The following is a 72,089-nucleotide window of genomic DNA, read 5'->3' as shown; positions in this document are numbered from 1 at the left end:
CCCCCCTCCAGCTCTCCTCACACTGCCTCGGCTCTGACGTCTCGTTTACAGCCGTCTCCCTGCTTGGGGGAGTGGCCAGGCTGTGTAAACGAGACGTCAGAGCTCTGGTGCCCTCCCCCTCCAGCTCTCCTCACTGCCTCGGCTCTGCTCTGCTGATGACGTCTCGTTTACAGCTCTCCCTGCTTGGGGGAGTGGCCAGGCTGTGTAAACGAGACGTCAGAGCTCTGGTGCCCTCCCCCCTCCAGCTCTCCTCACACTGCCTTGGCTCTGCTCTGCTGATGACGTCTCGTTTACAGCTCTCCCTGCTTGGGGGAGTGGCCAGGCTGTGTAAACGAGACGTCAGAGCCTCTGGTGCCCTCCCCCCTCCAGCTCTCCTCACTGCCTCGGCTCTGCTCTGCTGATGACGTCTCGTTTACAGCCGTCTCCCTGCTTGGGGGAGTGGCCAGGCTGTGTAAACGAGACGTCAGAGCTCTGGTGCCCTCCCCCCTCCAGCTCTCCTCACTGCCTCGGCTCTGACGTCTCGTTTACAGCCGTCTCCCTGCTTGGGGGAGTGGCCAGGCTGTGTAAACGAGACGTCAGAGCTCTGGTGCCCTCCCCCTCCAGCTCTCCTCACTGCCTCGGCTCTGCTCTGCTGATGACGTCTCGTTTACAGCTCTCCCTGCTTGGGGGAGTGGCCAGGCTGTGTAAACGAGACGTCAGAGCTCTGGTGCCCTCCCCCCTCCAGCTCTCCTCACACTGCCTTGGCTCTGCTCTGCTGATGACGTCTCGTTTACAGCTCTCCCTGCTTGGGGGAGTGGCCAGGCTGTGTAAACGAGACGTCAGAGCTCTGGTGCCCTCCCCCCTCCAGCTCTCCTCACTGCCTCGGCTCTGCTCTGCTGATGACGTCTCGTTTACAGCTCTCCCTGCTTGGGGGAGTGGCCAGGCTGTGTAAACGAGACGTCAGAGCTCTGGTGCCCTCCCCCCTCTAGCTCTCCTCACTGCCTCGGCTCTGCTCTGCTGATGACGTCTCGTTTACAGCTGTCCCTGCTTGGGGGAGTGGCCAGGCTGTGTAAACGAGACGTCAGAGCTCTGGTGCCCTCCCCCCTCCAGCTCTCCTCACTGCCTCGGCTCTGCTCTGCTGATGACGTCTCGTTTACAGCTCTCCCTGCTTGGGGGAGTGGCCAGGCTGTGTAAACGAGACGTCAGAGCTCTGGTGCCCTCCCCCCTCCAGCTCTCCTCACTGCCTCGGCTCTGCTCTGCTGATGACGTCTCGTTTACAGCTCTCCCTGCTTGGGGGAGTGTCCAGGCTGTGTAAACGAGACGTCAGAGCTCTGGTGCCCTCCCCCCTCCAGCTCTCCTCACACTGCCTCGGCTCTGCTCTGGCTCTGACGTCTCGTTTACAGCCGTCTCCCTGCTTGGGGGAGTGTCCAGGCTGTGTAAACGAGACGTCAGAGCTCTGGTGCCCTCCCCCCTCCAGCTCTCCTCACACTGCCTCGGCTCTGCTCTGGCTCTGACGTCTCGTTTACAGCCGTCTCCCTGCTTGAGGGAGTGGCCAGGCTGTGTAAACGAGACGTCAGAGCTCTGGTGCCCTCCCCCCTCCAGCTCTCCTCACACTGCCTCGGCTCTGACGTCTCGTTTACAGCCGTCTCCCTGCTTGGGGGAGTGGCCAGGCTGTGTAAACGAGACGTCAGAGCTCTGGTGCCCTCCCCCTCCAGCTCTCCTCACTGCCTCGGCTCTGCTCTGCTGATGACGTCTCGTTTACAGCTCTCCCTGCTTGGGGGAGTGGCCAGGCTGTGTAAACGAGACGTCAGAGCTCTGGTGCCCTCCCCCTCCAGCTCTCCTCACTGCCTCGGCTCTGCTCTGCTGATGACGTCTCGTTTACAGCTCTCCCTGCTTGAGGGAGTGGCCAGGCTGTGTAAACGAGACGTCAGAGCTCTGGTGCCCTTCCCCCTCCAGCTCTCCTCACTGCCTCGGCTCTGCTCTGCTGATGACGTCTCGTTTACAGCTCTCCCTGCTTGGGGGAGTGGCCAGGCTGTGTAAACGAGACGTCAGAGCTCTGGTGCCCTCCCCCCTCCAGCTCTCCTCACACTGCCTTGGCTCTGCTCTGCTGATGACGTCTCGTTTACAGCTGTCCCTGCTTGGGGGAGTGGCCAGGCTGTGTAAACGAGACGTCAGAGCCTCTGGTGCCCTCCCCCCTCCAGCTCTCCTCACTGCCTCGGCTCTGCTCTGCTGATGACGTCTCGTTTACAGCTCTCCCTGCTTGGGGGAGTGGCCAGGCTGTGTAAACGAGACGTCAGAGCTCTGGTGCCCTCCCCCCTCCAGCTCTCCTCACTGCCTCGGCTCTGATGTCTCGTTTACAGCTCTCCCTGCTTGGGGGAGTGGCCAGGCTGTGTAAACGAGACGTCAGAGCCTCTGGTGCCCTCCCCCCTCCAGCTCTCCTCACTGCCTCGGCTCTGCTCTGCTGATGACGTCTCGTTTACAGCCGTCTCCCTGCTTGGGGGAGTGGCCAGGCTGTGTAAACGAGACGTCAGAGCTCTGGTGCCCTCCCCCCTCCAGCTCTCCTCACTGCCTCGGCTCTGACGTCTCGTTTACAGCCGTCTCCCTGCTTGGGGGAGTGGCCAGGCTGTGTAAACGAGACGTCAGAGCTCTGGTGCCCTCCCCCTCCAGCTCTCCTCACTGCCTCGGCTCTGCTCTGCTGATGACGTCTCGTTTACAGCTCTCCCTGCTTGTTGGGGGAGTGTCCAGGCTGTGTAAACGAGACGTCAGAGCTCTGGTGCCCTCCCCCCTCCAGCTCTCCTCACACTGCCTCGGCTCTGCTCTGGCTCTGACGTCTCGTTTACAGCCGTCTCCCTGCTTGGGGGAGTGTCCAGGCTGTGTAAACGAGACGTCAGAGCTCTGGTGCCCTCCCCCCTCCAGCTCTCCTCACACTGCCTCGGCTCTGCTCTGGCTCTGACGTCTCGTTTACAGCCGTCTCCCTGCTTGAGGGAGTGGCCAGGCTGTGTAAACGAGACGTCAGAGCTCTGGTGCCCTCCCCCCTCCAGCTCTCCTCACACTGCCTCGGCTCTGACGTCTCGTTTACAGCCGTCTCCCTGCTTGGGGGAGTGGCCAGGCTGTGTAAACGAGACGTCAGAGCTCTGGTGCCCTCCCCCTCCAGCTCTCCTCACTGCCTCGGCTCTGCTCTGCTGATGACGTCTCGTTTACAGCTCTCCCTGCTTGGGGGAGTGGCCAGGCTGTGTAAACGAGACGTCAGAGCTCTGGTGCCCTCCCCCTCCAGCTCTCCTCACTGCCTCGGCTCTGCTCTGCTGATGACGTCTCGTTTACAGCTCTCCCTGCTTGGGGGAGTGGCCAGGCTGTGTAAACGAGACGTCAGAGCTCTGGTGCCCTTCCCCCTCCAGCTCTCCTCACTGCCTCGGCTCTGCTCTGCTGATGACGTCTCGTTTACAGCTCTCCCTGCTTGGGGGAGTGGCCAGGCTGTGTAAACGAGACGTCAGAGCTCTGGTGCCCTCCCCCCTCCAGCTCTCCTCACACTGCCTTGGCTCTGCTCTGCTGATGACGTCTCGTTTACAGCTGTCCCTGCTTGGGGGAGTGGCCAGGCTGTGTAAACGAGACGTCAGAGCCTCTGGTGCCCTCCCCCCTCCAGCTCTCCTCACTGCCTCGGCTCTGCTCTGCTGATGACGTCTCGTTTACAGCTCTCCCTGCTTGGGGGAGTGGCCAGGCTGTGTAAACGAGACGTCAGAGCTCTGGTGCCCTCCCCCCTCCAGCTCTCCTCACTGCCTCGGCTCTGATGTCTCGTTTACAGCTCTCCCTGCTTGGGGGAGTGGCCAGGCTGTGTAAACGAGACGTCAGAGCCTCTGGTGCCCTCCCCCCTCCAGCTCTCCTCACTGCCTCGGCTCTGCTCTGCTGATGACGTCTCGTTTACAGCCGTCTCCCTGCTTGGGGGAGTGGCCAGGCTGTGTAAACGAGACGTCAGAGCTCTGGTGCCCTCCCCCCTCCAGCTCTCCTCACTGCCTCGGCTCTGACGTCTCGTTTACAGCCGTCTCCCTGCTTGGGGGAGTGGCCAGGCTGTGTAAACGAGACGTCAGAGCCTCTGGTGCCCTCCCCCCTCCAGCTCTCCTCACTGCCTCGGCTCTGCTCTGCTGATGAAGTCTCGTTTACAGCTCTCCCTGCTTGGGGGAGTGGCCAGGCTGTGTAAACGAGACGTCAGAGCTCTGGTGCCCTCCCCCCTCCAGCTCTCCTCACTGCCTCGGCTCTGATGTCTCGTTTACAGCTCTCCCTGCTTGGGGGAGTGGCCAGGCTGTGTAAACGAGACGTCAGAGCCTCTGGTGCCCTCCCCCCTCCAGCTCTCCTCACTGCCTCGGCTCTGCTCTGCTGATGACGTCTGGTTTACAGCCGTCTCCCTGCTTGGGGGAGTGGCCAGGCTGTGTAAACGAGACGTCAGAGCTCTGGTGCCCTCCCCCCTCCAGCTCTCCTCACTGCCTCGGCTCTGACGTCTCGTTTACAGCCGTCTCCCTGCTTGGGGGAGTGGCCAGGCTGTGTAAACGAGACGTCAGAGCTCTGGTGCCCTCCCCCCTCCAGCTCTCCTCACTGCCTCGGCTCTGGTATGCGATCGCTCATGTGCAGTACATACCAGAGCCGAGGTGATCTCTTCTCAGGCAGAAGGGTATGTTTGACTGTTTGTCCCTCCAGCATTCCCTGGGGCTAGAGGTGGCATTTTGTAAACGTTCCCCTCTGCATCTGGGGATCCTTATTACAGCCCTGCCCCCACCCTCCCCCACTAGTACACATTGAACACCCCCTGTGAAATATAAATAAATAATTGGCCATCATCATCATTATTCATCTATATAAAATCCTTATCTGCCACCAATATATATATTTATCTAAGCAATATCCATATTGAATATATATTTGAATAATATAGATATTGCTTAGATACAGATAATGCTAATGATATTTTCACACTAGCGGCAGGACGTATCCGACAGGCTGTTCACCCTGTCGGATCCGCCCTGCCGCTATTTGCCCGTGCCGCTGGACGGATCCGTTATTGCAAATCATTTCTAGACGGATCCGCACCTGGATCCGTCTACAAATGCTGTCCGTTGTCACACTGATCGGCGGATCCAGCAGGCACGCAGCTCTGACGACGGAGCTGCCTTGCGGATCCGGCGTTGCAAAACAACTGAAGGACGGATCCGTCCTTCCGGTCTGCGCATGAGCAGACCATGAAAACTGTGAAAAAGACTGCCAGAGGGATCCGTCCATCCGCATGGCAAGCAGATAGACGGATCCGTCCTTCCGGTCTGCGCATGCACAAACCGGGAATACTGTGAAAAAGACTGACAGAGGGATCCGTCCATCCACATGGCAAGCAGATAGACGGATCCGTTATTGCAATGCATTTCTAGACGGATCCGCACCTGGATCCGTCTACAAATGCTGTCAGTTGTCACACTGAGGCTACATTCACACTTGCGTTCGGAGCGGATCCGTCTGATGTCTGCACAGACGGATCCGCTCCTATAATGCAAACATTGGTATTTGTTCAGAACGGATCCGTTTGCATTATAGTTCAGAAAGAAAGTGTAAAAGTTAGTCAGACGGATCCGTACAGACTTTACATTGAAAGTCAATGGGGGACGGATCCGTTTGAAATTGCACCATTGTGTCAACTTCAAACGGATCCGTCCCCATTGACTTACATTGTAAGTCTGGACGGATCCGTTTGGCTCCGCACGGCCAGGCGGACACCCGAACGCTGCAAGCTGCGTTTGGATGTCCGCCTGCTGAGCGGAACGGAGGCCAGCCATCCTGATGCATTCTGAGCGGATCCGCATCCACTCAGAATGCATTGGGGCTCTACGGATCCGTTCGGGGCCGCTTGTGATATATTTCAAACGGAACCCACAAGCGGAACCCCGAACGCAAGTGTGGAAGTAGCCTGATCGGCGGATCCAGCAGGCACGCAGCTCCGACAACGGAGCTGCCTTGCGGATCCGGCATTGCAAAACAACTGAAGGACGGATCCGTCCTTCCGGTCTGCGCATGCACAAACCGGGAATACTGTGAAAAAGACTGACAGAGGGATCCATCCATCCGCATGACAAGCGGATAGACGGATCCGTTATTGTAATGCATTTCTAGACGGATCCGCACCTGGATCCGTCTACAAATGCTGTCAGTTGTCACACTGATCGGCGGATCCAGCAGGCACGCAGCTCTGACGATGGAGCTGCCTTGCGGATCCGTCCTTCCGGTCTGCACATGCACAAACCGGGAATACTGTGAAAAAGAGGGATCCGTCCATCCGCAAGTGCAGAGCAGGGTGAAGGAAAGGTCAGGTTGTTCACGCCCAGAAATATTCATGAGGCAGAGCTCAGGCTTTGTTGGTACACGCCCCCTCCACGCCCCCTCCACGCCCCCTCAGCATGTACTTCAGCATGTAAACACAGCAATAACACAACCATGAAAAGCTGTAAGTATGGGTTTTAACTTGATGAAATCTAGCCTAACCAAATTATATGTATATCCTGATGGATTTTAAGTGTTTTTTTTTTTTTTATTAACTCGGATAACCCCTTTAATGCTACTGATCCCTAGTGCAAAAACCTATAAAGGGGCCTCCTAGATACAAGATGCAGTCTATATGACTGGTGTCTTCTTATGTGTTAGAGGGGTCATTGGTTCCCCTTAGGATACGACTCCTGTTGAGCAAATCAAAGTTGATAAAGTGGAATTTAATACGGATTTCAGGAAAAATTTGATTTGTCATGAATCCAAATTTTCTTGTGCTTTGTGGTAATGAATCAGATTTTTCCCAAAATGGCTGCTGCATGTGTTACAAAGTGAAAGTAAGAAGTCCGGGAACTAGGGATAACCCATAATGCCGTGCAGCCAGCAATCTCCTCCTGCTCGGTCTCCGCCTTTTTCCAGTGATCTTAGTGCAGGGAGAGACATTACAGGCACTAGGGACAGTGATTAGCAAAGACTTTATTTCAAAAATATCAGTTTTGAAATGTTCAGGGACAGATTATTCATAATGTAGGGAGATAATAGGGAGACACTGTAAAGAAGAGAGCAGGGACCAATTGCACAGTGTAAAGCCTGGGTAATAGGAGCTATTCTATTACACCTTGCTGCACTAATTGGGGTTAAAAAAAAAATATATAATACTGCTGATTTTGAGGTGTTCACATTTTTCTTTTTTTTTTTGCATAAGTAATTCCATTAATTCTTGATTCCATAATACGGTTAAAATTGTGGTCTGATACTACTGATTTTGGGGTGTTCACATTGTTTTTTTTTTTACATTCTGTAATTGGGTTGAAAAAATGCAATATATTTAAACTTATTTGGTTTCATAAGTTATATAATAGGGACGTCTTATCTATAAGATCTATAAGATAAGATCGCCTCATATGTGACGTTTCCACACGTTCGAACTCCACTCTCCACATGTTGGACCAACTATATGAGTAGAGGAAGGCCATGAACAATTTCTTGATGATACAGGCGGACAGGAATACTCAGCGTGACACCTTCTGTTTGCTCAGGCCCTTTGAGGAGGCCACTTTATTTGTCAGTTACCAAGACTACGGGATGAATGATGTTATTCCACTTCACGTTCTGGAGCAGATAGTGATACATCTGGCTGGCCAGGGGTCAGGAGACCTGAGCCCTGTGGGGGTTGCACTGGCGGAGGAGGAGGACATTCACACACAAGCAATGTATACTAAAATGGGTGGTTTATCTGCACAAGTGACAGGAGAGGAGCAGGAGGAGCTGGAGTGCAATGAGGAAGACCAGGAAGATGACCCCGACACACCATGGCAGATTTGTGCAAATGGCCAGAAGTATTCTGAGTTGCTTGCGTATTGACAGCCATATTATCACCATTCGGCAGAGGGATGATTACTGGCTCTCCGTCATGTTATACCACGAGTGTGGTATACTGTAGTATGGCAGGACCTTCTGTGGCAGCAAGACAAAGGAGCAAAATTATGACTGGGGCGCCTCCTTAACATTTTGCCCATTATCTGTCATCTTATACACCAGGGATAGCCAACCTGTGGCTCTCCAGGTGTTCTAAAACTACAACTCCCACCATGCCCTGCTGTAGGCTGATAGCTGTGGGCAGTGTGGGCATACTGGAAATTGTAGTTTTGCAACAGCTGGAGAGTCTCAGGTTGAACACCCCTGTATACACAGTAGATTAAGCACCAAAAAGTTGGAATAGTGAAGTCACTGCAAAGTACCCCGTGCGCCGGGCATGACTTCAAGTAGTAAATGATGCAGCAGGTTCATCCCTCCAGCTTTGATGAACTCATGACTCCTGTGTGGACCTGCTGTGCTTGTGGCCTTCTAGAGAGAATGGAAGGGAAAAAAAGGCCATGACCGGGCCTTAGGACACCAATGTAGTTGACAGCAGTGACCCACCTCGAGCCCAGGTGTAGGTGCACTCTTTGCTCAATGGTTAAAGCTGTCTTGCTCATCCATGAGGCCAGAGGTGTACACGAGGGAAAATGGGGCTAGAACCTTCCCTTCGGAAATGTTCCCTGGCTGTTCCAACCGTTTCCCTCCTCCTGTGGTCCTTCTCCTCCAGCTCTTATAAATTTAGACTGACTGTATGTTTTCTTATTATTTCTTATTTCATCTACTGATAAAAGGCAAATAGAAAGTAGGAACGTTATTCAATGACATGAGTTTGGAAAGAGTACCATGGGAGGGGCAGGGGCGGACTGGGCCGGGGGGCAGGGAGGCAATTGCCCCCCAGGCCTCCCTAAATAAACGGCCGCTGGGCCGCCCGTCTAAAAAAAAAATAAATTTTTTTTTATTCTTCAGGGCCGCACCGCCGATCACCACAGGCGGCGCGGCCCTGGATGTAATTGCGGCCGCTGTGTGCTGTGGGGCAGGGGAGGGAGAGGCGTGTCCCTCCCCTGTTCTTCTGATAGGCCGCAGGCACTAATGCCTGCAGCCTATCAGAGGCCGGCTCAGAAAGCGCGATGACGTCATTATCATCGCGACGCCTGAGCCGGCAGCACACGCTGCTGATGGAGGTAAGTATTTTTTTATTATTTTTTCTTCTTTGCGGAGATCTGTCACTATGGGGGGGGGGGGGGCGGAGATCTGTCACTATGGGGGGGAGATCTGGCAGTATGGGGTGCACTATAAGGGGAGCTGGCACTATGGGGCGCACTATAGGGGGAGCTGGCACTATGGGGGGCACTATAAGGGGAGCTGGCACTATGGGGCGCACTATAGGGGGAGCTGGCACTATGGGGGGCACTGTAGGGGGAGCTGGCACTATGGGGGGGCCTATAGGGGGAGCTGGCACTATGGGGGGCCTATAGGGGGAGCTGGCACTATGGGGGGCCTATAGGAGGAGCTGGCACTATGGGGGGGTACTATAGGGGGAGCTGGCACTATGGGGGGTACTATAGGGGGAGCTGGCACTATAGGGGGGGACTATAGGGGGAGCTGGCACTATGGGGTGCACTATAGGGGGAGCTGGCACTATGGGGGGCACTGTAGGGGGAGCTGGCACTATGGGGGGGCCTATAGGGGGAGCTGGCACTATGGGGGGAGGGCTTATAGGGGGAGCTGGCACTATGGGGGGGCCTATAGGAGGAGCTGGCACTATGGGGGGGTACTATAGGGGGATCTGGCACTATGGGGGGGTACTATAGGGGGAGCTGGCACTATGGGGGGACTATAGGGGGAGCTGGCACTATGGGGCGCACTATAGGGGGAGCTGGCACTATGGGGGGCACTGTAGGGGGAGCTGGCACTATGGGGGGCACTGTAGGGGGAGCTGGCACTATGGGGGGCCTATAGGGGGAGCTAGCACTATGGGGGGAGGGCTGGCACTATTGGGGGAGCTGGCACTATGGGGGCATTTCTTACTGGCACATTATGGGGGGGCACCATGGGGGAGAGGAGCACTATGGGGGTAACTGGGGGCTCTAAAGGGGCTTTTTTTTATTATTGGCACATTCTGGGGGGCACTATAGGGGAGAGCAGCACTATGGGGCATCTGGTGCTACTATAGGGGCATTATTTGTGGGTACTATGGGGAAGTGGGGGCTCTAAAGGGGCCTTTTGTATTGGAACATTATGGGGGGCACTATGGCATTTGGTGGCACTAAGGGGGCATTTTTTACTGGCACATTATGGAAGGCACTATAGGGGAGAGCGGCACTATGGGGGAGTGGAGCACTATTGGGGCATATGGTGGCACTAAGAAGGGGCATTTTTTTACTGGTACATTGTGGGGGAGAGGAGCACTATAGGGGCATCTGCTGGGGGCACTAAGGGGCATTTTTTTACTGGCATATTATGGGGACACTATGGGGAAGGGGGAGAGGAGCAGTATGAGGGCATTTACTGGGGCACTATATAGAGGTATTTTATACTGGCATACATTATGGGGACATTAGCTCAACTGCGGGCACTAAGCGAGGGTATTTCATGTACTGTCATATTATAGGGAAAATTAGTACTACTAGGGGGTATTATGGGGAGCTTTACTACTACTAGGGGCTATGAAGAACATGATTACTAGGGCACTATAGGGGCATTATTACTACTAAGTGTGCTCTGGCAGAGAATTATTTCTATTGGTGGGATTTTGGGGAGCATTGTTACTTTGGGGGCACCCTGGCATAGTATCAGCTTAGCACAATTATTTTTGGGGGACATTATCTTTATACTATTAGTGTCTGGGCGCAGTTATTTTTTAGAGCGCTGTGTGCCAATAATTGTTTAAGGGGGCACTATCTGTGTGGTAGTAGTATTTCCAGGCGGACTGTTTCTGCAGTATAGTATTGGGGGCATAGCGGGTACAGTATTGGGGGCACTATCTGTGTGGTAGTTTGTATTTCCAGGGGGACTGTTTCTGCAGTATAGTATTGGGGGTGGCAGGAAACTAATGTCTGTTTCTCAATCTCTGCAGAGAAGGGAGATGGCAGAAAAATCATCATGGCGGTCTGGTCTGAATGGAGAAGATGAGGAAAGAGAACGTCTACAACAAAGGTGACATCACTGGATGTAAGAGGTATGTGGTGCTATGTAGGAGAGGAGATGCTCCGGCTCCTCCTCCTGCCATTTGCAGAAGGAGGATTCAGAACTGGGTGAGGATGACGAAAGGGGGCAGCAGGCCACGGGCGGGTGGCAGATGGTGGGGGGAACCACAGGCCTTGAGCAGGATCAGGGTAGGGAGGAGAGCGGAGGAGCTTCCTGGCTGTAGCTTTTTATATAAGCAGGCAGTGCAGCCAGGACGGCCTCCCCTCTCCGTATGATGTGTAGAGACAGGCCGCAACTATAAAATGTCAGCTGTACAGTGTGTGTTGGGAGTGGCCTATTATATGTAGGAGGGGCTTTTAATGATGGGCGGGGCTAAAAATGGGCCACTTGACTAGATTTGCCCCCCAGGACTAAGGCTGCCAGTCCTCCCCTGGGAGGGGGCAGGGAGTAATGGATGCTGCTACCTTAGGAGGAGGTCTTCCAGAAAGAAATGTTGCAGGGAAATACAGAATGTGTGTCTGCGTTTGTGACACTGTAGGTGTGCCTGTAAATATGTTTTGTGTGTGTGGCACGGTGTATAGATGTTAGTGTAAATGTATGTAGATATGCATGTGTCACAGTTTATAGATGTGGGTGTCATTGTAGTTGTGTGTTTTGATGTACATATGTGTGCATGTACCTTACTCTAATAGTAAAAACTGTGAAGTTTTCTAGGCGTTATCTGAGCATTGTGTATCTGTGCCACTTGAAACCGTGACAAATAAAATATCAGAATCCTTCAATACCTATCCTATCTTAGCAGGTCTTTCCACCCTCTTGTTTTTGGGGGAGAACATGGCACCATAATATTTGTACGTCTATACTACGCACCTCTACCGTACTTCACTCGCAGATCAGTTTTATCCACAGTCTGGTACCATTACTTATGACGAGGTGACCGATTCTTCGTAACAGTTCTGGAAATGTCCATGTGTGTTCACATGTTCAAAGCATGAGCTCCCAACCCTCCCCCCACGCTTTACAAAACCCTGCATACATCCATGCAAGAGGACATCCATTCAATTCATAAAAAAGTAACAAAATATCAGTTTCACAAAAAAAAGGAAAAAATCACTTTATGTCATCAGTGGTCACAATGAGGGTGACAGTCATCCAGGATTAATAATACGATAAATAACCTCCATTACTTTATGTATGAATTAATAGTAGAATAAAATTATGATCAGCTGAAATTCCCGGGGTCACAATCTCCATGCCTGACGACATCAATGACCGCCGACAGCACTTATTTTATCTCTCCCTTTGTGCACTGACAGGTACCAGTGCAGTCCTTCGCCATGGATGGTTTACTTGAACAAGTAGTTTTGAAATCCACACAGTTGTTATATTTATCTTCAACCCGACAAGGATTTGCTTAAAAAAGGGGGAAAAAAAACAGATTCCTTTTTAATTCATCTTTCATCATCACCAAAGAAATGACGGTCCCCTAATAAGTCATATAAGCATCATAGCCAGAGCGGAGAGCCACTGCGAGGAACGGCTCCCAGTTTGGAGATTTCAGTGTGACCATTTGTTACATTCTCCTGAGACGAGAGGAGACTGCAGGACAAATGCAGGCATGGGTGGAATGGCCATAGACTCTACAGGGAAACTTCCTGGTGGGCCAACGTTCAGGAAGTTCTGCCTGACTTCTCCTTGTGACCCCCAGCCAGATAAATAACAACCTGATTCTCCTAGTCTTAATGAAGCTGTGAATGTCAGGTACTTCTAGGGAGGAATTTTCTGCTGCTGGGACAGTATTTTGGAGCTAATATTATGGAGACAATAGTGTCCTGTACATATGTGGAAGCTAATATTATGGGGCAAATTGCTTTAATGCACTCTTGAGGTATTTTACTTAACAATGTAATGTTGGGATGTTAGAAACTAATGTTATGGGGTCAATATGGCTTCCCGTTCACATGGGTGCATATTATCTGACAAATGGCCACTATAATATGGGCAATGTAAAAGCAAATGTAATAATGCAAATGTCTTGTTCTGCACTTACAGTATGAGGGTACTTTATCTGACAATGGGGAAGCTAAAGTTATGTGGGCTTCCTGAGCATATGAAGTAATTTAATGTGGGTGTGGTGTCCTGTATGGGGTACTTGACCTACAAATGTGGAAACTAATGTTATGGTGACAACTTGGCTTCTCGTACTTATGGAGGTACTGTCTCTGGCAATGTAATGGGGCACTGTGGAAGCTAACATAGCAGGGATTTTGTATGGTGGATACAGTAGCTTGTTGGCTGAAGTACTTGGGACATGGGCTGTGAAGTTTGTAAACCTCTGGAGAACAGATCATGGACTTACTGCACAGGTTGTTTTCACACGAGTTGGGGCAATCTGCACATGGTTTCCCTTCTTTCCAGGGGTTCTTTTTGGAGCCCTTATTTCCTCTGTAAATGGAAAGATAAATGGTTAAATAAACATACCTGGAAGAGCGTTCATAGGGGAGGGATGTTATAGGAGCATTTACCCTGGTGCTGGGTGCCAGGAGGGGGCGCCAACAAGCTGCTGGTCTTTGCCCAGGCTATTGCAATAGGGGGCTTGGGAAGTGAACCGTGTTGAATACAGGAACATGTAATGCATAAATTATTGCCGTTGTTATACTTACGCTGGACAGCTGTGGCAACAGTAGACATATCTGTTTACGGAGTTTGGGCATTCCACGATGGCACATCCCAGTGCAAAGGAAGTGGCCCACATCAACTGAAATATACATAATTTAATTAGCAATAGATTAAAACCATCAGCAGAAGATAAAGGAGGTAATATCCTATTAGACTCTGTAGGCCAGGTAGGGAGCAGGGGCACAATCTCTGGATAAGTCATAATATATACATGAAAAAAAAATCACTGTACAATTGTAGGGGCACCTCATTAAAGAGGTTGTTTGAGATCAGATAATCTGATAAAATAAAATAAAAATCTATACTTACCTGTTAGATCCTTGGATCCTCCCAGGTCTTTGTTTACTTGGCTGCCATGATGACATACTCATCTATGACCAGTGCAGCCAATGACTGGACCCAATAGTGTATGGCAAAATACTGCTGAGGCCAGTAATTGACTGCAGTGATCACGTGTTTAGAAGAGTATTTCATCATGGCAGCCAAGTAAGCAAAGACTGGTGGGGAGCACAAGAAGGGTGATGCTATATCGGCGATCTATTGTTGTTTTATATCATTGGTTGCCTTTTCCCAAAAAATTTCTGACAACCTCTTTTCTAGGTGGAAATTATTCCTGTACTTCCAAGGCAAATTATATGGTGAAAACTTAAAGAGGTCTTTGCTTTATTGGGACAAACTCTCTGGGTGCACCAGAGCTACAACCATTCATCCAGTAACTGAAGAATTACCAGACACCATATTTGGTTGGCTGTATATAAAGAAATTTAAAGTCAGAGCCCCTCCTTCATTGGGATGTTGTCCTCTACTCTGCCTACCTTTCATACTGGCCCTTCTTGTGCTTATATAGTGATTTGGTTGATGACATCATCAGTCTAGGACCCATACTGATTCCTTGAACAAGGAGCCTGAGAGTTAAGTAGAGCAATGTGATACTTGAACTGTGAAGGGGCCAAAAAGGCCCCTCTGCACCCTTTGAGGAGACTAGATCTGTACGTTTTACATCATAAATGGTGATGCTGTCACAGATTGTGCATTGGGGCCCAGGAGCTTAACATCATCCATAAGCCCACTCACCACGCCAAGGTAGCCTCTTTGAGTGGGACCTACTCTGACAAAAAGGCGCAGCACAATGTGGTGACAAAGCGGTACTGCCCTAGAGGGCGGCAGGACCCAGGAGTCAAACAGCAACTCTGCTGTCTGATAATGCCACCCATGGCACTGGGTCCCACCAACCCACCAGCACAGTGGCACAAAAACAAAGGCCACCACGCAATACTGCACCATGTGAACAGTTGCCTAACACAACATGTCCATTGCTATCAGGAACTGCAAGTCAATTAGACAACTGCTGTGTTACAACTGTTCACATGGTGCAGTACTGCGTGGTGGCCTTTGTTTCTGTGACGCTGTACTGGTGGGTCGGTGGGACCCAGTGCCATGGTGGCATTGCCAGATCGCAGGGCTGCCGTTTGACTCCTGGGTCCTGCCGCCTACTAGGGCAGTACCGTTTTGTCACTGCACTGTGCTGCGCCTATTTGTCAGAGTAGGTCCCACTCAAAGAGGCAACCTTGGCGTGGTGAGTGGGCTTATGCCTTTTGATCAAAATGTACACTAATGCCTCTTGTACACTTTAATATTACGGTGAGAAGCGAGTTTAATTAGATCAAAGCATAGCATTGTGGATGTGCGATCCAGCTCTGTTTCTCCCCTTGATATACCTCTGATTAAAGGATCAAATTTTTTTCCCCAAAAAAACAAGGCCACATTTGTCCATGGGATATGTCTGGTATTGCAGCTCTGCCTGTTTAATTTGAATGAACTGTAATTAGAGATGAGCGAATCTCTTCGTAACGAATCACATTTTTCCCTAAAATGGCTGCTGCACATGTGAGGACATGGAGCAAGGAACTCTGGGAAGGCCGGATCACCCATAATGCCATACATGCAGCCAATCAGCAGCCTGCCAGCCCTGTGATGTCACAGCCCTATAAATAGCCTCAGCCATCTTGGATTCTGCCATTTTCCAGTGTACTTAGTACAGTAGTGGCCAAAAGTTTTGAGAATTACATAAATATTGGAAATTGGAAAAGTTGCTGCTTAAGTTTTTATAATAGCAATTTGCATATCCTCCAGAATGTTATGAAGAGTGATCATATGACTTGCATAGTCCTTCTTTGCCATGAAAATTAACTTAATCCCCAAAAAACTTTCCACTGCATTTCATTGCTGTCATTAAAGGACCTGCTGAGATCATTTCAGTAATCGTCTTGTTAACTCAGGTGAGAATGTTGACGAGCACAAGGCTGGAGATCATTATGTCAGTCTGATTGAGTTAAAATGGCAGACTTGACCTGTTAAAAGGAGGGTGATGCTTGAAACCATTGTTCTTCCATTGTTAACCATGATGATCTGCAAAGAAACATGTGCAGCCATCATTGCGTTGCATAAAAATGGCTTCACAGACAAGGATATTGTGGCTACTAAGATTGCACCTCAATCAACAATTTATAGGATCATCAAGAACTTCAAGCAAAGAGGTTAAATATTTGTTAAGAAGGCTTCAGGGCGTCCAAGAAAGTCCAGCAAGCACCAGGATCGTCACCTAAAGAGGATTCAGCTGCGGGATCGGAGTGTCACCAGTGGAGAGCTTGCTCAGGAATGGCAGCAGGCAGGTGTGAGCGCATCTGCACGCACAGTGAGGCGAAGACTTTTGGAAGATGGCCTGGTGTCAAGAAGGGCAGCAAAGAAGCCACTTCTCTCCAAAAAAAACATCAGGGACAGATTGATCTTCTGCAGAAGATATGGGGAATGGACTGCTGAGGACTGGGGCAAAGTCATATTCTCCGATGAAGCCTCTTTCCGATTGTTTGGGGCATCAGGAAAAGGCATGTCCGGAGAAGAAAAGGTGAGCGCTACCATCAGTCCTGTGTCATGCCAACAGTAAAGTATCCTGAGACCATTCATGTGTGGGGTTGCTTCTCATCCAAGGGAGTGGGCTCACAGCACAGCCATGAATAAAGAATGGTACCAAAACACCCTCCAACAGCAACTTCTTCCAACAATCCAACAACAGTTTGGTGAAGAACAATGCATTTTCCAGCACGATGGAGCACCGTGCCATAAGGCAAAAGTGATAACTAAGTGGCTCGGGGACCAAAACGTTGACATTTTGGGTCCATGGCCTGGAAACTCCCCAGATCTTAATCCCATTGATAACTTGTGGTCAATCCTCAAGAGGCGGGTGGACAAACAAAAACCCACTAATTCTGACAAACTCCAAGAAGTGATTATGAAAGAATGGGTTGCTATCAGTCAGGAATTGGCCCAGAAGTTGATTGAGAGCATCCCCAGTCGAATTGCAGAGGACCTGAAAAAGAAGGGCCAACACTGCAAATACTGACTCTTTGCATAAATGTCATGTAATTGTCGATAAAAGCCTTTGAAACGTATGAAGTGCGTGTAATTAGATTTCACTACATCACAGAAACAACTGAAACAAAGATCTAAAAGCAGTTTAGAAGCAAACTTTGTGAAAACTAATATTTGTGTCATTCTCAAAACTTTTGGCCACGACTGTACATTAGGCGTTCACTGAAAAACAATTTTACTGTAGGCCAGTGGAGTGCAGGCCCCAAAAATTATGAATTCACCTGACAGAAAATAACAAGTGATTATGTGGCTGGAGGTATATTAGGGTGTCAGTGGATAACAATTTTACTGCAGGCCAGTTGAGTACATTCCTCAAACATTAGGCATTCATCTGACAGAAAAGGCCTTTTATGCCGCTGTATATACATAAGACAAGAACCATTCTTTGTTCTGAGTGAAAGCGGATATGGGTGGGCTGGCATGAGAAAATTCAATTACATGTGGTCGTTACAGGTGTTGACGCCTACGAGATCCATGCCTCATTAATTTTTGGGAAATGTGAGGTAGTCCACACTGTCGTGAGCTAGGCAAGTGCGCTTATAAGTCACGATCCTCCCTGCTGCGCTGAATGTGCTTTCGAACAGGAGACTCGATGAGGGGCAAGCCAAGAGTTCCATGGCAAATTGTGCCAGCTCTGGCCACAGGTCAAGCATGCACACTAAGTAGTCCAGGGATTCCTCGCTTCTCAGAGCGTCCACATTGGCCTTTAATCCGATGTAGTCAGACACCTGTCGGTCTAGACGTTCCCTGAGGCTGGATCTAGAGGACGGCTGTCGATGGGTTGGCTGCAAGAATGATATCATATCTGAAGTGACCAACACATCTTCAAACTACCCTCTTCTTGCAAGCGAGGTAGAATTGGTACCTGCACCTGTTTCGCTGTGGGTGGAAATTCATCTGCCAGGGCCCGTAACAGCAGAAAGCAGCATCTCTCACAGCAAGGCCTGGAAATGCTTCATTTGGACAGCCCCCTGTGATGCTGGTAATATGTCTGCCATTTTGTGTTTGTACAGTGGGGTCTAAGTACGTTGCCACCCAGTACTGGTCCTTGCCCATTATTCTTTTTTTACAGGGGTTCATCTTCAAACACTGGAGCATGAAGGCCCACATTTGCACTAAATTGTAAGCGGTGGAGCGCACTGGCTACTGCTCATCGCCCAGGAGAATGTTGTCCTCGGTCTCCTTCCCCCAGCCACAGACAACACCAGGGATCCCCGAAAAGTTTAAAGTCCCCCTCAAAGCCTGCTCTTTTTGCTCCTCTTCTTCCTCCTCCCCCCAGCCACCATCCTCCTCTGACTCTTCTTCAGACTCCTGTTGACTTGTCTCAGATGCAGTAGCACTAGGTTCTTGGGAGCTTGGGGGGTGCAGCGGAAGAGACGGTAGCAGTGGAAAAGGAGGAGTCAGCCGAGGAGGAGACGGAGGATGGAGTAAGAGGAGGAGAAGAAGAGGCAGGCCTGCATGCAATCCGTGGCGGTAACACCAAATCCACACGGGAGCCACGGGTTACATGCTTGACGGCTGTCAGAAGATTCACCCAGTGGGAAGTAAAGTTATGTACCTTCCCTGCCCGTGTTTGGTAGACCATGTGTCTGTGGTCAGATGGTAAAGATGGCCTTGCGGTTCGCCCAGCGGTCATTTCGTGGTTCACCGAACAGGCAAACATATGGTGATGTCCGCCGACGTCTTATTCTTTTACATTGTGAAGAACTTTGACCCATGACACCTCCATCAGGTGTTACAGGACAGCCAATTGAGATGTTTCAGCACATGGACATACCCCCTACCTTATAAATGGACCTGATCTGGCTGCTATTTTACATTCAGTTTTTTTTGCCAGTTTAGCGAGAGGCTGCTGTGTGGTGCAGGGACAGACTGTTAGGGACACAAAACTCTAGCTAATAAGGCCACAAAAGTCCTTTTACAGGTATCGGTGTGCTATTGATAGGTGTGACTTACTGAGGGGTGTAATATAATTATAATATACTTTCTAACATAGAAAGTATATTATAGTGCATTTGTATTGTGCAGCAGGTGTGTGCGGTTCTGCTGAGATACTGCAGCTACACAGAGTGCCAAACACTATTGGAAAAAATAATTTCTACTGGTGTGATATACCAGTTGCCCCCCAATAAAACTGATTGAAGCAGGGGTGTTATATACCAATAATATACGTATTATATAGTGCAGTTGGCTAGTGCAGCATTTGTTTGCGGTTTTGCTGCGTTACCTCAGCTACAGATAGTGACAAACGCCATGGGAACAAATCATTTCTACTAGTGTGATATACCAGTTGCCCCCCCAAAAAAGTGAAAAAAAAGTGGGCTACAGTAAAATTGTTATTCAGTGGCCGCATAATGCACCTCGAGCCACATAATCACAATTTATTTAATGTCAGGTGAATGCCTAATTTTTAAGCCCGTACTCCTGTGGCCATTAAAGTGAATGGGGCCCGCCGCGAACCGTCCTGGCCGATGTTCGTCCATCACGAGTCATATGTATCTTGACAACGACACTGTGTGCCAGAGATTATATTTACTTGCTGCTGAACATGGCCATATAGCTCTGGGATGCCCTTCTGTGAGAAATATTTCCTTCTGGGGACCTTCTGGTGTGCCAATGGCCACAAATTTTCTAAAGGCCTCCGAGTCCACCAGTTTATATGGCAGTAGTTGGCGGGCTAGCAGGTCTGACAAGCCAGCAGGGTTATCAGGCGTCATCGACTTTTTTGGGCCACAGAAGCCTGCCTTCTGCCAGATGAACGCGATGAATGCACGGTGGAAGGGGGAGTAGAGGACAAATGGGAGGAGATAGGAGAAGGAGAAGAGGCAGGACGTGGAGCGCCGAGAGTGTGGCTTTGTGGGTTCTGACAGTGTTGCTCCCACTGGGCTCGGTGATGGGAGGCCAGGTGCCTTCTTAATTCGGTCTTCCCTAGGTGAGTGTTGGGCTTACCGCGACTTATGCGTTGGCAGCACAGGCAGCTGACTAGTGTTGATCGAGCATGCTTGGCCGAACACAAGTTCAGGTCCAACGTCTCTATGCTCGGCACATGGCGGTATTCGGCCGAATATCGCATGTGCTCGAGCGCAATGCTCGAGTCTCCTCAACGCACGTTTGTTGTTTGCTACGCAGCCAATAAACATGCAGGCAAGTACTGCTCTTCACTGTAGAGCCGTAGCCACGTTGGTTACTGGCAATACAGTGATTGGCTGGCCGAAAAGCGCCATCGGGTGCTATATAGCACGCAATGACGTGTTCGGCTCAGTGTTAGTCAGGAAGAGCTGTGCTGAAGAAAGGAAAGATAGTGTAGGGAGTGATGTTTTATATTTAGTTTTTAAGTTGAAAAACTTTTCAGAGACCCAAAAGTCCTTTTAAGGACTATTGTTGTGTGTGGCAGCAGCAATATATATTTTTAGTGCAACCTGAGCTAAATTGCTAAAACTTTACAGACCCAAAAGTCTTTTTATGGACTATTATGTGTCAGCAATATTTATTTTTAGTGCATCCTGCTCTAAATAGCGTGCAATAGTTAGGCCACTGCAGACAGCGACATTATCTGCGCTACATCTCCTGTGTAATGTGTGCGCATCCCAAAAATATCAGTTACATCCAGTGTACCTTTTCCGTAGACGGTGTCCGCTGCAGACAGTGACATCAGCTGCGCTACATTTCCTGTGGTACGTGTGCGCATCTCAAAAATATCAGTGACATCCAGTGTATTTTTCCGTGGACGATGTAGGCTGCGGACAGTGACATTACATGGGGTACAGCTCCTGTGTAACGTGTGCACATCCCAAAAATATCAGTGATATCCACTGTACTTTTTCCGCAGACGGTGTCCGCTGCGGACAGTGCCATTAGCTGCACTACATCTCCTGTGTAACGTGTGCACATCCAAAAAATATCAGTGACATCCAGTTTACTTTTTCCGTAGATGATGTCCGCTGTGGACAATGACATTACCTGGGGTACATCTCCTGTGTAACGTTTCCACATCTCAAATACCTGTGACATTCTCTGTAAATTTATATTAGCCGCTGCTGACATCGGCGACATTATCTGCGGTATTTCTCCTGTGTAACGTTTCCACATCCCAAATACCTGTGACATTGCCTGTAATTTTTTATTAGCCGCTGCTGATATCAGCGACATTATCTGCGGTATATTTCCGGTATATTTCCTGACGTTTCCACATTCCAAATACCTTATTTTATTTTTTTGCGCATACACTTACAAATCCTACGCTATTGTACGTGTGATATACTTTCAAGCACATATAACATTTAATATGAAGAAGGCGAGCAATAAGGGACAGGGAAGTGGCTGTGATGATAGTGGTGCACGTAGAGGCCGTGGCCCTGGGCGCATTGAAACTGTGCCTGCTGCCAGAGCAGAGCACAAGTAAAAGAATCATCCACGATACCTAGCTTCATGTCCAAGTTTGCAGGGTGGCGCAGGACAACGCTCGCAAAGTCAGACCAGTGCGACCAGGTGGTCGGTTGGATTGCAGTAGATAATGCTTCCAGTCAGTTAAGCACCACCCTGTATTCCACCAGGTCCAGTCTCAGTAGCCAAGAGTCGGGTCAACACAATCCTCACCCTGATCGTCCTTTGTCCCACAATGGAGAGTCTTTCCAAAAAAGTGATCCCACACTCGGATATTCTGAGGAGCTCTTTTTAGCGCCATTCCTTCATTTCGGCCTCTCGACAAACCTGTTTGAAGAGGGACATGAGATCTTGTGTCCTGATTCCCAAATTCTTGAGCATCCACAGTCGCAAGAAGATGACGGTGGGGAACGGCAATTAATGTTTGACAAGGTGGATGATGATGAGACACAGTTGCCAATAAGTCAAAGGCAATTGGTGTCTCAAGAGGTTGATGATGAAGATGAGACACAGTTGTCAATAACTGAGGTTGTTGTTAGGTCAACAAGTCAGGAGGAAGAGCAGAGTGAGGAAGTGGAAGAGGAGGTGGTGGACGATGAAGTCACTGACCCAACCTTGGAAGGTGGCAAGCCGAGCGAGGAAAGCATTACAGAGGGGGAGGGATCCACAGCACTGCAACAGGCTGGAATAGGCAGTGGGGTGGCAAAAGGGAGAAGGCGGGCCACACCAAACAGGCCCGCATCTATTCCCCAAAGCACATCCTTGCGGAAATTTACCTTGCCAAGGGGTAGGTGTTCCGCAGTCTGCCGCTTTTTTGAGGAAAGTGCGGACGACAAAAGAATTGTAATTTGCAACCTGTGCTATACAATAATTAGCAGGGGCGTGAACACTAGCAACCTCACACCACCAGCATGATCCGCCACATGGCATCACAGCACCCAAATAGGTGGGCCGAACGCCTGGGTCCACAATCTGTGTCTGTGGGTCAAACCACTGCCTCCTCTTCTCCTGTGTTACGTGTGGCCAATCTCCTGTTGAAGGCTCAGGCCCGGATGCCTCCCGCCCTGCAACTGGACCTTTGCAAGCACCATCAGCAACCACTTCCGTGTCCCAGCGTACAAATGTCCTTACCCCAGGCATGTGAATGCAAGCGCAAATACCCAGCCTCCCACCCACAGGCCATAGCACTAAATGGGCAACTTTTCAAATTACTGGTCCTGGAAATGTTGCCATTTAGGCTTGTGGACACTGAGGCCTTCTTCAGCCTGATGTCGGCGGCCGTCCCTCGTTATCTAATCCTCAGCCGCCACTACAGCCGCCACTATTTTTTACTGTGTGCTGTGCCCGCCTTACACCAGCATGTTTCCCGTAACATCACCCGTGCCCTGAGCAACGCAGTTACTGAGAAGGTCCACTTAACCACTGACACATGGACAAGTGCTTTCGGCCAGGGACGCTACATTTCCCTGATGACACACTGGGTAAACTTTGTGGAGGCCGGGAGCGAGTCGTACCCTGGGATGGCACAGGTGCTACCGACACCAAGGATTGCGGACCCTAATTCCATCAGGGTTTCCGCCACCAACTACGTTAGTGGCTCCAACCCCCACTTCTCCTCCTCCACTTCCACCTAAGAATTATCCTCTTGCAGCACCAGTCAGCCATCAGTCGGTAGGTATCTGGAAACAGTATAGCACTGCAGTGGGGAAGCGTCAACGTCAAGTGCGTGCTTAGGCTGATCTGCTTAGGTGACAAACAGCACACCGGCTCAGAGCTCGACCATAATGTTTTACAGGGTCAGCTCACCAGCAGGCTCTCAACCATTATTTTTTCAATGGTTAGCTAAGCAGCAGGCACTCACCCATAATTTTTTCAATGGTCAGCTTAGCAGCAGGCACTCGGCCATAATTTTTTCGATGCTCAGATCAGCAGCAGGCACTCGTCCCTAATGTTTTAGAGAGTCAGCTCTGCAGAAGACCCTCACCCCTAATATTTTGGATGGTCAGATCAGCAGCAGGCCCTTGCTCCTAATGTTTTGGATGGTCACCAGCAGGCCATCCATCATAATTTTTCAAGGGTGTATGATGCCCTCCTTTATGTGTAATAAAGGGTGTATTGGAGTGACGGTTCCTTGTAATTTTTGGAAGCCCTTTCACTTAGTGCATAGACTTTTTGAGTGTAGGAGTCCCACTACCTGAACAATTGTACCAAAATGTGAATGAGGCCCTCCATTTTGTGATATACAAGTTGTACCGGAGTGCCTCTTCCTTGTAATTTTTGGCAGCACTTGCCCTTTATATACAAGTAAATATACAGAAAAGATTGTTTCCTAACAATTTTTCATATAAAATCGATTTTATCTTCAGTTTTGTGCGTATTATTGTCAGTCTGTAAAAGTGGCGTACTACTCAGACATCATTCCCAGCAGCTACCTAGGAGCCCAAGATGCATCCAGACATCCTCCCCATGCTGTTCCCGAACCATTTCGGTGGAGTTTTCATCAATTTCTGACCTTTTCCTATGAACCAGACACCCTCCCCTCTTCAGAGTAGGGGGTGCCTGTTTTAATGCTCAGGTTCTCTCATTGACTTCCATTGTGCTCAGTAGAGGGGTTCAACCCGAGCACCCGAACACCCAAGCACTTTGGTACTCGCCCAACACTACAGCTGACACGTTAAAAAAAGCCCACACTGCAGAGCCATGTGCCGGGGTCCTGGGAGTGCAAGATGTGAGCAAGCATAGTGGATGGCTCACTCCAGATACATTTACAGTCTGCTTTTTGCCTCCTGTGAACTGCAAGTTTTGCCTGCTTTTCCTCCTTCTCCTCCCTCTCTGCTGCTCCATCTCTCCCTCTGAACTCCCCTACTCTTCCTCTCTTGTGGGCACCCACGTGACATCCATCGACACGTCACCTTCACCACCACTGACATTAGAGATCTCGGAGTAGGCAGCAACAGCGGGGACCACCTTCCTTGGACTGATCTGGGTACTGTCATCAGGCCGCTGGGTGGCGGCCGATGCTACCTTCTCTTCCTCATCCAATGCAAAGAATGGCTGCACATCGGTAAGTTCTAGGAATGGATGGGAAAATAATTCCTTCTCCAATTCCCCACTTAGGCTCTGGCCTGGTGCACCTGCCTGACCCCTACCACCCATGTGGAACGGCATGCCTCTATCTCTGCCTTTCATTTTCAAAACGACCCTGTGCCAAAGTCCCTAGAGAAGAGCAGTATTTGTGGAAGCAGGTATATCGCAGGCCTCAATCAGTATTTGGTGGAAGCAGGTATATAGAACCCCTTAATCAGTATTTTGTAGATACACGTATATCGCACCCTTCAATCAGTATTTTGTGGAAACGGGTATATAGAACCCCTGAATGAATATTTGGTGGAAGCTGATATATCGCACCCCTCAATCTGTATTTTCTGGAATTTGGCATATCAAACCCCTCAATCAGTATTTTGTGGAATCAGGTAAATCGCACTCCTCAATCAGTATTTTGTGGAAGCCGGTGTATCGCAGGCCTCAATCAATATTTGGTGGAATCAGGTATATCGGACTCCTCAACCAGTATTTTGTAGAAGCAGGTATATTGAAACCTTTAATGGGTATTTTGTAGAAGTAGGTATATCGCACCCCTCAATCAGTATTTTGTGGAAGCAGGTATATCAAACCCTTCAATCAGTATTTTGTGGAAGCAGGTATATTGCACCCATCAATCAGTGTTTTATGGAAGCAGTTATATAGAAACCCTTAATCAGTATTTTGTAGAAGTAGGTATATCCCACCCCTCAATCAGTATTTTGTGAAAGCAGTTATATAGATAGAACACCTGATTCAATATTTGGTGGAAGCAGGTATATCACACCCCTCAATCAGTATTTTGTGGAAGCAGGTATATCAAACCCCTCAATCAGTTATTTGTGGAAGCAGGTATATCAAACCCCTTAATCAGTATTTTGTGAATGCAGGTATATAGAACACCTGAATCAATATTTGGTGGAAACAGATATATTGCAACCCTCATTAATATTTTGTGGAAACAGGTACATCAAACCCCTTAATCCGTATTTTGTAAAAGCAGGTATATTGCACCCCTCAATCAGTTTTTTGGGGGGCAACAGGTATATCACATCCGTTGCAAATTTTTGTTCCAATAACGCTTGTCCCTCTATATACCTGTGGTATTGCAGCAGAACCGCACACAACTGCTGCACAATACAAATGCACTATAATATACTTTCTATGTTAGAAAGTACATTATAAGTATATCACACCCCTCAGTATATCACACCAATCGATAGCACACCTATACCAGTCCTTAAAAGGACTTTTGTGGCCCTATTAGCTAGCGTTTGGTGTTCCTGCTCCACAAAGTAACCTCTCCCTACACTGGCAAAACACAGAATGTAAAATGGCTGCAAGATCAGGTTCTGTTATAGGGTGGGGATGTGTCCATGTGCTGAAACGTCTCAATTGGCTGTTCTATTCCACCTGATGGATGTGTCATGGGTCAAAGTTTGGCGCAATGCTAAAGAATATGCAAGCAATATTCGCCGCAAAACGTCCGCCGGACGAACAGCAAGGCCATCTCTAGTTATATGTTCTAAAGCCTTTTGTGGCGTGTATTAGTGGCAGAAGTAAAATACATTTGCCATTCAGAAGTGTAGTTATATGTTATAAAGCTTTTTTTGTAGTGTAATAGTGGCAAAATAAAAATATATTTGCTGTTCAGTGGTGCAGTTATATGTTCTCAAGCCCTTTTTTGTGTGTATTAGTGTGAAAAAAAGGGCTTATTGTCCGTTGTGTGTTGAAGTGAGAAAATGACTGACTTTTTTAGGGTGTTTTAATTTCCTTTTTATTTATTTATTTATTTGATCTAACAGTATGTCAGACAGAGAAGTGCCAGGCCCTGAACAGGGGAGTGGCAGAAGCCTAAATATTTCTGGCCCAGGCAGAGGTCGCATCAGAGTAAGAGGCCGTGGCAGCAGGGGTCACTTCGAGAGGCTTGAACTCGATCTTCGACCTTGTCGCAAGTGACATCAGCCAAGAGTCAGTGGGTTCGTCAGACACAACCCTTCATTTGCATGGCTTGGGAGCAGGCCCTGTGCCCTCACCTGTCCTGAACCTGCCTCTGTCATTTTCTGTTCCCTCAGCCAGAGAAGTATTGTATGCTGTGGGCTCAGCTCTTCTATACAGTGAGGACTAGCTATTAGAAGACAGTCAGTAGCTACTGGCAAGCGAAGATGTGGAGGACACATCTACCGCTTCCTCCACTAGGCGGGCAAGTAGTGATGAGGAGAGTGGAGTGGGAGCTGGTGTTGTGAGCGGTCAGGCTCCTGACCCAGAGACGGTTGAGGAGGACATCAGTGACATGCAGACATTACTCGATGATGATGATGTAGCTGATTGCATTTGGGAGCCGGGTGATGAAGGGGGTTCCTCATCATTGGGAGAAGAGGGTGGCAGCTTGCCTGTGAGGCAGCAGTGGAGCCAGCAATTTGCTAGCGTGGATAGAAGTCAGCAGGGTGACAGCAGTGGGAGGTCGGGACCAAATGTGCCCGGGGTAGACCACTCGCATCGCAGGAGCCTACCTGCCCGGGAAGTAGCGGCGCACCGGTTTACGATGGCAGCAGCGTTAGCAGTCAGTCAGTGCGTAGTGTTGGGGTTAAAATCACCTACTCGGCGGTGTGGCAGTTTTTTGTTAAGCAGCCGGAGGAGATAAGCACATCCATATGTAGAATCTGTGGGTAGAAGGTGAAGCGTGGCCAGGGTGTCAATGTTGGCACCACGGCCCTGCGTCAATATATGTAGCGTCACCATAAAGTTGCCTGGGAGAACTGTGTCACCGATGTGGTTGCTCAGTCTGCCACACAACCGCTGCATCACCCAGTGGCACACAGCCGATTTCAGGCAGTCAAGCCTCCACCACCTCAGCCGAAGGGAGTTGTCTGTCCTTCCCATCATCTGCTGGTCCTGATGCTCCTGCTCCTCGCCCTCCTACTCCTCGTCAGTCATTCCCTCAGCAATCGATGACCGAAGCGATTGCCAAGAGACAATAGTATACATGAACTTGTCCAACGGTGCAGAAGCTGAATGTGCTCCTGCTATTATGTCTCTGAAAGGTGCAGAATCCACCACTTGGAAAGGGAGGGACTGCAGCACCAGCAACTTGGCCAGGTGATGCAGTTTCCGTCTCCACGTTCTTACGCCGTTGGTCCTGTGACAATGTCCGCCTCTGCCTCCTCATCCTCCTGCTGTTTTGCACCTCGTTTGCCTGGGTTAATGGAGTAACACAGGGGAGAAACTGCTCTGTGTCCTTCAGCAAGAAATCGAATCCTGGCTTTCTCTGTGACAACTCAAAATCAGAACCATGGTGACCATCAAGGGGAAGAACATTGTGTCGGCACTCTGTCAAGGAGGGCTGAGCCATGCACCCTGCATGGCACATGTGTTCAATCTGGTTGTGAAGCGGTTCCTGAAGTCTTCCACCCATCTGTGAGACATCCTAAAAATGGCCAGAAAACTTTGCATGCACTTCAGCCACTCGTACACCACAAAGCGCACCCTCCTTGAGCTGCAGCAGAATGGCATTCCCCAACACAGGCTGATATGCAACGTTTCCACCCGTTGGAAATCCACCCTCCATATGTTGGAACAACTATTCGAACAGAGAGAGGCCATAAACGATTTATTGATGATCCAAGCAGATAGGAGTACTCCCCTGTGTAACTTCGATGACAGCCAGTGGCAACTCATGCATGACACCTGCCATTTGATCAGGCTCTTTGAGGAGGCCATGTTATTGGTCAGTCGCTAGGACTACGGGATGAACAATGTCATTCCACTGCTTCATGTCCTGGAACAGATGCTGGTAAATCTGACTGGTCAAGATCTCACGGCCACATGAGCCCTGTGGGGGCTGAACTGAAGGAGGCGGAGGAGAAGGACATTGGAGCACAAGCAATGTGTAGAAAAATGGGCAATTTTTATACACAGGTGACAGGAGAGGAGGAGCAGGAGCAGCCAGGGGAGAAGGACATTGGAGCACAAGCAATGTGTAGAAAAATGGGCAATTTTTATACACAGGTGACAGGAGAGGAGGAGCAGGAGCAGCCAGAGGAGCTAGAGGGTGATGAGGAGGCAGAGGACCCAGACACACCGTGGCAGTATGCATGCAGTGGAGATGGAGGCAGGGGGTCCCTCTGAGTCACTTGCACAAATGGCCCAATGCATGCTCACTTGCTTGTGACAGTCAAATTCTCACCATTCGGCTGAGGGATGACTTCTGGCTCTCCACCTTGCTGAACCGTCGCTACCGGTCCAAAATGGAGGCCTTTTTCACACCCGCTGAGAGGGAGGACAAACTGAACTACTATAGAGACATCCTATGTATTCAGTTGGCCGCTGCCTATTTGTGCCATAGTCCATCATCTTGCAGGTCTGACCGGGGGGGCCCTCTGCGCCCACATTCCTCTGCCATGGCTGCTGTGGCAGGGTAGGGGGGGTAGGAGCAGTTCCAGCTCCATCAGCAGCAACTTGAGTCTAGAGTTGCTGATGAGAAGCTTTCTTCACCTGCCTAGTGAAGAAACTACTCACCAGCATCAGCAGCAGCTAGACCTGGAGCAGGACCTGAACCAGCAGGTGATGGTATACTTGGACAGCACCCTGCCACCACACATTGAAGATCTGCACTGGATTTGTGCCCGCAACTGGCAGAGTTTGCCCTGGAAAAGCTGTCCTGGTCGACCAGTAGTGTGGCATCAGTGCGCGTGTTTAGTGCGGCGGGGACCATAGTTACCCCAAGAAGAACTTGCGTGTCCACCCTAAATGTGGAGAGACTGACCTTTTTCAAGATGAATCAGGCGTGGATCAGCCAGGATTTCCACCCACCAATGCCTGATGCATCAGACTACATAATCCATGGTGCCACACCAACACTTTAACAAAAGAGACCGGTTTCTTCTGGCTACCTGTCTCAGCTACTATTCTGAGGCTGCCACACACTACTGTCTCAGCTACTATTCTGATGCCACACATCTGATGCCAATTGCTCCTTCTTACACCCACCATCGTCAGCGGGTACTGTTATTGCCACCCACCTCCATACTCTGTCACTGGGTCACTATGTGGTCTCCTCATGCTGCTGCCACCTCCACACTATGTCATCTTCCCACTCTGTGGTCATCTGATGCTGCTGCCACCTCCATACTATGTCACCTTGCCACTCTATGGCCTCCTGAGGCTGCCGCCACCTCCACACTGTAATTGTGCCACTCTGTGGCCTCCTCCTGATGCTGCTGCCACCTCTAGACTCTGACATTGGGCCACTCTGTGTTCTCCTCATGCTGCTTCTACCTCAGCACTATGTCATAGGTCCACTGTCACGGCCACGGTTATGGCCGTGACTCCTTGGGAGCCGCATACAGTTGCCCGCGGTTTGGGTTGTTGTTTCAACCGCAGCTTGAGGCATGATGTTGTTTGCCTCAAGTGCGGTTGCCGCGGACAACAGGTATGTGTGCGGTTCCCTTGGAGTTGTGTGCGTGTTTGTAAGCACTTTTGGTATGTCTGTGTGCACTTTGTTTATGTGTGGTGTGCACTGACATCGTTCCTTCACTGTGGTTGCCCGTGGCAACGTTTGGTTGTATAGTGTACATGTGGTGGCAGTGTCCCGGTCTTCGGACTGGCTGAGTGTGTGCTGGGAGAGGATGCCAACACAACTGTGGCTGTTGCCGCAGGCAACGACATGGATGGCAACCGTGTCCAGGGAGTCAGCCCGAAGACCGGGACACTGCCACCACATGTACACTATACAACCAAACTTTGCCACGGGCAACCACAGTGAAGGAACGATGTCAGTGCACACCACACATAAACAAAGTGCACACAGACATACCAAAAGTGCTTACAAACACGCACACAACTCCAAGGGAACTGCACACATACCTGTTGTCCGCAGCAACCGCACTTGAGGCAAACAACATCATGCCTCAAGCTGCGGTTGAAACAACAACCCAAACCGCGGGCAACTGTATGCGGCTCCCAAGGAGTCACGGCCATAACCGTGGCCGTGACATCCACTCTGTGGACTTCTAATGCTATTCCCACCCTCCCCACTTCATGACTGGGCCACTATTTTGCCTTTTGGCCTGGCTGACATCATTATTTATTTGACCCTTCTGATCTGTCAGAAGGAAGGAACAATTAGACGCACAACGGATCCTGTCCGTGTAGCAGCTGTAAGGCCTGTATGATCCCATTAGTATTGGTTTGTGATTTGGTAGCCAAAAACATGAGTGGGTACAAGACACAGAAGAAATGCAAATATTCCATTCACGTGTCATCTCTGTTTTGGATCCACTCTGTTTTTTTTGGCATTAGCAATACTGATGGATTACTGACCAAATGCTGACTGAGTAAAGGCGGATGCTCCACAGACAGGATCCGTTTTATGGGGGTTATTGTTCTGATGGATCACAAACTTACTGCTGACACCCTCTCCACTCTGTCGGGGGAACTCTACTTGTATAAGCGTTTAATTGAAGAGGTTCTGTAGACATCTACTGTAGGTGGAATCAGCTGACGATGGAGTAAAAGGAGTGTGCTTCTTCTTGATGCTAACATCGAGCTGTAAGGCTGAGTTCTTACTTGAGTTATTAGGTCAGTTTTTGCCCTGTGATTGCCCAAATAAGGCTGAATGTGGAACCACGGGCTGGATTCCTGCTGAGAGCAGGAGCGCACGGCGTCATTGGTTGCTATGATGCCGTGCGCTCCTTGCTGCCGCCGCAATACAGTAATACACTGGTATGATCTATACCAGTGTATTACTGTATTGCGGCGGCAGCAGGGAGCGCACGGCATCATAGCAACCAATGACGCCATGCGCTCCTGCTCTCAGCAGGAATCCAGCCCGTGGTTCCACGGACCGCTCACGGCCGTGAAACACAGCCGTGTGCATGAGCCCTAGGTGAAGTGTGCAGTGATTCTAAGAGTGACGCCTGTCATCTGCATGTCATACTGACGCACAGTATTATTTCACTACCACAGCAGACTCCCTATGCGTGTTACTGCAAGGCACAGTGGTCTAAACCACTATAAAGGCTCTCTGCAGCCAGGAAATAGTCATTTTTTTACCCAGTTAACTGCAAGTAAATTTGGATCAAACCAATTTTTTTCAGAAAAATTCTGCGAACTGGCCGAATCGAATTTTTTAAAAATTCGCTCATCTCTAACTGTAATACCAGACGCAGGCCAAGAAAAAAATATTTCCAATATGATATGGCCCACATTTTTTTAGCTTCCGCTCCAGCTCTTTTAAGCCCAACATAGTTGAGACACCACTCAAAATAGACACGGATACTATAGAGCAAATTCATTGTCACTCCTAATGTCTTATTGTCAGCCTCAAGAAAAGTACTTTTAGGGGGTTACTTACCTGTGTAAAGTGACCGACCTCTGGTTCTGATGGGGGCTCTGTTCCATACTTAAAGTCCACATATTCACTGTACCAAGAATCAATCACTATATACCAGGGGACTAGGAAGCCAGAGTAGAATATATTTTCGCCACATGATAAATCTGAAAAGATGAATGTAATAGTTAAACAAACAATATGCTACATTGAGAAAATACACAAAAATAAATAAACTAACAAATTTTCCTATTGATCTGATCCTGTGTCTGATTGCAATCAAAACTGTGATAACTGTGTAAGAAGATCAACTAAGATCAGCTCTGTCTCAGGCTGTAAGGCAACTGAAGGCACTACAAGCCCTCCAACACTATTCTGTCTGCTCTAGGGAAAAAACTAACATAATAGGCCTCACCCTTAAGTGAATACTGGCCATTTTGCTGTTTTCCAGTCAAAATTAGGAGGGATCTGGAGGAAATTATGGCTATAGGTCTCTGGTGTACTACCACCCCATCCCTTCTCATGATAGGTGAGGATATCAGTGATCAGACCTGCAGTGATCATACAAGTAGATAGGTGATAAATATTGTTTATGAACCAACCACTTTAAATCTTATACACCAGGAAGAGTGTGTCAGAGGGATGGAAAAAAAAACAACTCAACAGGACTATTTATAGCTGCATTACTTGTAATACACATTTACAGTTACAGGTTGATTGGCACCATATTGTCACTACTATGTGCTTCTCTTCCTTGTCTGTCAACCACTCTCTCTTGTTACAAACTCTCTCTTCCCTTGGCATCAAAGATCTGGCCGTCTCTTGAATCTCCTCATACTTTACCAGACTTCAGCATTTCCTATTCATATACCACCTCCTCATCATTCTCCCTCTTTGTTAGTGTCCCTCTAGGGTGTGCCCTGGGTCCACTACTTTTTTCCATTTACACATTTGGCCTGGGACAGCTTATAGAGTTCCATGGCTTTCAATACCACCTCTATGCTGATGACACTCAAATCTACCTCTCTGGCCCAGATGTCACTTCCCTGACAACTAAAATCCCAGCATTTCTGTCAACTACTGTATATTTTTATGCTTCTCCTCCCACTTCCTAAAACTCAACATGGAGAAAATGGAATTCATTGTCTTTCCCCCATATCACTCGGTCCCCCCTACCTGACCAATCTACTACAGTTAATAGCATGGCACTTTCTCCAGTCTTGCAGGTTCACTGCCTGGGGATAACATTTGAGTCTGCTCTGTCCTTTAGGCCACACATCCAAACCCTCACCGATATCTGCCACTTTCAACTCAAGAACATTTCTCGTATTCGCTCAATCCTCTCTCCTGTGTCAACTAAAATGTTAGTGCATCTCCCAACTGGACTACTTCAACATTCTCCTATGTGGCCCCCCCAATCTAGCACTACCAACCCCTCTTACCTATTATTAACTCTGCTGCCCGGTTAATCTACCTCTACCCTGTTTTCTTCTCTGCTGCTCCCCTCTGCCAATGCCTTCATTGATTCTCCATTGCTCTGCGAATTCAGTTCAAAATACTTACAACTACATATAAGCTAGTCCACAACCAGTCCCCTCCTTACATCTCTGACCTGCTTTCCTGATACATCCTCACACATAATCTCCAATCCTCACAAGACATTCTGCTTTGTTCTAAGCTCATCTGTTCATAACGCAATCGACTAGAAGATTTCTCAGGTGCCTCTCCCTTACTCTGGAACTCACTACTCCAGCACATCAGACTCTCCCCCAACATCCAAACTTTCAAAAGCAACCTGAAAACCCACCTCTTCAGAAAAGCCTACCACCTGCAATAGGCACGCTTCCCCCCACAGCCAGATAAATAGCCTTTACCCTCACCTACTGTGTTCCTTCTCTTTCCCTTGTAGAGTGTAAGCTCTTGCAGGCAGGGTCCTCTCCCTTTTTGTACCAGTGTTCTAATAGTTTCTTGTTTACTGAAGTTTATATTTATGTTTTTTGGGGGTACTATCTCTCCTTGGGAAGAGAGTGCCCTAATCGGCATGTAGGCCTACTTATAGGCCATACATGCCCCTCTGGAATTCTGGGGATCCCTTTCTTCCCATATTATTTATGTGTAACCCTATCTTGATGTACAGCGCCATGGATGTAATGGTGCTTTCAAATAAAAAAATATATATATAATAATATAGCAGCATGTGAAGTATAATTCAGAGCCATAGGGACTCTCTTTGCTGCAGTGTGCACACACCCTTAATTTGGAACTGAGAAAAGGGGAAAATCAGACAGAATGGAAAAAGTATGTGATGTAGTGGAGCTGAGGGGTTCAACTTCTCTTCAAAGAGCTATAGTAGCAAGAAAACATAAGTGAACTTTTTAGAATTACCTGGATTCTTTAATTGATTACTAATTTGGTGTTATCTGAATTTTTATATTTATTACTTATAAAACGTGGTCTGGTTCTTATCTCAGCCACCATTAAAAACAACAACAATCTAAACGAATAACACAAACATGACTTTTATTGAGTAAAGATCCACAGAGCTGAAGGAAAAAGTAAGTGAACCTCTGTGTTAATAACTTCTTCAGGAGCTAATTGTTAAAATGTATTTCAGTTCGGAAAACAAGTTTGGAAGTGTGGGTTTCACTAGTGTTTTTCTCCATAAATAAAGGGACACAAAGGCTGGTTACTGACCAATCTGTTTTTCTCCAGAAAGATTGATCAGTGTGAATGATCCCTTGATGTCAACAATTTTCAGAAGACCTGTGATAGAGAGGAAGTTGGAAAAGACTACAAGAGCATTGCTAAAGATCTTTGGGAGCACAACAATCCATGATTAGTCAAGTTATCCACAAATAGAGAAAATTAAGGACTGTTGCTACTTTTCCTATGAGTTGGACAATCTGTTAAGATCACTCCAAGAGCACAAGGGGCAATCCTGAAAGAGGTGAGAAAGAACCAAAGCGTAACAACAAAAGACCTACAGAAGACACTACAACCTGCAAAAAAGCGACTTTGTCAACAGCAAGCATCATAGTTTGGGGCTGCTTTGTTGCCATAGCATCTAGATACCTTGTGATCATTGAGGGAACAATGAATTCAAAGGTGTGTGAGAACAATTTACAGAGGAATATAATGGCAGACGTCCATGACGTCAAGAGATATTAGGAAATACAAGAAGACAATCACCAAAAGCATATTAGTAAATCAACTAAAGAATGGTTGAAAAGAAGATTTGTGTTTTGGAATGCTGAAGCCCGAGTCTTTGCTTTAAAGGGGTTCTACACATTTTTATTACTGATGATCTATCCTTTGAATAGCTCATTAGCATCTTATTAGTGGTATTCAGACACCCGCCGATCAGCTGTTTGAAGAAGCAGTGACGCGCACAGTAGTTCCATGGCCTTCTCGCTGATTCCTGCAGACCCAGTGAAGTCACGACTGTTATCACAGGCCTGGGCCAATGAAGTGAACGGGGCTCAGGCACGCCCAGGCCAGTCATAATAGTCATGACATCACTGGGCCTACGGGAGACAGCGAGAAAGCTACATCCGCTGCCTTCTCAAACAGCTGATCAGCGGTGGTCCCCAGTGTTGGACCCCTGCCGTTCCAATGCCGAATCATATCGAGATGTGGTGGCATGAGCTGCAAAGGGCTGTGCATGAAGCACATTAGCAGTGAGGAATAGTCCAAAATTCAACCTTATGCAAATTTTATTTGCAACTACAGAAGACTTTTGATGGAGGTGATTGCTGCTAAAGGAGGATCTGCAGGTGTTTAGATTCAAGGGTTCACTTACTTTTTCTCACTGATATAAATTCAATAAGCTCAATAAAAGGCATAACCCGAACAACTGTTTGTGCAGTATTAGTTATGTTAGATTGTGTATGCCTATAATTGTGACTCACCACATTTTATTTGTAATCAATGCCAAAATCCACTATTATCACCATACTATATCAAAGTTAGGCAAACAAATATATTCTATTAATGCTTACCGGTTATTACTCTTTCATTTTTAGGACTGTGTCCATGTATGCATTTTTTGGCCCAAGCTTCAGCTGTATTTGCAGCCTCTGCATTCCAAATCTGTGAAAAGAAAATGCTACATATTTATTATAATTTTTTATAGAATAGAAAAGCTATTGGCAAGGGGGGGGGGGGGGGGGGGGAGAGTTATTAATACCAGTATTTTGTATGCCATTCTTAAGCTATGTGGCTCATATCGGCCCGCCTTGCATCAGAACCAAAATCTAAACCAATAAAGAACTTGTGTAAATTTTAAGTAAAGTATACCTTTTTTTAGCATATAAATTATAATAATCAGGCTGGGCCCACTAGGTCCTGTATGTCCTGCTGTAAAATTGGCAGGTGGGGAGCAAAATTCTCAAAATGTTATATATTTTTTGGCAAGAGGGCATAAATGTGGATCTTGGTATCTCTGATATATCTATATGGGCAAGGTATTTAAAAAGCAAGTTGAATTCTTGAATTTTTGTCCCAATGCCTGCAGTAGCCTACAACTATGTTGTACCCATTGACTGACCTATAGCCATCATGCAAATGTCTCAGTTTTCGCTATGAGTCCCCTTTTCTATCTATTTATCTATCTATCTATCTATCTGTGCTGACTGAGGATCTATAGGTCTCTGGGGTTAGTTATTTCCAGATATGGGGCCATGTAGGCAACAGTGTGGTAGACTACCCCATAACAGATATGGACAATGCAAACATTGGTGCTTCATAGTCACTCTGCAAATTCACCTCTCAGACCACAAAAACTGCCCCAATACATTAAATACACAAGAGAACCACCCACACAAACACACCAGAAGACTGGTTTCTCCAGCCTTACTCCATCTTTTAAATGGTCCAAGATGTTGCCTCCAAAATATACAGAGGCATTCAACAGGCCGGAGATCAAAGAGATGCTCCACAAGTCCATAACTTCTATAATAATGTGTATGAGCTGAACCCAGAAGAAGCAAATCTAGCAGTAAAAGAACTCAACAATTTACTTTATACCATGGAAGAAATGTCCAACTTGAAAAGATGCAATAACTAAGTAAACAACATCCCAGCAGTTGGTTTGACATGGAGTGTAAAGCCATAAGGAAGGCCCTAAGAATGGCTTTAAATATAAAACACACAGACCCAAACAACTCTGGGCTGATGGAAGTCTACTACACTACACAACTGTACAACATAGCCATCTTCAAAAAGAAAAAGCAAAGTCACATCTCTACCAAACTTCTCCAAATTCAAGATGGCCTCCAAGACAACTCCTTCAGAGAACTTTGGAACCACATGGCCACAAACTGTAAGAACAACAACCTCTATATTCACAATGACAAAATCTGGCTCCAGTACTTAATGGACCTGTAAAAATACATCCTGAATGAGGATCAAAGCCCGGAACAAAAAGAGATCATGAAAAAACTGAATGATATGGAGGGAAAAAAATCTAAGATTTTCGAAAACCCTCTAGATAAATCAATCACACTGCAGGAGATAACAGAGGATCTCGTTGATAAAGGGTAAAACAATCCAGTGGCCCAGATTGGATAATATAAAAAAAGATCAAATACAGCTCAATACGGTATCTAGGTGTCACGTCTGTGTCTTGGTCTTGTTGTTGTGTGCCGTGACACGTTAGCCATGCATGCTGGTTGCCAGGGGCAATGTGTTGTTTTGCAGCATGTGTGTGCTTTCCTCCTTTCTCCTGGTTTCTTCTCTGTCTGGTGCTGGAGGGGTTAACTACCTGGCTGGGTGTTGTCACTAGGTGTTTATATTGCCTGTGGCTTGTAGGCTAGAGTCAGTTGTCCTCCAGCCTCTGTTGGTGCTGGAGCTATGCTCCTGTCCTGGGTGTTCCATCTGCCCAGTCCTTGAGGGCCACCTAGTGGGACATACTGTCACGGTGGGGAGTGGGGAAAAATCCCCACCGAACACCAAGAGGGAAATGGAGAAGCAACTAGGCCTGGACACAGGGAAAAGGGAGCAGTTGAAAGGAGGAAAGCACACACATGCTGCAAAACAACACGTTGCCCCTGGCAAACAGCATGCACGACTAACTTGTCACAGCGCACAACAACAAGACCGAGATACAGCCGTGACACCAGGCCACAATAGCAAAACTATTCAGTATTGTTTTGAGAGCTACCTCCTTCGCCCATTGCTGGAACCAAGCCCTCATAACCTCCATATACTAAAGTGGAGACATATATGACAGCTATCTATTTATCTATCTAGCTATCTACATAATTCCTAACTACATAAAGTTATTAAGGAACTAAGCATATAGTACTTCCAGGAACGTGGAAAGGTTCACTGGACTTACAACTAGACGGTGCCAAGGAGCATTTTTTTTTATGCCACTAGAATCTGATAGAAGCAAATAGGTAAGTAAATCTATTATGAAGCCGTAATTACTGTACCACTACTATATATCTTATTTTACATAATTTTTACTTACCATCTTCAGCATATTTCTTGCGTTTGGACTAGCATTTCTTCTATAGTTATTGTGAGAATCAAGAATGATTTTCTGGTTAGCTGGGATCTTGGTTGACAAAGCTGAAACTGGGGTATTAGCCTGTAATATCGAAATATGTTAGCCTGATTAAAGCGTGGGTACAGTTTGCAAAAAAATTTTGTATTACTCCCGGGTACCTAAGATTTAAAAAAATTAAGCGATTTTGTCAACAGTTTTAAAATTCTCCACTGTTTGTGTCTTCAGCTACTATGCAGAATTCTGATTCCATGGCTCCAGACTACAAGAAGCAAATCCTGCATAGTCTGATGCATGTGTAAATCCACTACCCTCTAGTGGCAATCTAACCTTTTGTGGTAAATGTTCACATGTATCAGATCTGCCAAAGACACAATGGCAGGTTTTTATCTGCATTTTATCTGTTTTTCCTACAGACAAAAGTTCTAGTTTATCTTCTCCTACCTTTAGTGGTAGACAAACATACTCAGTAGCTTCCCTTCTCGTTTTCTCCTCTCAGAAACAGCATAGTGATCTTTTAGAGAAGCAGCTGGAGCGGCCCAGACACCTTTTATTCATTCATGCCTACTTCTTAATTCATACAAATGTATGACTCTCTCTTTCTAGAAAGTGGAGAAGGGAATTGTGGGGGCATTACATACCATAGGTATCTCTGGGACTATACGTGAGGAATTATTTTTTATGCGGGGGAAGAAGTTAACAAGAGCTAATTGCAATCCATCCTGGGAGATGCAGGTGCTTGATGAGGTAAGCAAGTTCTCTAGGTATGGGACTGAAAAAGTTTTAAAGGGAATCTGTCTCCAGTTTCCTGGTGTCCTAACTAAGGGCAACATAAACTAGTGACATATCCCCTTAATAAAATGCCAGGTCATTTGTACTGAAGAGCTCCAAAAAGTCCTGAATATCCATGAGATCCTGCTTTTCTCCACCCGCTGCTGCTAACTCAGTTGGAAAAAAAAATCAGTCAATCAGTGGCCAGTGGGAGTAAAAAGCCGGACGGGAATTTCCTGGGGTGGCGGGACTGATTGGTCCCAATGTAATGGGTGAGCAGTCAAGTGGGTAGGGTTTAAATGTCAAAAAAGAAAAATCACTGAAAATAATGCACTTGCACAAAATGCTAAAATTGTATATAGACTAAGCCCTCACTCTGATATAATAAAATCTGAAAAACTCTTAGCCAATATATTTTGATCAAAACACATCTGTGCCTGCCTACCAGTGCCAAGGTGGTCTCAGTCAGGCAGGAACTTACTCTAATACCTACCTCTATGCCATTGGGCATATACATGCAGGAGAGCAGACCCTGTACATAAAATGTGCTGCTATTTGTTACCTCTGTGTGTGGTAAAGCATCCAATAAGAGGAAGCATACACAGCCATATGTACCACCTAATCAAAGTCGCCTGATAGATAGGAGGGGCAAAAGTGCACAAAAAACTGCTACTTCCAAGGTGGAATAGGTGCACATTCAAATTTGAAGGTGCCACTCCTTCAAGTATGTACTGCAAACAAAAGAAATCACTGAAAAGATAAAACATCCTGCATGATGTGATAAATAAATATGCGGATGTACATGGCTACATTTAAAAAATAAAAATCAATGAAAATAATTGCACTCACACAATAGTCGCAAACATTATATACAGACTAAACCTTCTGATTAAAGACTAACATTCTGATATGATAAAATCTGAGATTATGTTTTTAGTATACTCTTGAAGGAGTTGCATCTTCAAGTCAGAATGCACTCCTATTATCCCACCTTGGGAGTAGCAGTTTTTTGTGCACATTTGCCCCGCCTATTTCACAAGTGACTTTGATTAAGAGGTACATATAACTATGTGTGCTCTTCTTCTCATTGGTTCCTTGATTGCAAATAGAGGTAACAAGTAACACAATATAGGGGTCATTTACTAAGCTGAAATTCCCCTAAATTAGGCGTATTTTATGCGCAGATGGCTACTTCTCCCCACTCAGGCCAGATCTAAAAAAAAGTGTGGCGTCCGTCTCTTGTGGCCTGTCTCTTTCACCATTTTCTACCCCTGTTTTAGGCATAGAAAAAGGTTTAAATGTTACACAGCTTGGAAGCTGTCTTACATTTAGAACTGGTGCTGGATATGCCGGTCTTAATAAATGTGACCCTATATCTGCAGGGTCTGCTCTCCTGAATGTAGATGCCCAACGGCATAGAGGTAGGCATTAGAGTAGGACCTGCCTGACTGAGACCACCTTGGCGCGGGTAGGCGGGCACAGATGTGTTTTGAGCAAAATTTATTGTCTATGAATCTCAGATTTTATCATATTAGAATGAGGGTTTAGTCTATATATAGTTTTTGTGTTCATGCATTATTTTCAGTGATTTTTCATTTTCTAATGTAGCCATGTACATCCACATATGTATTTATCACATTGTGCAGGATTTTTTTATTTATTTTTTCAATCTTTTTCAGTGATTTTTTTTTTTTGTGCCTTAAATGTCACAGGATATGTTGGCAAATGTGAAACAGGTATGTAAAAAGAAATGTTTTATGTGATCTTGGGGCATTACTAAGTAAGATGGGATAGGCTGGAGTTTAAAATATCTAGAGATTTAGCATGGAAATGTTGGGAGTTATTTGTAAACCGGGAAGCTGTTCCTGAAGAGTTTGAACAGCAGAAGTCTCCCTCTAGGATCCATAGTAATGTATACCAGTATTCCATAGTATTTACCAGTTATCGCTTATAGGCATTACACTTACCATGCTCTCAATAACCGAAGCAGGGATATTCACTTGTCTTCCAATCGCTCGTTTTTGCACAGTCTTTCTGTTCTTCACATTGACATACTCGTTGACATGAGGAGGTAAATAAGCTTTCTTCTGTAAAATAAGAGCATATGTGAGACATAAAACCAGTGCTGAAAAGACAAGTGTGTATGGGGAAAACAAAGCATGTAATGCACCAATGTTGTGGCCCAATTCTTAGAGATAGGACCTCCGTGTCAGATTGCCCAGTAGAGGGGAGCAGAGAGTGGTAGTAGTACTCACAGTGGCAATTTCTTCTTTTTGTCTCTCCCTGAGGCCATACAGTGACAGGAGGGCACACCTTTTTTCCACTTGCGCACACCTTGGTATTGGGGCTTCTGCCTGGTTATGATTGTGGTGCCCTTGATGTCACTTATTCAGCCCGTATGAGTGGAGCATTGGAGCATTTCAGCAGATCACAATTCCTTCCCAATAGCAATGCATGAATAGCAACGTGGCTTAGGTTCCAACTAGTACCTTGGAACCAAGGCCGAGTTTAGTTTCAAGTTTTAAAGTGGTTTTCACTTCAAAAATCAACTACCAAAGTTGTTCAATAGTGATGGATGAACATCGGCCAGGACGGTTCGCGAATGCACGTTCGCAATCAAATGTTCGCGAACCGCACGTTCACATCGGGCCCCATTAACTGTAATGGCAGGCTAACCTGAAAAACCTTCAGGTCATATTTGCAGCCACCAAATACTTACTAGAAGTGCACAAATAGTCCCACAACATGGACAGTGATATACCAGAGAGGGATCATTGGCAAAAATTCCCACAAAAATATTTTAATCAGGGGCCATTTTTATGCGTCTTAATGGTGTAACGGGGCGCCGAAGGCGCACTTGGTCTCCCATCAGCCGCAGACCTGCTGCTTAGCTTTGGGAGCGAGGATCTGTGTTTGACCTCGTTCCCAGGGAGGCTTTGCTAGCTGGGAGGCTCCCTGCTCCTAGGTCTGCCTTAAGCGCCGAGCTGATCACTCGGCGCTTGACTGGTCGGTCTGTCGGTCATGTGACGCTGGCCACGTCACATGACCCTCACTCCCCACTATAAATAGAGGCAGCCTGCTGGCCACAGGTTGCCTGTTAATTCTAGGTTCCTGGCATTTTGTTGGACTACTGAATACTACCTGACCCTGTTCCCTGACGATCCTTTGCCTGCTTCTCCTGTACTGCGCCTCTCTCCTGGTATCCTGACCCCGGCTTCCACCTGACGATTCTTTGCGGACTCCTGTTGTACTTCGTTTCTATCCTGGTATTTGACCTCGGCTTTTCCTGACTATTCTCTGCTCATTCCATAGTACTGCGTAGCTCTCTAGGTATTGACCCGGTCTGTTCACGTTCCGTTATTTGTCTTGTCTGTCTTCCCAGCACGTATCCTAAGTTAGGGACTGCCGTCTAGTTGTCCTCTGTCATTAGGACTTGCGAGGCAAGTAGGCAGGGCCAGGGGTGACGGTGGAGCGCAGTGGTCACTATCCTCCCCCCTGTGTGTAGTGTATGTGACCGTCACAAATGGTAAACTCTCAAAAATGTTCCTTGCTGGAGCATAGAACATTTTTATTTTCGGCCACAGGAGTACAGGCTTCAAAAATGAGGCATTCACCTGACAGAAAATAACTTGTGACGATGTGATTGGAGGTACATTAGGCGGTCATTGGATAAAAATTTTACTGTAGGCCACAGGAGTACAGGCCTAAAAAATTAAGAATTCACCTGACATAAAAGAACAAGTGATTATGTGGCTGGAGGTAGATTAGGTAGTCAGGTCACTGGATAAAAATTTTACTTAAGGCCACTGGCGTAAAGGTTCCAAAAATTAAGCATTGACCTGACAGAAAAAGGCCTTCTATGCCTCTGTATATACATACTGTAAGACAAGGACTATTCTTTGTTCTGGGTGGTGGAGGATATGTGTGGGCTGGCATGAGGAAATTCAATTACACATGGTCGTCACAGGTGTTGCATTCCACCGAGATCCATGCCTCATTTATTTTTGTATAATGTGAGGTAGTCCACACTGTCGTGAGCTAGGCAAATGTGCTTATCGGTCACGATCCCCCCTGCTGCGCTGAACATCCTTTCGGACAGAACACTCAACTAGGGGCAAGCCAAGAGTTCCATGGCAAATTGTGCCAGCTCTGGCCATAGGTCAAGCCTGCACACCCAGTAGTCCAGGGATTCCTCACTTCTCAGAGCGTCCACATCGGTCGTTAACCCGATGTAGTCGGACACCTGTCGGTCTAGGCGTTCCCTGAGGCTGGATCCGGAGGGCAGCTGTCGATGGGTTGGCTGCAAGAATGATCAAATTTCTGAAGTGACAAACACATCTTCAAACTACCCTCTTCTTGCAGGCGCGGTAGGATTGGTTTTTGCACCTGTTTTGCTGTGGGTGGAAATTCCTCTGCCAGCACCCTCAACAGCAGAATGCATCTCTCGCAGCAAGGCCTGCAAATGCTGCATTCTGCCATTCCTCTGTGATGCTGGTAACATGTTCGCCATTTTGTGTTTGTACCGGGGATCTAAGTACGTTGCCACCCAGTATTGGTCCTTGCCCTTTATGCTTTTTATATGGGGTTCCTCTTCAAACACTGGAGCATGAAGGCCCCAATTTGCACTAAATTGGAAGCGGCGACAGAAGTCTGCATGAGTCGCGCATGAGCAGCCACTGGTGCGGGGGAAAGAAACCAAGATCTCCAGAACCTGTCCTGCTACGGAGTTCGTACAGGTAGTTGTTAACGGCACGTTGCTGCTGGAGCAGCCTATCAAGCATATACAATGTGGAGTTCCAGCGCGTCGGGCTGTCACAAATCAGACGTCTGACGGGCAAGTCGTTTCTCTGCTGAACGTCAGCGAGGCGAGCCATGGCCGTGTAAGATTTTCCTGGGCTGCCAAAAGACATCCTGGACCCCGGGGTATTTGACAACGAATCGCTGCACGACTAAGTTCAGGACGTGTGCCATGCATGGCACGTGTGTCATTTTGCCCTCCTTCAGCACGCTCAGCACTTTACTAACTGTCAAATTGAGCGGGGTTAGCCACTGAGTGGCTTGTGACCGCAGAGCTGAAAGCAGTGCAGGACAGGTGTGGCTCTTGGCTTCCAGGCACAACAGCCGCAGCACAGCATGTCAACGTCTCACCTCGGATGTCGAATAGGTTCTGGGGAGCTTGGGGGCGCAGCGGAAGAGGCGGTAGCAGTGGAAAAGGAGGAGTCAGCCGAGGATGGAGTAGGAGGAGGAGAAGCAGAGGCAGGCCTGCATGAAATCCTTGGTGGTAACATCAAATTCACACGGGAGCCACGGGTTACATGCTTGACAGCCGTCAGGAGGTTCACCCAGTAGGCAGTAAAAGTTAAGTACCTTCCCTGCCCGTGTTTGCTAGACCACGTGTCTGTGGTCAGATGTTTCTTGGCACCGACACTGTGTGCCAGAGATATATTCACTTGAACATGGCCATATAGTTCTGGGATGCCCTTCTGGGAGAAATATTTACTTACGGGGACCTTCCATTGCGGTGTGCCAATGGCCACAAATTTTGTAAAGGCCTCTGAGTTCACCAGTTTATATGTAAGTAGTTGGCGGGCTAGCAATTCCGACAAGCCAGTGGTCAGCCATTGGGCAAGAGGGTTATCCGGTGTCTTCAACTATTTACGCTCGAACATTTGGGTCATGGAAGCCTGCCTTCTGCCAGATGAACGCGACAACTGCATGGTGGAAGGTGGAGTGGAGGACAAATAGGAGGAGAGATGAGAAGAGGCAGGACCAGGACGTGGAGCGCCAAGAGTGTGGCTTTGTGGGTTCTGACAGCGTTGCTCCCACTGCGTTGCTCCCAATGCATTGACAGCACAGGCTGCAGATGGCAACACTATTGTCAGCAGCTGACACGTAAAAAAAAGCCCACATTGCGGAGCCATGTGCCGGCGTCCTGGAAGCACCAGAAGTGACCATGCATGGTGGATGGCTCGCTCCAGATTCATTTGCAGTCTGCTTTTTGCCTACTGTGCCCTGCGAGCTCTGCCTGCTTCTACTCCTTCTCCTCCCTCTCTGCTGCTCTGTCTCTCCCTCTGAACTCCCCTCCTATTCCTTTCTTGTGGGCACCCACATGACATCCATCAACACGTCATCATCGTCACCCTCACCAACACTGACATTTGAGATGTCGGAGTAGGCAGCAACATCGGGGACCTTCCTCCTTGGGATGATCTGGGTACTGTCGTCAGACTGCTGGGTACCTCCTCTTCCTCATGCGATGTCAAGAATGGCTGCGCATTGGTAAGGTCTGGGAATGGATGGGAAAATAATTCCTGACTCGAGTAGAGGGGCTATGGTGGTGGTGGTGTATTTGGGGGTGCACACAGCGGAGTGTGAGGAGGGTGCAGAAGCGGAAGGCTGAGTGAACCACTCAACCAACTCAGGTGCATCCTTTGAAGTAATCTCACGTGTTTTCTCCAACTCCCTGCTTAGGCTCCGGCCTGGTGCACCTTCCCGACCCCTACCTCCCCTGTGGAATGGCCTGTCTCTTCCTCTGCCTGTTATTTTCAAAATTACTCTCTGCCTAAGTCCCTAGGTAAGAGCAGTATTTGTGGAAATAGGTATATCAAACCCCTTTATCAGTATTTTGTGGAAGCAGGTATATCGCAGCCGTCAATGAATATTTGGTGGAAGCAGGTATATCAAACCCCTTAATCAGTGTTTTGTGGAAGCAGGTATATCGCACCCCTCAATCAATATTTGGTGGAAGCAGGTATAGTGAACTCCTTAATCAGTATTTTGTGGAAGTAGGTATATCACGCCCCTCAATTGTTTTTTTTTTGCCACTACAGTTATATCACACCACCCTGTTTATTTGTGGAAACAGGTATATTGCAGCTCTTAATCAGTATTTTGTGAAAGCAGGTATAGCAAACCCCTTAATCATTATTTTGTGAAAGCAGGTATATTGCAGGCCTGAATCAATATTTGGTAGAAACAGGTATATCGAACCCCTTAATCAGTTATTTTGTGGAAGCAGGTATATCGCAAGCCTCAATCAATATTTGGTGGAAACAGGTATATCGAAACCCTTAATCAGTATATTGCAGGCCTCAATCAATATTTGGTGAAAACAGGTATATCAAACACCTTAATCAGTATTTTGTGGAAGCAGGTATATGGCAGCCCTCAATCAGTATCTTGTGGAAGCAGGTATATCAATCCCCTTAAACAATATTTTGTGGAAGCAGGTATTTTGCAAGCCTCAATATATATTTTGGTAGAAACAGGTATATCAAACCCCTTAATCAGTATTTTGTGGAAGCAGGTATATCACAGCCATCAATCAGTATTTTGTCTAAGCAGGTATATCAAACCCCTTAATCAGTATTTTGTGGAAGCAGGTATATCTTAGCCCTCAATTAGTATTTTGTGGAAGCAGTTATATCAAACCCCTTAATCAGTATTTTGTGGAAGCAGGTATATCGCAGCCGTCAATCAATATTTGGTGGAAACACGTATATCGAACACCATAATCAGTATTTTGAGAAAGCAGGTATATCGCACCCTGCAATCAATATTTGGTGGAAACAGGCATATCAAACCCTTTAATCAGTATTTTGCGAAAAGCTGGTATATCGCAGCCCTCAATCAATATTTGGTGGAAGCAGGTATATTGAACCCCTTAATCAATATTTTGTGGAAGCAGGTATATCACACCCATTAATTATTTTTTTTGCCACAACAGTTATATCACACCACTGCAAATTATTTAAAGGGGTTGTCCGGGTTCAGAGCTGATCCCAGGCATACCCATAATTTCACCCAGGCAGCCCCCCTGACAAGAGCATCGGAGCATTTTATGCTCCGATGTGCTCCCTTGCCCTGCGCTGGATATAGCAGGGCTAGGGCTCTTTTATTTACAATAGCACACTGCCGGGCGGGCCCTAACCTTTTTACAGGCTAAGCCAGCGCTAAAGCATGCCCATCAGTCCCGGTGACTTCACCGAGCTCACTGGCAGCCCTATGGAGAGCCCAGTTCATCACCAGAACTCCAGAAAATGCCTTTGCCCTGCGCGATTTAGATAAAATGCTCCGATGCTCTTGTCAAGGGGGCTGCCTGGGTGAAATTATGAGTATGCCTGGGATCAGCTCTGAACCCGGACAACCCCTTTAAATAATTTGCAGAACGTAAAGCACCAATAGGGTGGCAGGTAGAAGGAGAGCATCGGAGCATAAACTGCTCTGATGTCAGAGAGGCTGCCTGGGAAAAAATGGGGATATGTCTGGGTTTAGCTTTGAACCCGAACAAACCCCTTTAAGACTAACATCCACCGTAATCCAAATCCAAACTTCTCACTCCCATTTTCAAGACTTCTAATAAGCTTCAATAGTTCTCTGGAGGGTGCGACACATAGGGAGTGGGAGGAGCATGCGTGCGGACGCACGCAGGTGACGTACGCACCCCCCTCCGGCGCTCGAGCTACCAGCCCGACGTGAGCCCGCTCTGACCCGACACTAGGACGCCGCTCCGACCATCGCTCTGAGGTTGTTCCAGCTATTGCCTCTAGGCCGCTCTGGCTGATTCAATTGCCGCACTGAGACAGTTCTGATTGGGGCCGTCCTGATTACAGCCCTGAAGTTGCTACTGTTATCACTTCGGCCACAAGTTCCCTCGAGCCTCGGCTGTCTACCGCCCTGCCGCCTGTGCCATTGCCTGTTGCCGCCTGCTGTTGTCTTCTTCCTCCGTATGTGGAACAAGCATACGGAGTGCCCCCTGCCTGAGGAGATCGAGAGCATAGTGGAGCAGCATGTGGGATCCAGGAGCGACAGTAGGTGACTCGGACTGACCGGCGTAGGTGTCTTTTTTACTGCCTCCATCCTCCGGCAGTGTGGTGAGAAGACAGATGTCCCTTTATTTTATCTTTGGAATTATGTTATTCAAAATTGGTTATAACAGCAAGTGAGGGTGCGGACTGGAGGGCTAGAGGGGTTCATGATAGCAGGTCCTAAAACATACAGGAGGGATTTGAGTGGTTTCCCCACCCCCCTTTACATACAGTAGGCACCCTGAATTTAGATCATGGCAGAGGAGGAGGAACGCCATTGATTGTGGGCTCCGGGCTATAAGAACTTAAGCGGCGGGCTACAGGTGGCAGGGGGAGTCCACGACTGGTGGGACAAAGTTGAATCGATTTAGATGACTCTGATTAGCCTGTACATGGAGCAATAGGAAAAACTGGTGACACACTAAGGGGAACCTGCTCAAATTTACTCTTATGAGCTAATCCTCAATGCACTTGGGGAAGACTGAGAAGCCACTACATATGGGAGCTGCTACTGAAGAGTAATGTTACACAAGATATGGTAGAACATTGGCAAACAACGAACTAATACGAACTAATATGAATTAACCTAAATGACCTATGGTCTACTAACCTTATGAAATAGATGGTCAGATAATTTGCTATAAAGGGGATATCGTTAATTTGTCCCAAGGCCTAATTGTCCATGGTCAGGACGGTAAGGAACTTGGAACCAGTACAGCATGCTAGTACTACTTAACCACATGAGAAAGTACGGGGACTAGTCACTGTGAGCTAACTGGAATCAATCTAAATAATATAAATAACCAAGAGACTGCTTCTAATCCCTGCAAACTAATAACTTTGAACTGCTGTTGTTACTAACTGCAGAGCTCCTGGGCTCTTAACTGCACTACACTACTAACATGCAAAGGTGGACTGTTAATGTATAACTGCCTGTTGATATATCAAAAGTTGCCTACTTAAGTATATGCTATAGAGTTATTGCTATACTATTGTGGGAATGTGAATGGTTTCCCCATGTGTGTCTTATAAGGATAGAATATCTGGGTTAGTCTGGATAGGGGCAAAGTAGGAGAATGTCGAGACAGGGCACAGGGAAAAGGGTAAAGGGGCAAGCAGAGTTGAATACGTCGGTCTCCCCAATGCCTTAAAGAAATGAAAAATCCAAACAGCTACTCCTGACTAGCATGCGCGGGCTTAGCCCTGCAAAAAAAAAAAAGAGGACGGGTTACTAGATCAGGAGGGGGAACCGCTCATGGAGGGAAACTCGGAGTCGCTGTTAGTGGGGGAATGCTCCCAGTCTGGGGAGAGAGGTGGTGGGCAGCCTGATGAGGCTGGGAAAAAAAAAGAGATGTCTTCGAGCAGGCTCCCAGCCTGGAAGATATATTTCAGGAAATAAAAAAATGCAACACGGCGATACGTGACCTTTCTCTCCAGATTGGTAGTATTAGGGAATCGGTCGGACTCCTTAGGGCGGACCTACAAAACTACAAAGATAGACTGACAGAAGTGGAGAAAAGAACATCGGAAGTGGAGGATGTAGTGCAGACAGTGGTTAAGGAGAAAAACAGGTTAGTGGCAGAAAACAAGGGAATAAAATATAAACTAATACAGTTAAAAAATAGGGTCAGGAGGTTAACTTTGAGATGCCTGGGGATCCCAGAGGGAGCAGAGGGGCAAGAACCCCGCACTTTTATACAAGAGTGGTTGAGGGAACAATTGGGCCAGGATATTTCCGAATATAAAAACTTTGTGGAGAGCGATTATAGAGTGCCGGCAAAGATACCCCCCCCCCCATGAACGAGACCGAGGGTAATGATTCAGAATCTGCTCTCGGTCAGGGATAAGGAGGAGATATTGCGCAGCGCAAGAAGGAAAGGGAGGCTGGACTATGCGGGCATAACAGTCATGGTATTTCCCGATTATGCAAAAGAAACAGTAAATGAAAGAAGCCAGTTCATGGAGGTGAAAACAATATTGCAGTCAATGTGAAATATTCAATGATGTTTCCGGCCAAGCTGAGGATAGAATGGGAAAATAAACCGCGGTTTTTTGACACAGCAGAGGCAGCGGGAGAATGGGTCAAGGAAAAGATAAAGGGCCGAGCGGGGGCTGGGATGGATGGGGCGCTGTAGGGGGGAATGCTAGTTTAGAGAACCAGGGCTTAGGTTTCCTGGATCATTTGTGAGGGATGGGAGAGGTCTGCCGGCTGCTTTTTAATTTTTAATTTTTTTTAATTTCTTTACTTTTCTTCTTCTTTCCTCATTGTCTCCTTCCCCTATCCTCGTTGTACCATCCTTCTTCTTCTCCTGTATTAGGGTTTTTGACCCTTCTATAATATTGGGGGCCTGCTATTTTTTTGTAATGGATAGGAATATGATTTAAAAAAAACACGAGAATCATCTCATGGAACATTAGGGGGTTGAGTAGGGGTTCAAAGAGAGTTGCGGTCTTTGATGCAATACATAGATCTCTCCCAGCAATAGTCTGTTTACAGGAGACACACCTCACGAATGAGACAACGGATGGGATAGGTAGACCAAGGATGGAATATGCTTTCCACTCAGTATATTCAGTATACGCGAGAGGAGTAAGCATATTAATACACCGGGACATATATAAAAATAGGGAAAGTAACTATAGATAAGGAGGGCTGCTATGTCCTGTTGGACTATATACTGGAAGGTAGAGCGTGGTTAATGGCAAGTGTGTATATACCACCACCCTTTAAAATCGACATCCTTTTAAAAATGTATGATATTGCACTTAAGGCAGGGGATAAATTACTGTTATGGATGCAAGAATAGATAGATGTAAAATGGGGAATAATCAGGGACCCTGTATGGGATCTAAATTAAAAAATATCACTAAAGAGATGGGTTGGATTGACATTTGGAGGGTCATGCACCCTAATTTACGGAAATACTCGTGTTTTTCAAAGACTCATAGGAGTCTATCACGGATCGATTTAGTTTTCACAAATGAGAAAAGCTCACTGGAAATTGTAGGGGTGAAATATGGGCAACGGGGTGTTTCGGATCACAATCCAGTTAATATAGATATTAAAACACAAAAAATAAAAAAAAAGAGGGATGAACATAATTATAGGATGGATAAATATGATGGATACACATGACAAGATCTTGCGAGAGATAAGATAGTTCTTTGAGATAAACGATGGATCAACGACAGTCAATATGGTATGGGAGGCTGCTAAGGCCTTTATTAGAGGGATCATTACAAAGTATACAGTGTTTTATATAAGAAAGGAATAAGGGAGAAAATAACAAAACTGGAAGGCGAAACAGAAAAAAGTGAAAAAAATTACACTGCAAAACTATACTCTCTGGATAGAGAAGGCCTCTGAATTAACCACTTAAGGACCACAGGTTTATACCCCCCTAGTGACCAGGCCCTTTTTTACAAATCGGCACTCCACAAATTTAGCGGTTTATTGCTCGGTCATGCAACTTACCACCCAAATAAATTTTACCTCCTTCTCTTCTCACTAATAGAGCTTTGATTTAGTGGTATTTCATTGCTGCTGACATTTTTACTTTTTTTTGTTATTAATTGAAATTTAACGATTTTTTGGCAAAAAAATGAAATTTTTCACTTTCAGTTGTAAAATTTTGCCAAAAAAACGACATCCATATATAAATTTTTCGCTAAATTTATTGTTCTACATGTCTTTGATTTAAAAAAATGGTTTGGGTAAAAAAAAAAAATGGTTTGGGTAAAAGTTATAGCGTTTACAAACTATGGTACAAAAATGTGAATTTCCGCTTTTTGAAGCAGCTCTGACTTTCTGAGCACCTGACATGTTTCCTGAGGTTCTACATTGCCCAGACAGTACAAACACCCCACAAATGACCCCATTTCGGAAAGTAGACACCCTAAGGTATTTACTGATGGGCATAGTGAGTTCATAGAACTTTTTATTTGTTGTCACAAGTTAGCGGAAAATGATGATTTTTTTTATTTATTTATTTTTCCTTACAAAGTCTCATATTCCACTAACTTGTGACAAAAAATAAAAACTTCCATGAACTCACTATGCCCATCACAAAATACCTTGGGGGGGTCTTCTTTCCAAAATGGGGTCACTTGTAGGGTAGTTATACTGCCCTGGCATTTTAGGGGCCCAGATGCGTGAGAAGTAGTTTGAAATCAAAATCTGTAAAAAATGACCTGTGAAATCCTAAAGGTGCTCTTTGGAATGTGGGCCCCTTTGCCCACCTAGGCTGCAAAAAAGTGTCACACATCTGGTATCGCCGTACTCAGGAGAAGTTGGGCAATGTGTTTTGGGGAGTCATTTTACATATACCCATGCTGGGTGAGAGAAATATCTCGGTCAAATGCCAACTTTGTATAAAAAAATGGGAAAAGTTGTTTTTTGACGAGATATTTATCTCACCCAGCATGGGTATATGTAAAATGACACCCCAAAACACATTCCCCAACTTCTCCTGAGTACGGCGATACCACATGTGTGACACTTTTTTGCAGCCTAGGTGGGCAAATGGGCCCACATTCCAAAGAACACCTTTAGGATTTCACCGGCCATTTTTTACAGATTTTGATTTCAAACTACTTACCACACATTTGGGCCCCTAGAATGCCAGGGCAGTATAACTACCCCACAAGTGACCCCATTTTGGAAAGAAGACACCCTAAGGTATTTCGTGAGGGGTATGGTGAGTTAATGGATTTTTTTATTTTTTGTCACAAGTTAGTGGAATATGAGACATTGTAAGAAAAAATAAATAAAAAAAATCATCAGTTTCCACTAACTTGGGACAAAAAATAAAAAAATTCTAGGAACTCACCATACCCCTCATGGAATACCTTGGGGTGTCTTCTTTCCAAAATGGGGTCACTTGTGGGGTAGTTATACTGCCCTGGCATTCTAGGGGCCCAAATGTGTGGTGAGTAGCTTGAAATCAAAATGTGTAAAAAATGACCTGTGAAATTCTAAAGGTGCTCTTTGGAATGTGGGCCCCTTTGCCCACCTAGGCTGCAGAAAAGTGTCACACATGTGGTATCGCCGTACTCAGGAGAAGTTGGGGAATGTGTTTTGGGGTGTCATTTTACATATACCCATGCTGGGTGAGAGAAATATCTCTGCAAAAGACAACTTTTCCCATTTTTTTATACAAAGTTGGCATTTGACCAAAATATTTATCTCACCCAGCATGGGTATAGGTAAAATGACACCCCAAAACACATTGCCCAACTCCTCCTGAGTACGGCGATACCACATGTGTGACACTTTTTTGCAGCCTAGATGCGCAAAGGGGCCCAAATTCCTTTTAGGAGGGCATTTTTTGACATTTGGATCCCAGACTTCTTCTCACGCTTTAGGGCCCCTAAAATGCCAGGGCAGTATAAATACCCCACATGTGACCCCATTTTGGAAAGAAGACACCCCAAGGTATTCAATGAGGGGCATGGCGAGTTCATAGAAATTTTTTTTTTTGTCACAAGTTAGCGGAAATTGATTTTTTTTTTATTTTTTCTCACAAAGTCTCCCTTTCCGCTAACTTGGGACAAAAATGTCAATCTTTCATGGACTCAATATGCCCCTCACGGAATACCTTGGGGTGTCTTCTTTCCGAAATGGGGTCACATGTGGGGTATTTATACTGCCCTGGCATTTTAGGGGCCCTAAAGCGTGAGAAGATGTCTGGAATATAAATGTCTAAAAAATGTTACGCATTTGGATTCCATGAGGGGTATGGTGAGTTCATGTGAGATTTTATTTTTTGACACAAGTTAGTGGAATATGAGACTTTGTAAGAAAAAAATAATAAAAAAATATTTCCGCTAACTTGGGCCAAAAAAATGTCTGAATGGAGCCTTACAGGGGGGTGATCAATGACAGGGGGGTGATCAATGACAGGGGGTGATCAGGGAGTGTATATGGGGTGATCACCCCCCTGTCACTGATCACCCCCCTGTAGGACTCTATTCAGACGTCCGTATGTGTTTTGCGGATCCGATCCATAGATGCGTGGATCTGTAAAGCACATACGGGCGTCTGAATGGAGCCTTACGGGGGGTGATCAATGACAGGGAAGTGATTAGGGAGTCTATATGGGCTGATAAGCCCCCCTGTCACTGATCACCTCCCTGTAAGGCTCCATTCAGACGTCCGTATGTGTTTTGCGGATCCGATCTATAGATGCGTGGATCCGTAAAACACATACGGACGTCTGAATGGAGCCTTACAGGGGGGTGATCATCCCTTATAGACTCCCTGATCACCCCCCTGTAAGGCTCCATTCAGACGTCCGTATGTGTTTTGCGGATCCGATCCATGGATGCGTGGATCTGTAAAACACATACGGACATCTGAATGGAGCCTTACAGGGAGGTGATCAATGACAGGGGGGTGATCAATGACAGGGGGGTGATCAGGGAGTCTATATGGGGTGATCAGGGGTTCATAAGGGGTTAATAAGTGACAGGGGGGGTGTAGTGTAGTGTAGTGGTGGTTGGTGCTACTTTACAGAGCTACCTGTGTCCTCTGGTGGTCGATCCAAACAAAAGGGACCACCAGAGGACCAGGTAGCAGGTATATTAGACGCTGTTATCAAAACAGCGTCTAATATACCTGTTAGGGGTTAAAAAAATCGCATCTCCAGCCTGCCAGCGAACGATCGCCACTGGCAGGCTGGAGATCCACTCGCTTACCTTTCGTTCCTGTGTGCGCGCGTTCACAGGAAATCTCGGCTCACGCGAGATGACGCCAATCGGCGTTAGTGTGACCTGGGAGTGCCGCCGCAATGACGCCTTTCGGCGTTAGCGTGGCGGCAGGTGGTTAAATGATGATATGTTCCTATTGGCAGAACAACAAAAAGAAAACTACGTAAGGGACAAGTACAGATATGCACACATCCCCGGGAAAAAAATTAGCGGCCCTGGTAGCGACCCAAACAAAAAAGAATAATTATATTCACTGTATAATGGATGAAACGGGACATAAAAAACACGGAGCAAACAGCCAAAATAGAGTTACTCCAAAAATATTTTGCAGGTATATATAGAAGCAAGATAAATAAAAATTCAGAGCAAATACAACCGTTTTTGGATCAAATTACTATATTGAGGTTAACAATAGATCAATGCAAGTCCCTGGAAGCTCCCTTAACCCCGATAGAAGTGAAGGATATGTTAAAAGGGATAACAAAAAACAAGGCCCCAGGAATAGATGTCATCCCATTTGAGGTGTACGCTCAATATAAAGAAATATTAATTCCGAAACTGCTTAGAATCTGGGAGTCAGCAAAGCAGGTGGGAAAACTTCCAGATTCTATGCGAGAAGCCTTGATGACACTCATCTTAAAGCTAGGTAAGGACCCGGCCCTGATGGATTCGTACCGTCCTATTTCATTGATCACCACAGATAATAAAATACTAGCTAAGATTTTGGCAAACAGACTTCGGTGTGTGATCTCGGTGCTTGTTCATGAGGATCAATCGGGATTCATGTTGGGCAAAACTACTACAAAGAACATCATGAGATACTTTGTGAATACTCAGTTTGAACCCACAAATTGCGGAGAACGGCTGATTGTGACTATAGACACCTCAAAGGCTTTTGACACGATAGAATGGCCCTTTTTGTTTAACACAATGAAGAAAATGGGATTCGGGGACCGCTTTGTTGCATGGGTAAAACTATTGTATACGGAAATCTCTGCAAGGGTGATAGTAAACGGAGAACACTCAGGACGCATACCAATCGGCAGAGGGGTTAGACAGGGATGTCCTCTCTCACCTTTGCTATAGCTATTGAACCACTTGCAGATATGATTAGACAGGATCCGGAAATTGTGGGGTTCAGATATTGCACCCATGAGGAAAAAATTGCCTTATATGCTATTTGTGGGTTCACACGGATAACTAAATAGGATATTTCAGGTATTCAAGCAATTTGGTAAACATGCGGGACTTAGGATAAACTGGTCCAAATCGGCGTGTATCCCGATTGACCCGCTGAATGAGTTCAGACCGGGGGAGCTGGAAATTAAGAAGATTGATGAACCCGTTAAATATCTGGGAATTCAGATTACTCCGGATCCCAATGATTATGTTAGATTAAATGTGATCCCGAAAATCCAGAAAATCAGGAAGAAAATAGAGGTATGGAAAAAAACTGTACATGTCGATGGCAGGACGTATTTCACTGGTTAAGATGTGCATATTACCCGCTTTGAATTATACCCTGTGGAATACACCAGTGATAATCCCCAAAAGATACTTTAAAAAAATACCCAGCCTATTAACTGATTTAATATGGCGAGGGAAAAAAAACGAGGATAAAGGCACAAAGGCACAAGAGAGGGAGGGTGGATTATCCGTACCAGATTTGGAACTCTATTTTAGTGCAGGGTCTATAAAAAACATGATAACATGGAGTAACACGCAAAGCTAGAAAAATTTAATAGCAGGGATAAATAAAAGACTGGAGAAATGTAATATCTTCCAAGTTATGGAAACAGGTACTTTGGCCCAACAGGAATGTAAATATAAACCTTTGATTCTGTTGATGGCCAAGAGTTGGGAGACGGTAAAAGAACTATTGAGAAAGAAAATCTGTGTATCGTGGCTCACCCGTATCTGGTGTATGATAATGGTGCTATATTTTATTGGTGGTTCACCCGTCCACCCCGAAAAATTGTTAAAATTAAGAAATGAATAAAATAAGCACTCACCACCTGATGTACTAACAATTGTTTATCTCTTCAAATATTTTTTAAAAAATTATATTTAACAACACATATATCATTAAAATATAATTGCATAGATATTGGTAGATGTAACTGATGAATATAGCTGATATAAATCTAGCTGGTAACTATAGTTAATATATCGCTAATAAATATCGCTGAACTCTTGGTGTCCAGAATAAATAGCTTGCCTCAGGTATACCTAATGCATTAGCACCATGTGTGATAATAATATATATATATATATATATATATATATATATATATATATATATATATACAAATAAATGTGTTAGAAGGTATCAAGAGGTATCAAAAAGTATTTCCAAAAGTGTTCAAATAGTTCCAAAGATTTCAAAAGATTATTTGCCGAAAAATATTAGTTCGCAAGAACAAGTGTCAAAGTAAATGCTGCAACAAAGTATCAAAATATTATTCAATGTGAGAAGAAAATCCTCGTGCAATAAAGTATCCAGACAAGCAAATTGAAGACTTAGAATAGATGTTTGACTCTCCCAATATCCGTCAGTGTTTCCAATACTGGCAATCAATATAGCATGGAGGTTAGATGTTAATATATGGGGTTAGGTATTAGTATATAGGGGTTGCGTCTGGGGCGTCCCCCTGGTGCTCACCCTCTTACCTTCCCCTGCGAGATGTTCGCTGCTTTTAGGTGGTAAGCTTCGGTACGACTCGCTGTGTATCACCGCTGAGTATGATAGAGACGATAGTTGCTTTCGGCGTTGTTTGTTGGTCTCGTGGCCTTCTTCTGACGTCATCAAACCTCGTCTGGTTTGTATGTCATTCTCCCGGCAACTCTCGTATTAGCTCGCAATGAGTTCGAGCCCTGCTTCTGATTAAGGATAGGTGTATGCGTCGATCCGTATAGGGAACGATCTGCTCCAATATAATTTCTTTGGATTCTCTCCTAGGTCTAGATGGGTAGTTGGTCCTCTCCAAATCAGGCCAGACGCGTTTCGAGGAAGAGGATTAACCCTCGAAACGCGTCTGGCCTGATTTGGAGAGGACCAACTACCCATCTAGACCTAGGAGAGAATCAAAAGAAATTATATTGGAGCAGATCGTTCCCTATACGGATCGACGCATACACCTATCCTTAATCAGAAGCAGGGCTCGAACTCATTGCGAGCTAATACGAGAGTTGCCGGGAGAATGACATACAAACCAGACGAGGTTTGATGACGTCAGAAGAAGGCCATGAGACCAACAAACAACGCCGAAAGCAACTATCGTCTCTATCATACTCAGCGGTGATACACAGCGAGTCGTACCGAAGCTTACCACCTAAAAGCAGCGAACATCTCGCAGGGGAAGGTAAGAGGGTGAGCATCAGGGGGACGCCCCAGACGCAACCCCTATATACTAATACCTAACCCCATATATTAACATCTAACCTCCATGCTATATTGATTGCCAGTATTGGAAACACTGACGGATATTGGGAGAGTCAAACATCTATTCTAAGTCTTCAATTTGCTTGTCTGGATACTTTATTGCACGAGGATTTTCTTCTCACATTGAATAATATTTTGATACTTTGTTGCAGCATTTACTTTGACACTTGTTCTTGCGAACTAATATTTTTCGGCAAATAATCTTTTGAAATCTTTGGAACTATTTGAACACTTTTGGAAATACTTTTTGATACCTCTTGATACCTTCTAACACATTTATTTGTGTATATATATATATATATATATATATATATATATATATATATATATATATATATACACAAATAAATGTGTTAGAAGGTATCAAGAGGTATCAAAAAGTATTTCCAAAAGTGTTCAAATAGTTCCAAAGATTTCAAAAGATTATTTGCCGAAAAATATTAGTTCGCAAGAACAAGTGTCAAAGTAAATGCTGCAACAAAGTATCAAAATATTATTCAATGTGAGAAGAAAATCCTCGTGCAATAAAGTATCCAGACAAGCAAATTGAAGACTTAGAATAGATGTTTGACTCTCCCAATATCCGTCAGTGTTTCCAATACTGGCAATCAATATAGCATGGAGGTTAGATGTTAATATATGGGGTTAGGTATTAGTATATAGGGGTTGCGTCTGGGGCGTCCCCCTGATGCTCACCCTCTTACCTTCCCCTGCGAGATGTTCGCTGCTTTTAGGTGGTAAGCTTCGGTACGACTCGCTGTGTATCACCGCTGAGTATGATAGAGACGATAGTTGCTTTCGGCGTTGTTTGTTGGTCTCATGGCCTTCTTCTGACGTCATCAAACCTCGTCTGGTTTGTATGTCATTCTCCCGGCAACTCTCGTATTAGCTCGCAATGAGTTCGAGCCCTGCTTCTGATTAAGGATAGGTGTATGCGTCGATCCGTATAGGGAACGATCTGCTCCAATATAATTTCTTTGGATTCTCTCCTAGGTCTAGATGGGTAGTTGGTCCTCTCCAAATCAGGCCAGACGCGTTTCGAGGAAGAGGATTAACCCTCGAAACGCGTCTGGCCTGATTTGGAGAGGACCAACTACCCATCTAGACCTAGGAGAGAATCAAAAGAAATTATATTGGAGCAGATCGTTCCCTATACGGATCGACGCATACACCTATCCTTAATCAGAAGCAGGGCTCGAACTCATTGCGAGCTAATACGAGAGTTGCCGGGAGAATGACATACAAACCAGACGAGGTTTGATGACGTCAGAAGAAGGCCATGAGACCAACAAACAACGCCGAAAGCAACTATCGTCTCTATCATACTCAGCGGTGATACACAGCGAGTCGTACCGAAGCTTACCACCTAAAAGCAGCGAACATCTCGCAGGGGAAGGTAAGAGGGTGAGCATCAGGGGGACGCCCCAGACGCAACCCCTATATACTAATACCTAACCCCATATATTAACATCTAACCTCCATGCTATATTGATTGCCAGTATTGGAAACACTGACGGATATTGGGAGAGTCAAACATCTATTCTAAGTCTTCAATTTGCTTGTCTGGATACTTTATTGCACGAGGATTTTCTTCTCACATTGAATAATATTTTGATACTTTGTTGCAGCATTTACTTTGACACTTGTTCTTGCGAACTAATATTTTTCGGCAAATAATCTTTTGAAATCTTTGGAACTATTTGAACACTTTTGGAAATACTTTTTGATACCTCTTGATACCTTCTAACACATTTATTTGTGTATATATATATATATATATATATATATATATATTATTATCACACATGGTGCTAATGCATTAGGTATACCTGAGGCAAGCTATTTATTCTGGACACCAAGAGTTCAGCGATATTTATTAGCGATATATTAACTATAGTTACCAGCTAGATTTATATTCATCAGTTACATCTACCAATATCTATGCAATTATATTTTAATGATATATGTGTTGTTAAATATAATTTTTTTACAAATATTTGAAGAGGTAAAAGAACTATGGTCCCAAACTGGACTCTATGCAGACACCATACTATGGGACAATATCGGCCTCACAGAATTAAAGTTAATTGACCAGAAGATCTGGTGGAAACACAGAATATACAAATTAGGACAGGTATGGGAGGTGGGGGATATAATACCCTATGAAGAGTTAAAAAGGAAATACCAACAGAAAAATATAGGGTTGAGGTTTTATTACTTACAACTAAAACTTGCACTGTATAAGATGATAGGGAAAGGCACACAAAATGGCAGGATATTCTGGAACCCATGCGGGAAGGCTTTTGGGATTCAGCTATACAGGCAAAGACCAGGGTTTCAAGGAATTTCTCTTATAGAATAATTCAATTTAATATATTGTATCGTCTCTACTACTCTCCAAAAAAGTTAATAAAGTATTATAGAACTAAAGTCTTTACTTGTCAGAAGTGTGGAGAAGTAGGAGGGGACGATATACATATATTATGCACATGCATAAAAATCCAAAATTATTGGGCAAAGATAATTGAAAAAATAGAGGAATACCACCAGTTTACAGTACCCAGACAGTTTGAGGAATGCATCTTAGGGGTGATGGATGGTGTGGAAGTGCCCCAACACAGAGAAATTGCAACTAAATTTCTATTCCAAGCCAGAAAATGTATAGTTGGGCATTGGGGGCGGGAGCGAGGTCCCTACAGTTAAAGAATGGGAAAATCGCACAAGGATGATGATAGCCAGTTAGGAGTCCCACTTCACCGGGTTTAAGAAAAAGCATAGAATCGCCAGGATTTGGCAGAAATGGCTCAATAAAAACTGAGGGATGGAGGGGGAGGGGCAATGGAGTGAGGATGGTATTTTTTATTTATTTTTTTTGTCAGCAACCGACATACTAAGGGTGGGGGGGTGGGGAAATAAATATATGTATTTAATTAATATAATCATGTAAGAATAAGATGATTAGTAAAAAACTATGTAAGAATTGGAAAAATTTTAATAAAGATTTATTTTAAAAAAATAAAAAATTCCCTGGAATGCCCCTATCCCAAGCAATGAGGTTATGGCCAGTAGTGACCATGCTCATTTTTTCAGAATCGCATTCCAAGAGCTATAACCTTTTAGTTTTTTTCTTCAATGTAGCTATATAAAGGCTTATTTTTTGTAGGACAAGTTATAGTTTTTAATGCACCATTTTGGGTACATATAATCAATAAAGCCAGTCGTTTAGCTTAAACCCTCTTTGTTTACTTCAGTAAAAAGGCGTATTAGTGGTAACTAAGTGGTTAAAAGGCTGAGCATTGACTTTGTGCAACAACATTACAGGTGGTGTGTCCGATGGTTCGTTTTTTGTTTTCTTTCCCTTTTGGAAGGAAGTCTGGTATATAATACTAGAGATGAGTATATTGAAAGTAAATAAGTATTTCATCCTGAATTTCTTGTGGTTCATTTAGGGCAAATCAGAAAGACGCATAATACCCCACTGGAAAAAAGAAGTGCAAGCCAGTGCTGCTTACAAAAGACCAGAGTACTGAGTGTCCCTGTATAACACTTCTCTGCATCAGGAATTCATGCCAGTTTACTTCCAAAGGAACAAGAAAAAGTTGTCTAGGTTAGCTGAGTGGCCATTGTTGGGGTCTTGGGGGTACTCTTTCTCATTTTATTTTAGCAGTGACCCTATTCTGGGGTACTGAACCTCCACTGATCATAAATGAATGGTGCATCCTAGTAATGTGTTCTGAAAGGAAAGTAGAGAATGATTCACTGCTAGACACCTCTGATAAGGGCTTATCTTCTTGAGAACAAAAGGACTGGGAATATGGAAATCCAGAAAAAAAGGGCACCCCGAAACACCATAAATAAGCATCAAGTTGTGACCATCAAGTTGACACCCTATAACTAAACGTCGATCAATTTTCTCTGACCTAATTCTAACACTAAAACATTATTTATACCTCTATGATAAGAACAAAAATGCTTTCCCGCCCTTATCCTTTAAACGTAGGACCGTTAGGGTCTTTGAATATAATGTGGTGAGGAATAAATGTTCTAAACTGTGAGAGATTTATTGGACTATAAAAACAAAACTGTACGAATATGGGAAAGGAAAGATAACAGGGTCATCCCAGCACAAAACACTCACAACAGAACATCACATAGTTGTCCATTGGGGACTGGTATTACTCCACTTGCCACACACCGATCTAACACTAAGGTTCCCTATACCTATGCTCAGGTTTCCAGCAGACACTATAAAGGCAGAACTATATACAATAGTAGTACGAGCAAGCAACATCACAAACATACTACTGGAGCCATTCCCGGCATAAATGATACCCTTTATATCTCCGCCACTAGGAGAAAAAATGATTCCAAGTCAGGGACCACTATCCCTTTACATATGCCCATCACTAGTCACCGAAACACTTCCTCTGGGGTATACGGTGACCCTACAGTTTAGGACCTACAACAACACTCCATTCATGAACCTCCAAAAAATCCCCCTGTGGATATTGAACTTAGGGAGCACCCCAATACTGCCAATACCAGAAGACTTGGCTCTGGGGGCAATACACCAAGGGAAGATAAGACCCTTATTTCAAATTCATGCCAGGCAGCAATACTAGAACAGATTGTGGGTTTCCCAGTGGAGGACCTGAACAATTTCATTTACAAAACCCCTATGGCCATATATAAAACACCAATGTCCACCTTACCCTCAACAGCAAGCAAAACGTCTAAGTTCTAAACTTCTTAGTCTGATAACGATTTCCCCACTGACACTCTAAATACAGCCATTTTGATCTGCCAGTCTAATGACTCTCTAACCAACATATCCACCCACTATATATCCCCCAATAGTCCGGACAACTTCCTAGCACTACCTATGAGTTTATCAGAAAGTCCTTTTGTCACATGTGACAACCACCCGCCAATCCCGTCGTACTATGCCACAGTTGCCATACAGGTCTCGTCCACTAGAGACTTCTGGAGGCAAAGCCACTGTGAGCACAGTAGATGTTTAAGATTGGTTGGTGTGCCCATACATGATACAATCACAATTGTATGTACAATCGGTAAAATAAAATGATTGATTTTGCGCTAGAAATCAAATTAATTTGCTGCCACCACTCTTCGTATTAAATCGATGTAAAGAGACCCCGGATAGCTAATCCTAAAGGGAAGAAACAGTTATTTGCAACCTAGCTAACCAATTAACAATTTATAGAAATTAGACAATGCGGTAGTATGTCTCTTCTGAGGACAGAGTTCTTAGCATAGACCAGATAACCAAGTAACAAGGGCAAAACTGGAACGATTAAATTGTTAGTTTTATTCTAAACAACATACAACAAAAAAATATACGTTAAAACTGACAGATAAATATACCTGCCAGTCGAACAGATTGGTTGGATAGAAATAGGTAAGAGGTGGAAGGGAATAGAATGTCTGTAAGTTCAGAAACATGGTTATGGATGACTTGAAAGATTGTTCCTTTTAGGTTTCTCATTGTTATTTAGGGAAGGATTACCAAAACAATTTCACTGTTGAGGAACAATTGGCTCTAAAGAACCTTATGGAAAATAAAGAGATAGTAATAAAAAGTGTAGATAAGGAAGGAGGTTTGGTCATCATGGGAGCGGATTATTATTAATATTTAACAGAGTCACAGAGAATATTATCTGATCAAGGCTACTATAAAATCATGAAAGAAGATCCAACAAAGGTTTTCCAAAAATCACTTTTTGAATTAGTAGATGCAGGGTATGGACAAGATATTATTAATAAAAAATAAAGAGCTTTTGTAAAAATTTTACACCCATCCGTATCCCGGTTTTACTTCTTACCAAAAATCTACAAATCTCTTGAAAACCACCCTGGTAGACCCATCATCTCTGGGATAGGTTGTTTGACCTCCAATCTGTCAGAGTATGTGGACAGTTTTTTACAGAATTATGTTACAGCGCTTCCTTCATATCTAAGAGACGCTTCCCATCTTATTAAGCTACTTGACCGCTCACATGGGAAGATGATTACATATGGGTTACACTTGACGTTTCATCCTTATACAGGTCTTTCTAAAAAAATTAGCATATTGAGATAAAGTTTATTATTTTCTGTAATGTACTGATAAACATTAGACTTTCATATATTTTAGATTCATTACACACCAACTGAAGTAGTTCAAGCCTTTTATTGTTTTAATATTGATGATTTTGGCATACAGCTCATGAAAACCCGAAATTCCTATCTCAAAAAATTAGCATATCATGAAAAGGTTCTCTAAACGAGCTATTAACCTAATCATCTGAATCAACGAATTAACTCTAAACACCTGCAAAAGATTCCTGAGGCTTTTAAAAACTCCCAGCCTGGTTCATTACTCAAAACCGCAATCATGGGTAAGACTGCCGACCTGACTGCTGTCCAGAAGGCCATCATTGACACCCTCAAGCAAGAGGGTAAGACACAGAAAGAAATTTCTGAACGAATAGGCTGTTCCCAGAGTGCTGTATCAAGGCACCTCAGTGGGAAGTCTGTGGGAAGGAAAAAGTGTGGCAGAAAACGCTGCACAACGAGAAGAGGTGACCGGACCCTGAGGAAGATTGTGGAGAAGGACCGATTCCAGACCTTGGTGGACCTGCGGAAGCAGTGGACTGAGTCGGGAGTAGAAACATCTAGAGCCACCGTGTACAGGCGTGTGCAGGAAATGGGCTACAGGTGCCGCATTCCCCAGGTCAAGCCACTTTTGAACCAGAAACAGCGGCAGAAATCGGAAATCAAGGTGCCAGAGTCTAGAGGAAGACTGGGGAGAGGGAAATGCCAAAATGCCTGAAGGCCAGTGTCAAGTACCCACAGTCAGTGATGGTCTGGGGTGCCATGTCAGCTGCTGGTGTTGGTCCACTGTGTTTTATCAAGGGCAGGGTCAATGCAGCTAGCTATCAGGAGATTTTGGAGCACTTCATGCTTCCATCTGCTGAAAAGCTTTATGAAGATGAAGATTTCATTTTTCAGCACGACCTGGCACCTGCTCACAGTGCCAAAACCACTGGTAAATGGTTTACTGACCATGGTATTACTGTGCTCAATTGGCCTGCCAACTCTCCTGACCTGAACCCCATAGAGAATCTGTGGGATATTGGGAAGAGAAAGTTGAGAGACGCAAGACGCAACACTCTGGATGAGCTTAAGGCCGCTATTGAAGCATCCTGGGCCTCCATAACACCTCAGCAGTGCCACAGGCTGATTGCCTCCATGCCACGCCGCATTGAAGCAGTCATTTCTGCAAAAGGATTCCCGACCAAGTATTGAGTGCAGAACTGAACATAATTATTTGAAGGTTGACATTTTTTGTATTAAAAACACTTTTCTTTTATTGGTCGGATGAAATATGCTAATTTTTTTAGATAGGAAATTTGGGTTTTCATGAGCTGTATGCCAAAATCATCAATATTAAAACAATAAAAGGCTTGAACTACTTCAGTTGGTGTGTAATGAATCTAAAATATATGAAAGTCTAATGTTTATCAGTACATTACAGAAAATAATAAACTTTATCGCAATATGCTAATTTTTTTAGACGGACCTGTATAGCAACATCAGACACGACCTAAGAATCAGACCCATAACCCATACTCTCACTAATGATTTAGCCATGTCAAAATCCCAGAAAGAGTTCATTCTCGAAGCCATTGATTTCATACTCCACCATAATTATTTTGTCTTCAATAATACCTACCACATCCAAATAAATAGTACTGCGATGGGGACTAAATTTGCCCCATAATATGCAAACCTTTTTATGGGCATCTTTGAAGAGACATTTGGACTACTATTACACCTCAAAGTGAAATTTTATTGCAGATATATTGACAATATCAATTTTATTTGGCAAGAAGAGATAGACAAACTCAATCTATTTGTTAAATCTCTTAACTCTAATGATTGGAACCTATATTTTACCCTTGAATATAACCCTGTTGAGATAGTTTTTTTTTTTTTGTATTTACACCTTACTGTTTACAATAAGAAGATCTCCACCAAGACATACTTTAAAACCGTAGATGCTAATAGTCATTTGGATATAGTAGCTGCCATCACCAAAAATGGAAACAAAACATTCCATTTAGCCAAATTAAGCAAATTAGGAGAAATTGCTCCGATAATCATATAATGAGGAACCAAATAAATATTATAAAAAAATTGTTTTAAAGATAAGGGGTACCCAAAAAAACTTTTGGAGCAATTCATGAAAAGAATCCTTAAAGTTTCCCAGAATGAGAGCCTATTACCACGTGATAGCATTAAAAAGAAATCTAAAGAGCAGGAGCCACAAATACAAACCCATCAGCTTAGTCTAATTACCAGATTTAACTCTCAACACACTCGTATTAGAAACTGCCTAGTAAAAATTTGGGCAGTCCTACTAAAAGACCCCATCTTAGGCAAAATTATTCCTCGAGTACCCACCATCATCTTCTGTAAAGCGAAGACGCTAAAATATCTAATAGCCCCCTCCTGTCTGAAATTTAATATTGCTAATAGGCACACCAAGAAACAAAAAGATGCAGGGGCCTTCAAGTGTGGAATTAGAAGATGTAAATGCTGCACCATCATTACACATAATACAAAAGAAATTTCAGTTGCACAAAACAAAGAAACCATTAACATCTGTTACAGAATGGAATGCTGAACAACCAATGTTGTATGCCTACTACAATTCCCCCGCAAGTTACTTTATGTGGGATGTACTACTCGGACACTAAGGGAGAAAATGAATGAGCATCGAAAATAGTGACTCATAGCATCTCACCTCATTTCACATTATTCCCTAATGGAGACCCTATTCCCCTACGAGTGACCCCGATTGATTGGTCACCGCAATCTTATCTTATCAACAGTTGTGTCGAAAATAAATGTTTTGGATATTTCGTCTTAATACCTTGACACCATTTGATCTAAATGAGTCACTGGAATATACAAACTATTGACTCATTCTATTTATACCTCGATTTAGATATATTTACAGTATGTGTTTATATGTTCCTTTATTTACATATCTATACTTTTACATATGTATAGAAAAATTGATGAGCAGCACACAAAACCCAAAAAGCGGTGCAATTCCTTGAAGCGGATCACGGACTTGATCCTACTAGATATATGTAAAAGGCCAAAGCAGCACGCAAATATCCGTGAAAAAAAAGGGTATTTTATTCACCCATGTGTAGACAGCAACGTTTCAGCTCCCTCCATGGAGCCTTTTTCAAGTCATGTATACTTTTACATATATTTATGCACTATAGATATACAAATCCAATTTTTACCTTGATCAGATATATTGGTGTATTTTTTTGTATTTATGTTCTTTTATTACATATTTATATATTTATGCACTATATATATATATATATATATATATATATATATATATATATATATATAATTTTTTTTTTTTTATATATGTACATACTTCTCACCCTTTATATAATATATTGATTTCTCTTAACCTCTGGGTGACTGACAATCCCATCCCATGTTTTTTAGGGACTCATGAGGGATTTCTTATCTCCCTTTTTTACTCTTTCTTTAATTTTAACTTTTTTGTGTTTATGAAATGTATATTTTATTTTTTACTATAACTGCACCCTTTAATATAAAAATATTTTAAAAAGCATTACAGTACCTTGGAATATTTTACCTCATTATGGTATTTAGTTTTTTATCCAATCATGACATTATGTTAAATATACATAAATTGCATGAAATACTTCTGTGTTCCACAGTGGAACGCATGTCTGATACTGTGTGGTATCCTGGGTCATGCTCTCCTTGCGTTCCAAGGGCACGTGAACGGAAGTGACATCTCTGCTGACGTCCCTTCCATCATCCAGCCTCCTACACATCCGTCTCCTTGTGTTCCACCCTGGAGCGCATAGGACTGGAAGCGGCGCCCTGACCACTGCGTCTTCCTACACTCATTCCCCAGCACATACATATTCACTAATTATACCCCCCATTGTGCCACCATATAGGTCTCTTATAACTGAGGATCTCTCTCTCTTTTTTACTGATTTTACTATTATTAACTTATTTAATTTTAGCGTGGGTTCCACTGTGGAAAGCATGCAACCGGAAGTGACGTACCTCATGGCGTCACTTCCGGTATTAGAATTTATGCTTTTTTTTAAATACACATGATGATATATAAGTTGCAGCTATAGGTATGTTTGTATATACTGTATCAATATCACTCCTGAAGAAGGGGGCTTTACCTCAGATGCCCGAAATGCGGGTGCCCTGAGTTTTGAATAAAGGAAAAATGACCAAACGCTGGATACCTGGCTGCCATCATTTCTACCATTCTAGAAGCAAACCCGGCTAAGAAGGAGCTCTGTCTGAAGGTGTCTTGAGCTTTATCCGACAGACATCCTCCTAGTGAAGTGAGTTCTACTTATGTTTTAAGTTTTTCGTACAGTGCTCTCTTTCAGAATTTTTTTATGGTTGTATAACATTTTAATATTACTTTTTCCTCCTCGTGCTATATTATTAGTACTCATTTACTCTGACACAAAAATGGCGCCATTTTAGTGGGTCACAACTTGACGGTTATTTGTGGTATTTCGGGGTGCCCTCCTTTTTTTTCTGAGCCTCCAATATCCATCCTATGCCGTGTACCCATTCATTTTTGCAGGTTAGCCTTGCTATACCCTGACCACTAGGTAGCCTTCCCTCTAATATTCCTTATCACATCCTTGTCAACATCGGCTTTTTACTTGGTGTCCTATCCACCCTCCTGGTGCCCGTCACGCTATAAATTTTGGGTATACACCCTTAATATACAGTATACGTCAACCTCTATTTTTCAAAGAATTTTATTTTTTCTTCTTTCCTTACATTAATATGGAAATCCAACAGTCTGATTCTTCTCTGTTGGGAACACAATATGCCATCAAGGAGAGTTGGGACACCTTACACATTACGAGGTTTACAAGTCTAGCTGATATTAGTTTGCCCAATATATATCTAATAAAATAGACCAATCAACCAAATCATACGGAAGAGTGGTATCAGAAAAAAGACTGTCAAACACTGAAAAAAGTAATTATTCCATAAACGATTATGGCTTAGTGTCCCTTTAGGAAATACTCACTGGATTTGGGATGTCATCAGGATTTTCTGCATCTGTTTCATCGGAGTTGGAAACCACAGCATTGTGATCAGGGAAGGAGAAGATGAAACAAATCTCCCCCTGTGAGTACATTATGCAGTTGGTTACAATGGATCAGTATCTACACAGTGGTTTATATTTATGATATAGATTTTGCTTGTATCCTAAACAGACCTGTATTAGTGTCAGCATCAGCAGCTTTTCAAGATGCAGCTTCATCTCTCTGTAAAACAGGAAGACTTAAGACTAATTTCCATTGCACTTCAAGTCTCTGCTCGAAGGTCTGTTTAACACTAAGAAGTTGTTTAGTTTGTTTGACTGACCACAGAGAAAAGAAAACTCCAGTGTAAAACTTAAGGTGAAACTTCAGTTGGGGAAATGTAGCATTATTCAATGGTCATTAAAGGTAATGGTCTCTCTGCAGACTAGGGTGGGTGAAGTCTCACTTGATACAAACTTGTATCCCCTTCAGAGGTTCTGTTCAGAGCCTCCTTCAGCAATTTCATCAGAGTTGACCAAAAATACATACCCAGACTTGCCAAAGTTGGATTCTGGACCCACAGAAATATTTCTTCAGGAATTCTCAAACATCATCTCCATGTCCACCAGAGCACCTCAAACAGCACATACAAGCAGTGCTGGGCAGATTCTAAACTACACGTAAAGGGTGCTATCATTCAGAACTGACCTATCTGCAAAGCAGTAGTCTAAACATCTATCATCACAGATTCTTGCTGCACCAAGAAGCTGCAGAAAAATGAAGCACCCAGGAACAAGTGAGCCAAACCCAGCCTGACCATACCACCAACCAGTACAGTATGACAAAGGGGGACTCTGGAAAACAATACAGAAAAGCAAGACTGTGCCAGAAGTGTGACCATGGAGGTTGAGTCCTACGTATTGCTGTGGTGACTCAAATATTCAGCAGTGAGGGACATTCACTTCAGGAGACTGTCTTATCTCTTCTCAGACTTCACCACCATGGAGGAGGAGCGATTTTCCCTACTGCTAGGGGAAGAGGAAGACACGGTAGCCATAGCAGCACAATATATCATCCCCTACCATAGACTGAGAAGAGCATGGAATTCCATGGACTTCTATACCCCCAAACTAGATCTGTCCCTATCCTCATCCCTACAGAATTATTTCCTATTTGCTTTGGCAATGCTAATATTTGTGTAGTCCTGCCAATAAAGCTTTTTTGAATTAGATAAATGATAGACACTCCCTTTATGTATAGATTAGGTTAATTCATTTGGTCACTGTCATGTAGAGAACTGGAATAAATCTACAGATCAGGTTAGGGTTCTACCATTGTCCTTATACTAGTAATCTAGTCATTTACATATTTCTGATGTTTCTGGGATATATATACATATATATGTAAAATCATAAATAGAGTAACTTCTAATAACCTATAATAACTAAGAACATAGGCAGTGTATTCTCAAGTAATCATCCTTTCTGGTGTCTGTTACCTGAATTTGAATCTTGTCTTCTTCTCAGAGCTCTGTGTGTTGGAGGAAAGCCTCAGGTAATGTAAATTTTAGCAGGTCTGAAAGGTGTATATATAAGGCGGGAATCAGGAAGATTTCCTGTCTGACTTTTTTTTTTATTCTAATCAATTATGTGGGTACATTCTTGTAACGTAAAATATTAAATAACATGAGCTACATGGTGTTTCCAAGAATGTATGACAACAAGTAACTTAGTCTTAAAACATGTCGTGGTGCAAGCATGATACTAGTTACCTGTTTGTAACCTTTCTCTGGCTTGAGGCATTTAGGCTCGTGATGGTCAGTTTTCCATCTCACTACTGCAGCAGACATGGCCTCATGAATCCCCAAGGACCGTCATAAAAAATGAGGCTAGATATGGTTAGAGATGTTCTGGTATATATGGCTCAAAGCATTATTCAATGTCTTGTGGTCTCTTCTCCTTCTCTTACAATATCAAAGGTAAAGGTTTGGGGTCCAACAGGAGTTAACTGTTAAAGGAGTTGTCCACTCAAGAAAATCCCAATGCTAAGGTGATCACAGGGTGTCCCTCTTTTGGGAACTTTGGTAAACCACTGAAATCTGTGAGGGAACCTTTTGGAGTCAAAATGAAACCATTGAATCATCTAAGGGTTGCAATACACTACAGTATATGATTAGGCAGGCGATTGTTGGGAAAGTAGTGTTCCTGCTCATTAGTACTAGTAGAGGGGACCGCTACTATTACATGTAACAATCTCCTCCACAATATGGTGAGAAGCGATCGCTAATGTCAACATTCATCCCCGTATTGACTCGTTGTTTGCCTGCAGCAAATCAGGATTGCAAACATTTGTTAGTGATAATCTGGCCGATCATCGGGCCAGTGTAATTAAAAGTGCCATATAAAATGATGACCTATCCTCAGGATAGGTCACCAATATCAGATCGATGTGGGTCTGACACCTGGCACCCCGCCAGCCAGCTGTTTGGCGAAATCTGGCACTCCATGCAAGTGCCGCTTCTTGTTCACTACGTTCATCTCCTGTGGAGTGACGGCATTGTGTAATTCCAAGCACTTGCTCCATTCACTTGAATGGAGCGGGTACTTGTATTATACTACACTTCTGGGACAACATGCAGTATAATGAAGAGGAAGCAGTGCTGGCATGATTCCTCTTCTTCCCACAACTGATCAACGGGGGTCCCGAGTGTTGGACCTCGACCAATCAGGTATTGACCTATCCTGAGGATAGATTATCAATATACTGTATATGGTCGGACAGCCCCATTAAGGTTGACAGATAT

General features: G+C 45.1%; 1 protein-coding gene across 1 annotated transcript; it reads right to left on the bottom strand.

The window, feature by feature from the left end:
• Positions 1-12,099: 12,099 nt before the first annotated feature.
• On the bottom strand, positions 12,100-70,841 carry LOC122935728 (serotriflin-like). Its single transcript, XM_044291592.1, has 10 exons — positions 70,785-70,841; positions 69,481-69,529; positions 69,289-69,387; positions 41,150-41,269; positions 38,376-38,495; positions 35,902-35,992; positions 31,928-32,070; positions 13,665-13,759; positions 13,361-13,446; positions 12,100-12,414 (listed from the first exon to the last, which is right to left on the bottom strand). The coding sequence occupies exons 2-10, from the start codon at positions 69,523-69,525 to the stop codon at positions 12,287-12,289; spliced, it is 927 nt and encodes a 308-aa protein (XP_044147527.1). The 5' UTR covers positions 69,526-69,529; positions 70,785-70,841; the 3' UTR covers positions 12,100-12,286.
• Positions 70,842-72,089: the final 1,248 nt, after the last annotated feature.

The sequence above is a fragment of the Bufo gargarizans genome, chromosome 4, assembly GCF_014858855.1.
Source record: "Bufo gargarizans isolate SCDJY-AF-19 chromosome 4, ASM1485885v1, whole genome shotgun sequence".
NCBI classification, from domain to species: domain Eukaryota; kingdom Metazoa; phylum Chordata; class Amphibia; order Anura; family Bufonidae; genus Bufo; species Bufo gargarizans.
This window is presented reverse-complemented; position numbering and strand designations above follow the sequence as displayed.

Excerpts from the sequence above, each read along its gene's own strand:
- LOC122935728 (XM_044291592.1), bottom strand. The coding sequence starts at position 69,525 with ATGAAGCTGCATCTTGAAAAGCTGCTGATGCTGACACTAATACAG. Across the intron at positions 32,071-35,901 it reads AAATGAAAGAGTAATAACCG|ATTTATCATGTGGCGAAAAT; the intron begins GTAAGCATTAAT and ends TCATCTTTTCAG. Across the intron at positions 12,415-13,360 it reads GTGTGAAAACAACCTGTGCA|CAAATCCTTGTCGGGTTGAA; the intron begins GTAAGTCCATGA and ends CCCTTTTTTAAG.